General features: G+C 38.4%; 2 protein-coding genes across 4 annotated transcripts; one reads left to right on the top strand and one right to left on the bottom strand.

The window, feature by feature from the left end:
- Positions 1 to 13187: 13187 nt before the first annotated feature.
- On the bottom strand, positions 13188 to 37100 carry CUNH18orf63 (chromosome unknown C18orf63 homolog). Of its 2 annotated transcripts, XM_044426330.1 has the most exons (13): positions 29689 to 29849; positions 28860 to 28938; positions 27066 to 27122; positions 25182 to 25293; positions 24025 to 24066; positions 22497 to 22573; positions 21426 to 21535; positions 20660 to 20756; positions 20489 to 20565; positions 19245 to 19428; positions 15854 to 16774; positions 14842 to 14925; positions 13188 to 14685 (listed from the first exon to the last, which is right to left on the bottom strand). In XM_044426330.1, exons 1-13 carry the CDS (start codon positions 29820 to 29822, stop codon positions 14611 to 14613), a joined length of 2049 nt encoding a protein of 682 aa, XP_044282265.1. In that variant the 5' UTR covers positions 29823 to 29849; the 3' UTR covers positions 13188 to 14610. The 2 variants fall into 2 exon arrangements, with proteins under 2 accessions (XP_044282265.1, XP_044282264.1); XM_044426329.1 differs by lacking the exons at positions 22497 to 22573; positions 24025 to 24066; positions 25182 to 25293; positions 27066 to 27122; positions 29689 to 29849 and adding an exon at positions 36921 to 37100.
- On the top strand, positions 32767 to 59747 carry LOC123021545 (cytochrome b5). 2 transcript variants are annotated; one of them, XM_044426331.1, is made up of 7 exons: positions 32767 to 33216; positions 36543 to 36641; positions 37107 to 37598; positions 50227 to 50355; positions 54056 to 54085; positions 56580 to 56614; positions 58553 to 59747. In XM_044426331.1, the coding sequence occupies exons 3-7, from the start codon at positions 37449 to 37451 to the stop codon at positions 58629 to 58631; spliced, it is 423 nt and encodes a 140-aa protein (XP_044282266.1). In that variant the 5' UTR covers positions 32767 to 33216; positions 36543 to 36641; positions 37107 to 37448; the 3' UTR covers positions 58632 to 59747. The 2 variants fall into 2 exon arrangements, with proteins under 2 accessions (XP_044282266.1, XP_044282267.1); XM_044426332.1 differs by lacking the exon at positions 32767 to 33216 and adding an exon at positions 35790 to 35804.
- The last annotated feature ends 12342 nt before the right edge of the window (positions 59748 to 72089 follow it).

The raw sequence follows: 72089 nt of genomic DNA, 5'->3' as shown, positions 1-72089 counted from the left end.
TCTACTGATGAGGTTATAGTCAGAAAGCAGGATAGGATTGGTAATAAATTCTGCTCTGTTGACAGATTAAGCTGCACAGTAAATTCACACAGACTTTGCACTATCAGACCATCATTAACACAAAGTGAAGAGCTCAGTGGAAAACCTCTTGCATGGCAGGGGAGGACAGTGGCTGAATGTTTTATTTATTTATTTGAGGCATTTCTAACCTGTCCTATACAAAAGTCTAAGGATGGCGATACACTACAGTACAATGGCAGCACACAAAAATAGAATATAAACATCTGTGAAAAACATCAAAAATAACAATTAATCCTTAAAATACAGGGAAAATAAAAAGGGTTTGGGCTGGTGCCAAAATGAATAAAGCATCAGCACCAGGTGCATCTCTCTTTTATCTATAATTGTGTCTTCTGTTTCTGATCATTTTTTTCCATTAAATTTAATGGTGTAATACAAAAATGAAAGCAAAAAACAAAACAAAATAACCCAAACCACACCACTAAACAGGAATAAAACTGAAACATGACAATGTCTGGATAAAATATTAAAAGATCCATAGTACTAATGAAATATCTATTATATGTCTCTATATGTTAGTATATAACATCACATACGTGAAATAATTATGCATAGACCTCAACAAGGGTATTCCAAATTTCCATATATTTATCCATTTCAAATATTTATCCATATTTATCCATGTGGCCTTTCAGCATAACTATTCAAAATTAGAAAGTTTCATTAAATCTTCCACTCAATGTGTTATTGCAGGTGGTCCTTTATTTTTCCAGTGTTGTAATATTAGTCTTTCAGCTGTCAAAAGGGGCTGAAAAATCAATTTATGCTGCCTTGTGTTAAATTCCAAGAGATGGGTAGGTAATTCAAAAGAGCATGCATATAGAAGAACTTTCTATCACACGGTTTATCTGAATTATTACCTCATCCCGAAAGGAAACTGCCACTGCTAAAACATAAGAAAAGGAGAAGCGTTAGCAGCACTGCACCCCCAACAACTGGCCAGTTATTTAAGCCCTTATCAAAAAGATGTTGGGGGCATCCAGTATTCCTGCTGAATTCATAGCATGAAAAGAGGTGCCATAAGTCAACAGCAAGATCAAGGCAAAGACCCTGACAATTGTTTCCAAATCTTTTCTGCCTTTTCCCCGTCCCACATTAGAGAATAGGATTCCAACAAACTCTGCAAACAAATCATGGTACACCAAAAGAGTATATACACTTAGGACTGAAAAATCTGATTGCATGCAATAAAACGTTCGTTATAGACTGCCATCACTTTTTCCCATATCTTCAGCATCATATACAAATAGGAATTTCATGAAGTGGAAAACTGGTGAAGCTAAGTGCAAAGCCAAATTAAGACAGATGACTGGTTAACACTTCAGGATACCCTCAGAACCCTGAAATGTATTCTATTTCAGGACTCCAGATGCTAATAACTAGCAAAAACCTTAATGTTAGCCCTGCAGTCAGGGCTGTGAGAGCAAAGCACTCAATGCAGGCAAAAAGGAGCAAAGGTCTTAATAGAAAAAGAGAGACATATGTTAAAATATGACTCTAGAATGCAGTCCTTCCCTCTGTTCGAACACACAAGTTTTACTGAGCACCACAGAATGCCTCCTCCTATAATATGGAGTGTGCACTGAGTTAAAAACTACACACCAGGATGTGTATGCCTTGCATATGCATTGGGCCACACTTTACAACAATTTCAGTGCATTTCAACTATTCTCATAAGAATCTCGAATAAAATTAGTTTTTGTATGAATACTGAGCATGCAATTCGATCTTTAAAACCTCCTTACCACATTAATGTGTGTATCCAAGAAGGGAACTCTTTATATATGCTTCCTTTAAGGACTTTTCTACACAAGAACTTATTATGTGCTTGCCATTCACTAGAAATGAGGCGCTTGATTTTGTCCCTTTCCTCTCTATTCACTTTATCACTATCAATGAAGCATACCTGGAGTCTAGTTAGCTATTCTGAGCAGAAAGGACTAGGAGAAAATAGCAGGTAGCAGCTCATTTTTTAGCATTCTTGGCCATCTGTTGGGGTGGAGTATTTGGAAAGTTCCTGCTGGCATTGGCACATCCTGGACTCACTCTTAGCATGTGTTAGTGGGAATTTAGAGAACTAACTGAATGCTTGAAGGTCTCAGATCACTTCCAAAGAATCCTATGAATGGAAGACATTCAAAATAGTTTAAAGTTGTTGGAAGGTACACCTTTGTATGCACAGTAGATACATGAGCATATCCTCTGTGTGGGCTTTGTAACCCAGTGCACTCCCCACATTATATAGGAAGACATTTTGTGGCTGAAATTGTGTTCAGTAACATTTCTCACAACGTCCCAGAGCATCAAACTGCTCCTGGGCACTGAAGGAATTTTTAATATCCCATTCTGGAGTACTCTGCAGTATTATGGGGAATTTAAAATGGAGACCTTCCAGCACTGATCCTTGCGGGAGGTGCCTGGATGCAAACAGGGGTTCATGGGCAGCAGGCTGTGCTTGAGAGAAATCACAGCTATGTGGTCTTTCAGTGCAATGGACTAAAGAAGACCTCTTGGTTGCAAACAGGAAATCAAAGCCACTAAAATATTGAGATTTTTAATGCATAGTGCACTTACAAAAACAGAACTCTCTTTCATCTTCAGTAAAGATGTTAGCATTTAAAACAGCATTTAAAACAGTTCAGGCAGCTTTATAGGAACTTCTTGAGCTTTTGAAATTGACTTCCAAGAGATTAAATCAAACTTGCATTGGTTTAAGAAGGTTTATTGGTCCAGGCAAATGCAATGAGATTTCCCATTGAGAAATGTTAATGCTTGCTAATGTTAGTGGTATTCATTACCATCTGACCTTTATGTAATAATTTGGTGTCTTGCCCTTCTTTTCCTCTTCTCCAAGTGCCTTTTTTTCTAAACACTGATATTGCTTTTGGCCATTACAATAGGGATCCCAATAATGGCATGAACTAATTACTACCTCCAAACCCTGATTCATTTTTCATTTCAAGAGTCCTGAAGGCTTTCAAGGCTTCTTTGGCACATACATTACTAGAACAGTCCAGGAAAATGGACACATTTACTGTTCATAAATATTATACCTCAAAACTACAAGCATCTTTTAAACATTCCCCTTTTCTCCAAACATTTGTTAAAAAAATGAACATTTTGAAACATTTAGCTATTCTGTTTGATATATGTTTTGCTTTCTGAAGCCAAGTTCCCATCAAAATTTCACATTATCTGTGAAATGATGGACAAAAAAATTAAGAGAGGATCCTATTAACACATTTCTGGCAAAATCATACAAAAGTAATCTCTGTAAGGCCAGCATACCATATGCTTCTGCAGTCAGAGCAAAGTACACTCTCACCAGACATGGGTAATACTTATGCCTTATTCTGATTATCTGTCCTAGGACTGTCATCAACATTTTTTTCAGGATTTCTTCTAGGACATTGCCAGGGCTGGATGGAAACTCATATGTCAGAGGGGCTCCTTATCCATTGCAGTTGCTATTTTGAGGTTTATAGGAACTATCCATAGTGCTTCATAGTGCTGAACCTGTTTGGGGATAGAGTTTAATATCATGGACAGTTGTGAGTTGTGGGTGGGAGGAAACCCATAGACCTCTACAGAAACTAGAATCCTTGGTGACGGAGGTTCAAGCTTCTATAGATACCCACATGCTTATAGGTCCACTTGTATTGGCTTTCTTCATGCAGTACATGGGCATTGGGATAAACCCAGGCTTTGGATCTGTTTCCCTTCTAATCATATGGCTACACGTCACATGAGTAGTGTGTGAAGAGGGCTAGTGTTAGCTGAGCATTCAAACCTAGGATAGCACAATGTGGCATCCATCAATAAAGTCAACAAGCAATGTGGACATTTCTTCTTCAACAAACAATAGCCTTCTATTTGCATGGCTGCTGATGCACCATCCTCTACTGAAGTTATCCTCTGTTTGAAGGGATGACCTGTCCAGTTCTGGTTTAAAGATAAAGAACCATAAGAACGCTTACCTATTAGGTCCTTGACAGCATGCTGAACAGGTAGGCATATGGACTACCTGAGCAGTCTTCCACACTATGCACTATATTTCTAGTTAAATTATAACTACTGCTAAATTTGAATATATAAATCAGCACGCGCAGATTCCATACAACACCGCCCTCATTTGTGGCAATGAAGTTTACTTATTTTTTGTGGAGGAAGTGATTCATAAGTGATCAGAGAGCCCTAACTTGGGCCACAGAGGCCCGTCCCACAACCTGGGATGTTGAACCAGAACCAATCTGAAGCCTAATGAGGGCTGACTACTAGTGAAGGGAAGCGAGTGTTCTAGGACCATCTCCATGAAGATCTGCTGGAGGGGCAAACCTATATTTCTGAGGCATTTGTTCTCGTGATACTGGCATGTTTGCTTCTACTTGTAGGACTAGTGTGGTGGCAAAGGCAGGGTAGTCAGAACTGAAGGAGTTTATTGGGAAGAGTCATCAAGGGTTTTGCCACGAAAGCCTTCTCAATGGATAGAGAAAGCAAAGATTCTTGAGATTCTTCTTTTTTACTGCAAGGGAGCTTATCTGAGTAGCTACTTCCTGTATCATCCCAAAACAGGCTGTTCCTCATTTTCCACGATGTTCCTGGCTTTCCTTAGATGTACAAGCAACTAAGCTGGGATTCTGGGTAATCACAGGTTGTGGGTGGGAAGTGGTTTGCAGAGGAAAAAAATCACTGTAACTTACTACCTGTCTGTCACTCCACCACCTGCTGTCATTCTGTTGCCAGCCAATATAGGGGCAGGGAATTAAGGCATGGAAAAGAAAGTGGAGTAGTAGTTTCTCTAGCTGTACTTGTGTCACTGAGGACATCTGTTAGAAATACACCTGTCAATCCTAGATATAAAAATAGAGTCAAGGGGAAAATCCATTTGTATAGTTATCAAAGGTCTGCACTTCTTTTTGAGAGTTTAGCTTCTCATTTAGTATAGCCATCTTCAATAATAAAATTATAACTTCGATAGTAAAATGACCTGTTTACATTCTGTGCAAACACATGCTGACCGTGGTTGCACTCCATTTCACAGATATGCTGGCTACATTAATTATTTTTGATAGCAGATTCCTCCTGACTACATCGCCCAAGGGATTCAGAGGGAGGTAAAACAGATGGTGGCTTGTGAAACAAACAGAAAAGAAGCAGTGGTCAGATATATGCTCATGGAAGCATCAATGGGAAAATCACCAAACAGCTTGAATAATAAACCTTCCTGTTGCACAACTAAATTCACAAACCAGTTTGAATGTCAAGTACTTGTTTTTTAAGCACACTAAGTAAGCATTGACAGGATTAAAAGCCACAAGTCTCTAATAATAAGAGATCTAAATAACAGACTAAAATTTTCTTCATATATGAAATGTCATGTCTATTTAAGCTGCTTCAAGAAGAACCTCTTGGTAGGCAGTATAGCCTAGTCTCAGCAAAGGCCCCCAATAGGATTTTAGAGAATCAATTTCCCTATGGAAAATGTGGCTAGAGCTTTCTTGGGTCCTATTACTAGCATTAATTGGATAAGGCATGTAATTGCACTAGCAATGTATAGGCATATGTATCCCCTAATGTCCTATTAAATTATACATTCCTTTGTTAAGAAGGTATATAAGAGTAGTTTCCATAAAATAACTAATTGTGCTCTGACAATTTTGAGAACTACCCGAATCAAGTCAATATGAATTCTGAGAAAACTATGCTCTCTATCCATCCAAGCATCCATACATGCATTATTAACTGGCCTTTCGGGGCACGGACCTCCCGGCGTGGCTCGCAGAATTAAAACTATGTAAACCATCTCTAATCAAAAAATGGTAGCAGTTAAAACCCCCAGTACCACACTTGACAGGATTAAAAGCCACAGAAGGTTGACAGAAATTAAAATATCTTCACAGTCCATGTATTGGCTGGTACAGATGGAACCACATTTGCCTTTCTAGGGGAGATTCTGTAGGTGTGGGACCCATTTGATGGGTCTTCCTGGCCAGCTAGAAAGGAGAATCTCCAAGGCTGGTTTGAAGAACCAGGATACTCATATGGGTGTAGGTGACCTTTAAAAAAACCTAGGCCTTGTTTAGATTCAGAAAGGTTAAAGCCAATACTTTAAACTGAGCCCAGTAATACATAGGCAAAAAATGCAAATGGCATAGTCTTCGTGTAATGCTCTTGAAAGCCATTCTAGGAGTTGCATTCTGTATCTCTTGAAGTTTCCAAGTCATCCCTTGTAGGCCACATTACAGTAGTCTAGTCTGGATGTAGACATTGGATTTCTAACTGAGGCAAGGTCTGCTCTCTCCAAAAGGCATAGCTAGCAAACCACTTCAAACTGTCAAAATCTGCTTGTAACCACACATGCCCTCTGTGCCTCCACAGGCAGCATTGTGTCCAGAAGAATGCCCATACTTTGTAGCTGACTTTTTAGGGAATGCAACTCCATCCAAAGGTGGTAGCAAACCCCCATCAATCAAATATTGTGCCATAGACGTAGCACTTGGTTTTACTGCTGTCACAGAGCTGCCGAGCTAGCTGAACCCTTTAAATTAAGAAAATAAATAATATTAATAATTTAAAAATAGTTATTACATAAATGTTTTATCCTTTCTTTGTGCAGTAAGAAACAAGGATTGATGAGCTTCTCAGCCCACCCTGCAACCACAGAGTGGTGACTGGGAAAGGACTATGCTCATTATTAAAAAGAAAGCTGTGCTGTTGTACAGAGAATTCACCTCTTTAATAGGCAGCATTAAGCATTTGCAACAGCTGAAAATGAGATAGTATTTGTTTTAGCATTCCCATGGGGGACATTCAGGACTGTGCAGTAAGTTATCATTTCTCTCTCTTGAAAAGACACTGAGTTTTCTGAGCCTCAAACATACAGATGTATTGTTACACTTTCACCTTGGAAGTTCTATATGGCCGTACCAAAGATCAGCTGTATTCTTGGAAAGCTACTCATCTTTATGGTTAATGAGAGGTAGTTCTAATGTCAGCTTATTTTTAAGTAAATGATAAAAAGGAGTAAGATGGAACCAAGCAGAGCCTGGGTGTGGACCACTATGTAGTAAAATGTTTAAGCATGGATGATGAGGTCATAGTCAGTTTGGGAAAAGAACAAGGCTGTTCCGTGTGAGAATGAATTTCTTTTTTGCATTCCTCTAAAGCTATACTACTTTACTTACTGACTATACCGTATACCAACTGTGTTTTCTCCCTAATGCTGTGGTTCCAATAGCCACTGAAAATGTCATTGTGCAATGGAATATTAAAACCATATAACTGTCATAACCATTTTCCTGGAGAACATTATTTGGGCAATAAAGGAAGAGGAAAGTACACCTACACCGGCATCTTCTTGACCCCTTTCATTGTTCTAACCTTTTGGACTTTCAGTGCCTTTTCCTTACAATAGCGCATTATCTTACTTGTTCCTAGCTGTTCATGATTTTTTGGCCATAACCATCCAGATTGTCTCTCTGACTCGAGCAGCAGTAGCATTCCATGAATAGGTATGTGGTGTTTGCTGAGTATTTGTGTGTATAAATGTTACAGTTAAATTAGATAGGTATCTAAACAAATGACCTTTCTGGTGTTCTGAATGAAATAGCATTTACTTACTATTACTTACTTACATTGGTAATGTGTAGAATTGCACAGAGTAAAGGTATTTGTACTATATACTTAAGTCAACTGCCAGACTTTAGAAAGATCTAGAAAAGAATTCCATACCTTTAAAAAGATCTAGAAAAGAATTCCCTTGTAATTCATATCTACAATGTAGGGCCCTTAGCTAACCATTGATTAAGCCACAGTTGCTATTTCTATATCTTAAATAAGACATGGGACCATCATAATACTAACCCTGCTAATTAGATGAATGAAATATCTAGCACTGGTATATCGGATTCTAGAAATAGGTTCAGAGACTTTGCATATACTTTGGCTCCCCATGGCACAGAAACATGGGAAAAGATTGGACTGGTTCACTGTTGCCTTGCTCACCTAGTTCAGAGATCCTGTAAGTGGTGGGAAGAAAGAGGGTAGGGCCAGGAGGTGAGGAGGGCAAGATTTGCTTCTTGAACCTGAGATGATTCATCCAATTTATCAGAACTGAGGGACTTGGATTATACTGGAAGTCTTGTTATTTTGTTAACAACAACAGCAACAACAACAATAATAATAAAGATTAGGTAGTAATTTCTAGAAAGATGAGAACAAAGGGCAGAAAAGCACAGTGACTGAAATTACCGCAGCTCACCAATGTTTCTAGGGCTTTTCTGTTTCCACATATAGCTATAGATAATGCTTCTAGGTGTGCAATCTTGGATTAATGGAGACAAATGCATTCCACTTGATACAGCTTAGAGAGGTACCCACATCCTCCCATTTTTGCAGTGCACTGACTTTCTTTAAAACAGCAACAACCTTGTGGACACTGACATTTATTGGTCCTCTTTCTTGTTTTAGAGCACCTTAAAGGAAGTCTGTTTTATTAGTTTTATAAGTCCAAATTTAATCAGATGAAATTGACAGGGCAAAGTAAGATGGAAATTTGTTGGTAAAACCAACACATGCTCTCAAGCAGCTGTGAGGCATAATCAAAATTCAAATATTATTATTAGCCTTCAATAGGTTTGCTGAACCCAAGAAGCTGAATATTTAAGTGCTTGAGTTATAGTTATATTGAATATCTTTTTCAAAGACTAGTGCAGAATTACCAACTGAAATAAATGGTCAAAGTGTATGCAAAAGGCATAACATTTCTGGTGAACTATCAATAGTGGCCCAGATATACTTACAACTGCATTGGAGTTAGAGAATTTTTCTAATTTCATGACATAAATGTGTTTCCCACATGCAGAATATGCAAATAGGTCATGTGGAACATCTGTGATGATGCACAACCACAGCCAGTAAAAATGGAATATTTGGCTAATGGCCCAACCATATGTCAGTGTGTGCCACATTTCATGAGACCAGTCCTTATTCTGGTGCTCAGCCCTTATTAATGCAGGACTGAGTACCAATGATTGCCATCTGTTCCTAATTCAATGAAACACTGATGGACATTGCGCTGGTGCAGATGGGTGCAAAGTACATCCTGTTTGTATTCTGCTGCATGTACTGAATGTTTTGAATCATTAGGAATTTTCACAAAATCAGTAAGTGAAGGAATTCCCTGCAAATAATGAAATTCTCATGCACACAAGTTACTGCAGGATCAGGCTGTGTATTTTTGGTACAATACAATCATGATATGGTCGCCTCTTTTCTCCACTGAAATAATATACAGTGCGACTTTAGGTATGTTTATTTAGTTTATTTAGGAGATCTACTAAGAATCTCTCTATCTCTTTCTCAAAACTTGCTCAGAAATACCATGTGACATAGCTCTATTGTTACTGTATCACTTGAGAGTCCAACTGATAGGGAACACATATATGTTCCCTCGTATAAGAAAATGTCCTGTATATAGAAAAGTATGATATAAGAAGTGCAGTTCTTCACCCTCACATGATAGCTTTCCAGGTGCAGTGCGGGGGTTTTTATACAGAGGACAAGTCAAACATATGGTTCACTTCTTTCTTCAGTTTTTTGTCACTATTCCATGTGTTATTACTAAATGCTTAGTTCAGTTTTCAGAGCTCAAAGAGACTTCCTTTGACTGAGTGGGGTGGGCTGGGATTTGGGAAATACGCACAGACCTCTTGCTCCCCATAATGGTCTAGTGTAGAGCCTGATCAATGCAGAATGTAGGAACAGGATTCTATTACTCCCTATAACACAGGGATAACAAGAGCCTTACAACTGTAGTGGACCAAACTGAGCCTCATATGAAAAAGAAATAAATAAAGAGTTCTTTGAAACTTAATGAATTTTCATTATTCTATACACACATATCTAACATCAGCTTATTAACTGATTTACACATGGAAGTATCTGTCATTACAATTATCCAATGATACATTAGGTAAGAATATGACACCTTCCCAAACCATGTTCCCTAATGCCAATGAAGGCAGGAGGTGGGTATGGACAGTTATTTTTGTTCCTGGTTCTCCAGTAAAGTGGCTTAAAGAAACAATAACAAAACATAGGCTACAGTGGGTATTGTAGGAAGGAGGCTGGAGAAGGCTCAGGATAACTAATTTACGGGCCTCTCTGCTTTCCTTTTCCCCCGGCCCACCAGAACTTCCCTCTTCCTGAGACTTTGAGATTGTTTTTCTGGCTTTGGTGATATGGTTGGCACAGTGTCTTCATGCCAGCTGTGGGGCAGGCTGAGGTCAACTCTTTAACTCCCTCTTCCTAGGTTGGATCGCTGTCTCTGACCTTGGAGGAGTTTTCCAAGCCATCCTGTAGTCCCTGAGATGCTTTCCCAGGGTAATAGAATTGTGTTCTTAGTATGTTTTTGGCTTGTTGGTTTTGGTCCATTACAAATCATGGTATCATCTTCTGATTTAATACAGTGGAAGTTTAAAAGACAGGATTGCATTGTTTTTTTTACAGACAGTGATTGTTTAATTAGTGGAACATTTAGCCCTTAATTACAACAGCATAGTTTGGCAGCCTTTTCTAAAGAAAATAAGTGTATGTGTCTGAGAGAGGGGGAGCGGGAGGGAGGAAGATTACGACATGGGAACCCAAGATAAAAAAAATGGAAATTATACTTCATATGTCAGCATGTTGTAATTTGGCATTGAAGAGTGACCCAGAATTTGCTAACCAGGGTGAACTCTCTGTACTAAAATAATGCTTGATTCATTTTACATACTCTGCACATTTTTAAAATACTCTGTAATAGAATATGGAATATTTGCACATATATAGATATAGTTGGAATGAAAGTTGGCTCAAAAAAAAACCCCTTTCAACAAGTTAACTGCTTCAATAGAGAGTAAATATTCTTATTGAATTAATAAGTGAAGGTTCTCTATACATGTTCTGAATATAGTTCTGTTGTAATCCAAATAATACAATATGCCAATTGTTAGTATTTTTTTTCCTTAAAAAACAAAGCAAGACACCAAGATATAAGATCTCTATGAAGTCAGTTGAAACTGACTAATGTTTCTCTGAAAGGTTGCTGAAGGGATGGCACTGTGCCAATGTTTAGCTGCATTGTTGTGTTCAGGCTGCGCATGCTGAGAAATACATGGGAGTGATTTCACATGATAAAGAAAATTGTGTCCAAGGACCTATCACCAGCTTAACACATTTTTAGCTAAGGTTTGGTTACTGGAATTGGAAGCTTTAAATTTATCAATTTACCTAGTCACTGTGGTCAAATGGCATTCTCCTGGTGGTTGAAAGGGCTGGATTGGAGCCTACTAAGAGAGAAACCTTCAGCATTATAGCTCTATTTCTATGGAATTCCCTGGTCTGGCAGGCTCCAAGATTATTGCTTTTGGTACAAGTCGAAGCTGACTTGGCTCTGAGGAGTGTTCCTTGCAGGTCAGACATAATTTAATTTTTTTTTCTTGTTTTTATTATTTTACTTGTTTTTGATCGTTTTATTGGTCACTTCTACAGAATTTGTTTAGGTATGGAGCAGTATATAAATGTTCTATAAATAAAAAATAAACATAAATGAAACTAAAATATGTGGGCATTTCTGGCCCCACCTCCTTTTGCCTTTGACTATATCCATCACTAGAGCACAGCCCCTAAGGTCTTTTCAGTAGTAGAATTCAGAATCTACACACCTGTTGTAGCTGAAACAGTGACATTGCACAGTCCTATGTATGTTAGCTCTGAAATCCCACTGTGTTCAATTAAGATTAGTTCCAGGAAAGTGTGTAAAGAATTGTAGCCTTAGTCATGTAAGCCCACTGAAAGATAGGTTAGAATAAACCTGGACTAGCAGTTTGTTGCTGATACGCCTCTATTTGTAAGGATCTTTGATCCTTCTTTGCATGTAGCTTTATACACTGATCATTTTTTTTCTGTTTCAGTTCAGATTCAAGCAAAAGACATGAAGATTTATGAACAGTGAGAGGAAAACATAAATATAATGTGAAAAAGTCCAGGTCTGTACATAGCTGTTTAATTATATGGGTAGAATGGAACAAAAGGTCATGGATATGTTTATATTCTATATTCTAATAAAAATCTGGTATAACTTCAGGATGCAGGGGTGATGGTGCCATGTGTCTGGATAGTTCCACATGCTACATAGTACTTGCAGGGAAGAGCTGGATGTTAGGAGAAGAGCTCCATCTAGAACTTGTTGCTCTACAGAGCTGGTCTATATGCATTTACCTAGAAACAAATTGCACTGAACTTAATGTGCACAAAACTTTGTAGTGTGTGAAATATGCTTTAAATATGGTATTCCAACAAACAATCATCTTATTGGGTTATTGTTGCTTTTTAGATTAGATTAATATGTGTGATTGAATTAATTCAAATGTGTTCAAAAGTGTGGTTCATATACCAAAGTGTTATGAAGCCTAACTGTTGGTCCATTTAGCAAAAGTTAAATTTTATATCAGTAGGATGAATATTTCACAGAGTTTATATTTCACACATCAGTCTGTGTCTGCTGGCAATCTAGTGCAGCAGCAGAACAACAACCAAACTAAACATATAACATGGAGAAACAACCTAGTTCTGAAACCTGCCTGATTTCAGCACTGTTAATCCATCTTCCAGTGCATCATTTTGGACTAGAAATGTTTGAGAGTTAGCTACCCACTGGAGAGCACCCACTGTTATTTCTCTGGCTCATGCACACACAGATGTCTATGTATAGATACCAGACACTCCTTTGGACACCACTTATCATAGATATGATGACTGGTCCCTTGGGACATAAAATATACCTCAGTCATTGTGAATGAATTGGTTAGAGGAGGCAATACTATTTTAATATCTCTACCATCTCAGCACATGGGGAAAGAGAGGAGATACCAGTATATATAAACTTTGTTTGGAAGCACATGGGATGGTGTAGGCATGAAAGTCTGTCTCTGGAAGTAATTATTCATCCCTTTCCCATGTACATACAAATGCATAGTGCTATTTGTATCTAGATTATTTCTAACATCCCTTTATTTAATGAGACCATTAGACCATTCCTTTATTTAATGAGAATTAGCCATAATAATGCAATGTTACAATTGCTTTGTTTAATGAAATGTAACTCATAACACATGGATGAGGATATCCATTTTTATAATGCAAACATCATCTCAAAACACCTCTTCATAATGCTGGGAACCTATATTTGCCACATTTAAAACTGCATATACAAATCAGAATTAGTGACATTTAAGAGTTAATATGAGTTGTTTAAACAGAAAGCACCATTGTTTTAGAAGGTCAAAATATAAATTTTGAGCCCCCACACACACACCATCATGCAGGCAAGTTTTTCTAACCATTTTTTCAGAGGAAATGAACTTTATTAATAGAACAGTTACAATAAATAAAAATAAATTAAAGTTTTGAAGAAAAGCTTTTGTATTTTGATTCACAGGCTCATAAATGTATTTCAACTTTTAACTGTGGAAAAGCAGGGTTATGACTATGGAGTCTTTCTCTTTTGAAATTTAACATTATCATAAATGTATGTTGACAAAATTGGATCCTTAAGAGAAGAAAGTATCTTTAAAAGCTGATTAAAACTATCAAAATAACTGTTCTGAGACAAGTGCCAGGAAAATCTTCTAAAATTTGCACTCTCCCTGTAACAACAAAACACTGTTTCAAAATAAATTCTCACATAGCCAGAAAATCCTTTGCAGTGTATAATGCAAATACAAAAGTGGCTTACAAAGGGATGTTGTGGGACAAAACACAGAGAACTTGATGATAATATGCTAATGAAGGCTGGTGGTTCAGAGACAAGAACCCTACTCCTGGGCATATCTGGCCTAAGACAGACTATTGTTTTTAAGAGAGATGAAGCTATTTGACAGAAGTTTTGTTACTCATACTACATTCATTTTGTTACATGGGCATACACACATTAATTTGGCCTATTGTTCCCGTATATCCAACCGCTTTACAAGTTTGTGAAACAATGCATACAGTACATAAACCTGCAAACTCTACTTATTAGAGCTGAAAGTGTTTCCCCATGAACACTAGGCCCCTTTGAAAAAAGGGAACATTTATCTCCAGTTTCAGCATTAAGTCTCAACAGTTTCAGCGGAGCTTACTAGTGTTAGGTGGAAGGTTCGGTAGGTACTTGATCCAGGGAGCAAATGAGATCAAGTGGGCATTGCTCCAGTCAACAAATAACAGTGTGCAGTACCCTATTAATTATGTAGCCAATTCCAAACCATGGATTATTAGATTGTCCTGCTTTAGCAAACTATAGTTTAAACTACAATGCCTGGTTTTAACATAACAAGCCAGGATTTGGCTAGCGCATAATAATATTCTGGTTTATGACACTGACTGTTCAAGAAGAATAGAAAGGGGAATGTTTGAACCCAGTAGGTAGGCTCCTTTCTATTTATCCATGTAGTACTTAAACTATGGTTTAGTGTTGTAGGTCATAGTAATTGAGTCCTACATTCATCAGTACATACAGGTTTCTTCATGTCTTTTGAGAAAATTGGAGATCTGTTTGTGCATTTGAGTGTAGATGAGTCTCTGAACCAGAATGAAAGAAAACTTTTAGGAATTTGATTAGTTCTGTAAAAGTGAATGTAACTCTTCATTTATGAAAAGAAGTAAGAAACAAGAAGCACTATATGAATGTATTTGTTCTAGTGCTATTTAAAAAACCCTTATAGGGTATTCCTTTACCTGATTTTTTTCCCTCCAATGTATCCTTATTCTAGCTTGGAAGCTTTTTGGTTCTTGGTTTCTTGGGCTTTGAATAACTCCCTTCTTCCTGCCAGCATATTAAAACATTAAAGCAAATTACATTTACATTTAAGAAAACTGCAGCACTTTTTACTGAGTAACAATGAGCCAACAACAAATGTAATTCCTGTCTGCTACCTACTTTTATGTTTAGTCGCTGAATAATATGCATACAGCATATGAATAATTATTAATTGATTACCAAAATGTCTAAGTTGTCAATCTAAATGTTGTGATTTAAAATAAACCCCAGCCAGGATGTTTTAGACTACAGACTTGAAGGATATTACTTTAAATATAAACGAAGTATTTCAGTCAAAATTATAACTATACAGAGAATCAAAATATGAGACAGAAAGTAGCATCCTGTCTAAAAAATTACTATAAAACTAGTATTTTTCAGGATGATGGGTTTTATTTCATTTTATGTTATGTAGAATATGGCAATATTTGCAATTTCCTTCTCCTTGTCATCTCATTAAAGCATTTGTTAGTTACTAAATCCCTTTGCTACTTCTGTTTGGTGCAGATATCCAGTGCATTTATGTCTTGGAGTAAATATGATTTGAATTCATATCTTTACAATGAAACAACTTATTTGTCTTTAATATATTAGGCTACAACAGAAAACATCCAACCACTTCCAACCACCCCAACCAGATATATTAGTTGAGGCATGCTGGAAGTTGTAGGACAGTTTTCTGTTTAAACATGAACAGGATCGTGCCTTTAAAATACAAAACTAGTTATCCTGCCATTGGTTTACAGTTCCATAGTATCATAAATGTCCCTGTAATGGAACTTCTAGAACATTTTTGGTCCAAAACATCTAATACTTATAGTACATTCTGGTCAGAAAGTATTAATTAGTCGATTGGGCTTTGACTATAAGGAAAATAAATTTGTTTTCAATAGCTGCAAGAGATAAGAAAAGTTCCACTACCAATTTTACCTCTTTTAGAGCTTCTCTTTTGCCTCCATTGCACACTGTTCTGCTTAACTTGCAAGCATTTCTCTTTGCTTCTTCATTTGAACTTTGGTTTTTATTCATAAATATCCTGGGATTTTCTGAGTGAGATAGGAAGAGGCAGGGTTTCTTTGATTCAGTGCTCGCTGTACTCTGGATTGTGCTGAAATTTGCAGGTGTATCCAAATGCTGACAAACAGTTGATGCATGACCCATTGATCCATCACAGGCAGGTTTCAGAGAGGAATTTAGCCTTCTGGATTTGATTTTACTTGAATTCCTATCTAAAACTACTGTACTAGTTGAAGCAATATTTGGCAAATGCCCCAAAGATTCCTTTTGTCTTTTCAGTGAAAACGTAATAGAATTTGCACGTGGTTTTTCAACCTGCATATTAAGAACATTTCTATTTGTAACATTTTTAAATGATCCATTATGTAATGGCTTTTTAATGTGATGTGCACTAGATGTGAATAGAGGCAGTTCAGCAGCTGTGTTAACTGTCATCACTTTTGGTGAATATTGTGGAACATTCTGCTTTTTGTTTCCATGGATGGTTTGTACAGTTTGTTTATCCATCTGCAAGAACTTTCCTTTGAAAATGGGTATGATCCTGGTAGAATCTTTTTTAAAATAATTCTTTGACTTTTGAAATGATTCTTCTGAGTTCAGCAGCAAAGCAGGTTCTTTGGGAGTTTTCCATTGTTTCCTACTACAGACTCCTCCCTGCTCTGCCTTGGTGTTCTCATCTTCTGCTAGTAAACTGAGATTAGAGAAAATGTCTGGTTTTGGCCAGTTGACTTTAAGCTCCATCTTGTGGTTGTTTTCTAAATCACATGTTGAAGGCCTGAATATAACCTTGCAATTCCTGTTTCCAGTGAGATTGACTGGTTTAGAGTTTATTTTCTAAAATACAAGAAACCAATAATAATAATTTCAGTGTATTAGTTTTGCACTAGTTTGTACACAGTACATTTTATGACACAAAAAGTGACATGTTAATCAATTATTGTTTTCAGGACTAATAAAACACTGAATAAAAATGGCAAATGTAAGTTATAAGGTCTTTATATTGCAGAAAACTTTCTGACCAAAGTTAGATAATGGCACAACCTGATGATTTAGATTCAGTGATAAATCTAGAAGTATGTGGGGATTGCATACGGATAATGGGAACCCCAGTTCTAACAAATGTGGATATCCTATTCCTTCTGGATACAAGATTTGACAAAGTACTCACTTTCAAAGTACTCACACAAATTTGCTCAAGTGGTTTCCATAGTCAAATTATTATTGCATGTAATGACCTCATACCAAATGCTGGACAAAAACATTCTGGCCTACATGTCCACATACTCATGACTAACTTACAAGTAGACCTCAGATAGATAATCACTCCAATATTACTGTATTTGGTCATGTTGCGGGATAAATAGTAAAGATGGTATGATCACACACTACTTGATGCCCTTATGAGTTCTCCCAGTATTAACTTATCACATAAACAACAATAGTACTGTTGGAAGATAGCTTGGCAGGGACAGAACTAAGAAATAGATGCCATCTACATGGTGGTAGTACCATGTTGTAGTATAGTAGTGCCTCAAATGTTAACTTCCTAGTTCATCACTCCATTTGGGAACTCTCTTCCAGAACTACCCAGAACTCTCTGAAATCTAAGGGCCATTGTGAGGCGAAATTCTCTTTGTCCCAGGAAGAACAGCATGGAGACCAACTTGATCCATCCATCGACCAGAGAAGTACTTAATTCCCATTCTTTGTTCTCTTCTAGGAAAAGCATCCATTTCAACTTTCCTAAAACTGTGTTAACTGCAGGTGTCCTAAAATGACAGAAGTGAAGGAAGCCACGGTTTTTCCACTGCCACCAGCCAATTAAGAGGCAGCTGCTTATTTTTCCTTTTTTGCCTATTTATTTTTCCTTTTGCATTTTGTATATCAGTTTGTATGTATTAGGCTTCTGTCCAGGTTTTTAAAATCTTATTTATTTATTTATTTGTTCAGGAGACTTCTATGCCGCCCCATTCGCCGAAGCCTCGGGGTGGCTCACAACCATAAATAAACTTCAATAGAATAATGTAAATTAACAATATAAATTAAGTCACCCTGGCCAAAGAATAAAATGAATAAATAATATTAACAATTAAAATAACATTTGAATAAAAAGGTCTTCGCCTGGCGCTGAAAAACAAATAATGATGGGGAGCGCATTCCATAGATTGGGCGCCACTGCAGAGAAAGCCCTTCTCCGAGTAAATCTTTGTGACTAACTTCACCTGCTATGGCAACTATTTTGTGGTGGTGCTCAAAAAAGTTTTTAAAATTACCTTCTTGGCTGCAGCACCCTGCCTGTGGAATCATCTCCCCAAGGAAATATGCTTCACACTGATGCTATATACGTTCTGGTACCAGGTTACAACTTTATCTTCCCACCATTTTAATTGTTGATATTTGGTTTTATATTGGCTTTTAAATTGTTTTTGTACATGTGGAATAGTTGTTATTATGTATTGCTTGTCATTGTTTGTTGTATACATCTGTTGCATTTTATTGTTAAAGGGATGTTTTAGAACAGATGAGTCTGTTTTAAACTGTTTCAACTATTGTATTTGGTACATTTTAATTACATTTTGTACACCATTCTGAGAGCATTATGTTAATCAAACAGTATAAAAATGCTTTAAATAAATAAATAAATAAATAAATATCCAATAGGTCCAAAAAGGTTGCCCAACCCTGCTACTAAACAAGCAACTAATAAGGAACAAACATTAAGCACTGATTTTGGGGACAGATACGATACAGCTATTGTTTAAGACTGCTAAGCTTCCTGCCCTCTTGTGGGAGGTCTTGAAATATCAGATAGCTGGAGTTCCATCTGAGATCAAACCTGTAGTTAGTTGCTGTCATTTCTGCAGGAATGCTGTTGGCATCAGTGTACAATATTGACTGAAGCGCATATAAATGGAACAACGATCAGTCTCTGAGTCTGTGGCCAAAGACATTATTTTGCCCTGCTTGCAAACACAAGCACTGTTTTCCATAGAGAAGCAGCAAATTAGTCATAGTGCTCAGAGCTCCTTATTATTTGAGTCTTTTGGAATAATTTATGACAGACAAGCATTTGCAGGTATCATGACAGAAATAAGAGCAAAAATGGTGTTGACTACATGTGTGCTTGGCCTGTTCTAGTTATTTAATCTTATACTTCATTTGCCTCATACACTCCAGCTATGTTTTTAAAATAGTTTGTGGGGGGAGGTGTCTTGGTACCATAATGGCAAAAGTCATTATAATCAGTTGTTCCAAAGTCCTATCAGTTAAATGCCCGTAAACAGGAACTTTTAATTGACTTTACCTGTAGAGATGATTGCGTAAGACCTTTTGTGGCATATAATGCTTTGTTTGTCATCTTAAGAGGAAATCCACATATATGAGGAAAGACAGTCTTCAGATCAGTAATAAAAGCATTTAAAACACCTTCTAAATCTACTCTAGGAAAGTACTGCACTTGCTGACTTCTGATGCAACTGAAAGGATATCTGAATTGGCATTAAGGGCTGAAATAATTTTTTGCAAAGACTGGATAAAGAAACAAGAGAATGTTCAGATAGTGGACACAGTCTACCAGAGAGATCTGCCGAGGCCCAAGGCACGTTTTACGTGAATAGAAAATATACAAAAGCGTTCATATTAATTGGTAGGACTTTCTTAAGGGAGACTTTCTTAAGGAATTGTGCCCAAGGTAATTTGATTGAGGCCATATCTGCATCTTGCACTGACTTGTGGTCTCATTTAGCATGCGATAACTCAGCATTAATTAATCTTGAAAGTGCCAGTCTGCAATAATGCAACTGCCCCAATGCAATCACACCACTAACTGCTCATGGTAACTATTTAGTGTTTTGAGGCCATTTGCACATATGTTCAGACTCAACATATAAGTGGTTTCTATTTGCATATTAGTTAACATCTAAGAAAAGTGGTTGCAGTATATGCAGGACTCAGGGCTTTGTACCTTTGGCAATTTTGGATATGCACAGAAAAGGGTATAATAATGTGGTATTGGGGCACCACATTCTTTTTCTAAGAAATACAGCTTTTAATTTATTTTAAAAGTAAATTTCTGGCCTTTATAATTGTAAAGACATGCCTGAAAAAGGTGCATGGGCAATACCTGCTGAAATCACATTAATTAGGAAGGCTAATAAACTGAATTTTCTAGTGGTTAGGAGTGAGACTTTGATGCCATTCACACCTCCATATATCTCCTAGTGAGTAACAAAATCAGGATAAATTATACAAAACAAAGTCAAAATTACATGTAATTGATATGTCAGTTTGTATAATTTCTGAATTCAACTTCTTTGGCACATAAATTTGATTGCAGGAGTATTCAGTAAACTTTTTAGCATAGCGTATTCACAAATCTGATTGTGTAACCATTCAAACATATATCTTTACAACTGAAAGAAGATGAAATCATATACTGTTTCACTGAACAACAAATGTTCAATAAAAAACTGTATTTTAGGAGCATATTTGCAAGTTCAGCTGTAAGCAATACAAAAAATAAACATGATTAAAGTATATAAAGGATATGTAAATAATTGTTCCCCTATCATCTTGAAGTAAATGCTGCAATAAATCTGGGGATCCTCTGGGAGAATATAGCCATACTAAAGACAAAATATATACATAAAATATCATAATGTGAAGAATTTGTCACACAACAGAATGGCAAATAATTTATATATGTGGATATTCTCTTACCAGCTTTTCCCAATGTAGCTGCAAATCACTGTATGACTGAAAGGGAGAATCAGATGGAATTCTATGACTGATGCTTATGATCTGACCCATTTTCATGCTATGCAGAGGTAAGAGAAACATACTAGAAAAAATAGTAATTGCATGCTATATAACACAGTAGGAAACATACTTTTCTAGTAGTAATTTCTGTGACAGAAATGAGTGAGATGGACCAGGCAATACTATGGTCTCATCACCCCAAGAGACAGCTACACTAGAAAAACATTGGCAACATTTTATTTCAGTAATAAAACACTTTGCATATTTTGGGGCGAGGGAATCAGAAATGGAACTGTCACACTCTGTTTATAATAATTACACAGTGAGAAATCTCTGCTATAAAATCTTGATGTTTTAAAGTCATACTCTGATAAAGAAAGGAGAAGCTGAAAACACAATCGTCACTGCAAATATAATCTGTAGTTTGATAGTTTTTAAGTAAGGAAACCCTGAAAGAATCAGTTTTATCTGGAAAGTTGAAAAGATTAAAATAATACGTAAGGAGAATATGGGTTTTGAAAAGCACCTTTTCAAAAGTAAAAAGAATTGTGAATGACATTATATATGCTGCTTGTCCTTTCTGAATTTATATTAATGTGGGTGCAAGTAAACATTAATTTCACTATGATTATGAAGTATTTTTATCTTGGGTTCCTATCACTGGTAATATTACAGAAGAACTTTTGCTCATCATAATACCATTTCTTGTCAAAACATAAAAACATACCTTGGCAAGACATAGCACCAATTATTTAAAAGGGAACAACCTTGGATGACTACATTGTTATTACTGTTGAATTTCTTTAAGATGTTTGCTGAAATATTAAAATCTTCTAGCTGAAATTAGAAAAAGTATAGTGATATCAATATGGTAATTTTTCAGATGTATATATAAACATACAAATCAAGGAAGCATTATGTATTAAAATAATTAACATGCCATAAAAGGATCTACCCAATATCTATGTAGAATTCACTACAACTAATGCAATCTATTAAAATTTATTCAAAAATCACATTAAGTGTTTTAGGATTTACATTCTGTTTTTACAGAACCTACATAAAGTTTTACAAAATGATGAGAAGAAATTCATTGCAAGTACCTTATTGTGAGACCAATTGTTTAAATTAAACTATTATTGAACCTTACAGATTAAGATTGGAATCCTTAATCCAATATGCAACATAGGATCTGTTTTTCCTTCAATAACATAACTTAATGAATGCTTTAATGCTGCAATCCTATCGTCCCTGCGGGAATGTTCTAGGGGCCACAACTTTTTTTTTTTAATTTTCCCTTCTGAAGTTTAAGAGAGGTATGTCCCTGCAGGGGGAGATCTTATCTCAGATCACTTCCACAGCCCTTACCTCCTTGAATTCAGAGTTCTGATGTTGAATTCAGAGTTCCCTGAATTCAGGAAAGACAAACAAAGTGAAACTGGGAGTGTGACAATGGTCAACTGGGAGAGGCCTTGGGTTTTCCCCAGTTCCAGTAGCTGGATATTGTGGGGGGATGGGGTGGAAATTTATGCCAGCCTGGAAGCTGGCTGAATAATTCCTCCCCATTACATGCAGTGAGGGGCAAATACTTGGCGGGGTGAGGGGGAGAAATCTCATTTAAGCAGTGGGGTAGAAACGTTTCTTCAGTTCTGTAATGCTAGACTCCCATGTCTTAATGATTCTGATCTGAAGTGCTCTGTCTGCAGTTAGGAGGCTCACATCGAACTCTGTGAATCAAACCTTAGAATCAACAAGGGGCAGTAAAATACAAGCGGGGAAGCCTGAATTACTACTTTACCTCTGCTAGTGGTAGCTGTACTTTACAAACTTCTACACTAATGCAAAGCTGAGTTTCTGTTGAATTGATCTCCATAACTGAAATACAACATTCAGCACATTTATATTTGTCTCTTTCCCCATAACATCTTCAGATGTAAAAAAGCATCATTTTATTGTTAAAGGATGTCCCAGGACAACAATATTCACTTAGTAACTTGAGAAATCCAAGAGGTTAAACACTTCCTTATTACAAATTATTGCTCAATTTCTCTGTGGCAAGGGAACTTTCCCTAGCAAAAGGGTAGTGATAGGGTTGCTAGAGACTCTTTTTGTCATTGCTGCTACACTGTTTTTTTTTTGTATATTTGTGTATTTTTGACATGCCAGGAGAGTATAGGATCCCAAACATATACATTGGTGTAAACACCAGTGTACGTGTGGCCATATTATCTGGATTATTGAATTGTTCTTTTGATCATAGAATGTCTTGCTAGTTACTTATTAAATGTTCTGCTGCTATAAATGCTACATGATTAAACTACCAGCTACCTAACTCACATTCTTTAGCATATAATATGATAATAGGTCCTAACTTTCTTCTGGAAAGCTTAATTTTCAAGATAATACATATACATTAAAGGTAGTTTTATAACCTTGTCTTCTGTACTTGTATTGTGGTCTTCTGTAGCATGGTACTTGTATTGCAATAACAATCACATATTTCCCAGGTTGTGATCTGAAAGCACATGAGGCTGCCACCATACAGAAACTGTGCAATGCTTGGATGTGAGACCACTTAGGAATTACATGTTCTACTCAGGGAAAAAGAGGGATATAAATGCAGTAAATAAATATTGGAAAGCCGGTGCAATGCAGTGGTTAGTGTGTTGGAATAGAGTTTAGGAGATCCAGGTTCTAGTCCTCCACTCAGCCAAGAAGTTAACCAGGTGACTTTGTGACAGTCATTGACTATCAGTAGTCTCTTTCACTAGGGCTATTGTGAAGATAAAATAAGGAGGAGACTATTGGGGATTTTGCAATAAAATGATGGCATATAAACAAAACTACACAAAATATTGTGCAAGGCAAACAAAGCACAGCTTTAATAACTAAATGATGAACAGAGATACTGAACAACAACTGAAAGCAAGAAAGACTGGCTGATAAGAAGACAAAGCTTGAATCACACAGAGAAAGGAATGTCATATCTTCCTGCCATTAGGTATCTCTGCCCAAGCGTGGGACTCAAATGGGAAACAAGCCTTGGTTTGTTTTCTACATCCCTTCTTTGCCCTCTAGCAATCCATGCACTATGTCCATGCACTATCCGCTTCCATGGTGACTAAGAAGTCATGTTTTTAAAGATGCAGAGTAATTTACTGGGTTTCAACATGGAAAACCTGGCATGGGTTTTGAGTATCATCTCTGTAAGGCTGAATTTAGTGCACCAATATTTGTGAGCCAGTGACATGTACACACAAATCACCAGGATAATTCTTGGTCCTGAAAGGGTGATAAATATATTTTTCAATCAATATTGTACTCACTAACTGCATTTTGTTTTCCGAGTTGTGATAGAAAACCTCTCCCTTAAAGAAAAAATGAAACTGGTACAAGTTATACAGTTCACAATTATATTTATAAATCAGCATCTTAGAAAAGTAGGTGGTTTAATTTGTGTAGGTTTTATATCAAAATTATGCTCTTATGCATTGAAAAATGAAAGTATGTGTAATCTATAGCTGAAATGTTCTTAATAAAAATCAAGAGATATACACCTACTATTTTTTTCAGAAAAATCTATCACTAAGCTTTATGTATATGAAATTCAATGAAAGCACAATATATAAGTCAGCCAAAATGTACAGTATTTGCATTTCTGAATGAGAATGATTGAATTTGGGATTACTTCCATCTGGCAATAATCTTTGGTTAGAGTATGTTTTGAGCTTGGGCAATTCTGGTAACAGTCTAGCAATTATCTTACTAACCAACCTGTACTAGGCAGCATGTTGTTGAGAAATCATACAGCCTAATCTATCTGCCTAAATCCTCAACATTATGCATACTACTAATTTAGCACAACAACAAGACATAGGTCTAGCTATGTATTCATTCTTTAAAATACTAGGAATTTAATACTCATGTTAAATGTTTTTCTATCACCAAAGGACTTCACTTTCTCTGAACTGTATGCCCTGTGTTTACTTTTTAGAAATATAACATTCTCACATCAAATACAATTTAGTAAGATTTACACTATTTAGTGGTGAGTAAGCAATGTGGCTGATAAAATAGAAAAAAAGGTTTCCTGTTTTAAACTATGCTGTATTTCTCTTCCTTTGTGAAAGCAGGAAGATAGATACATAGCCTAGCTCAGCAATGTCCAGTTATTGGATCATACGATCTTTTCAACTTATTATTTTCCCCTTTCCTTTCTCAACCTAATTAGGACAGTGGAGTGGGAAGAGAAGACTGACTGCAATCCCAAATATATCCATTAGGTATTGTGTTATAAGATTATAAGAATAATTCTTATACAATTATACATTCTTATTGAATTATAAGACATTACTCAGATTAATGTGACACTTAAAAGCATTATCAGAACAAAAGAAAAAATGATATGATCAATGTATGGCAAATAGGGCAAATATGTAACCCTGTAACATGACAGTGACTGTCAATGACTCCAGATAGATACCTTGTATCAACAGATGACCAACCTGGTTCCAGTTAGGACTAAGTTTGGCTATAAGTGTATAAGAAAGGCAAATTTGAAAGACAACTGGGATAACTCTCTCTGGCATTGCAATCTAATAAAATAAACAAACCGAAAAGAATTAAAAATTAGGCTTTCTTTCAAAGTAACACAATCATTTCATTTGGAAAACTGATAGTATATGAAGCTGCCCTATACCAATTCAGAACATCCTTCTCCCCTACAAAAATAAGAACAGCAGAAGAGCAATGCTGGATTAGACAAAAGTCCTATATAGTCCAGCATTCCTTTCACAGAACCTGGGGTAGATAATGGGCCGGGGCAGTACCTGCTCACAAAATTCAGGTACAGGCACCCACCCTGCCCACTCCCCCCTGAGCATACAGATAAGTAATTCTCCCCCTTACAAGCTGCAAAGCCTATAGTGATTCTTCTTTGGGAAACGAGATTTGTTCTGCCCTTTTGTAACTGGATCCTGATTATTTTGGGAAGGGATCATTCCTTCAACTGAACTCTCAGTTGTGCAAGTATCCCCAGTATGCTAGCGTCTCAGAAGCATGCAAAACATGCAGGACTCCCATTGATAAAATGTCCCTTGGGAGAGCACACTGCACGACCAGCCACAGTGCACTGCAGCTTATCATGTTGTGTGAACTCATCCAGTAGTATCTGAGCATGACATACATGATACATAATGTATACAAACCAGTCCAACCTGTTAAACCGCCAAAGATAAGGATATTTAAAAGCAAAAGAGCAACAGGATAGATACAAGTCTGATGTATGGCCTTTTCATATTCTGCTGCTCCACATTCATTTGTGAAAAAGTATATATAATATAAAGGGCAAGAATCAATTGTAGAAAACAATGAACATTAAATCATGAACTAATGATAACAGTTGCAGCAGCGACTATACCACCAATATTCCAAAACTAAAAAGTCACATATTGTTCTAATTTATGTTAATAATTTACTGTTTTATGTCTGAAGGGTTTAATCAGACCTACTTAGCTTACCTTCATGTCCATGTAGTTAGGAAGAATAATTACAAGTATTCTCCTTTTCCAACAGAAAAATATGGCTGAGAAATGTTTATTTGCTCATCAGGGCCCAGACAGAATTCTGAACCGAGTTTTTCTAGAGTCTACAAGCAGACATATGTATATTGACTATATTCATACATTCGTAATGATGTATGCACATATGTACATTAATAATGATGTATGCTGTACTTAATGATTATGTAACATTACAGCCCTATTTTTTACTTAAGCTTGCTGGGTAAGGAGAACCTGTAATAAATGGCTCATAAGATCACAAGGTTACATCGTTCTGCTAATATCTGTAGAGAACTTATATACATTTTTCACAAAGTAGGTTCTTTGCACAAGCAGTTAAGTCTAACAATGAGGTAGTTAGTCTAACAAGGATGCATTACTAAATCTTGTCTTCTCAGAACCTTTCCAGATACTCTGTTGAAGGATTGCAGACTTGGCTCCAGTACTCAGATGTGCAAGAATCCTACCTAAGTATGCACTTATGTAAAGGTCCACCTGGAAGAGAACCTCATATCTCAAAATATGAGTCCTAAATGCTTTCCATTCACATCCCAAAGCATGTGCCGAATGCTACTAAAGTATGAGGAAACAGAGAACAGATCTTTCCACACTAAAGTGGTGGTGGGGAAGGGCAGCTCTCCACAGTAGGAACAAAGAGTAAGTAGAAACTGGGTTGCCATAAATTACCAAACTTATACACTGAACTGGTAATTAAAAGCAACCAAACTGGGTTACTGAACACAATATTTTAGCTGCTGCTAAATAAATAACTTAACAAGGTTGAAGGTAATTTTTTTATAACTTACTGTAGCTCCATGTTTCTCTACGTAAGTTTGAAATTTTCCTGATTTGTAAAAATTTATCTAAAACAAGCAAGAAAAACAAAACAAAAACCTATCACATTGGTTTTTCCAGTTAGACTGCATTTAATGAAGGCAATATATCTACGGAGCAAAGAGTAATTAGATGCATGTTGCATTGCTGACAAGAATCCTCACAAAGAAATTCAGTTTAATCCATGGCCTATGTACATTCCAATATAACCAACTGTTAATTATCTCTATCATGAAAATGATCCTAACGGTATTTGTTTCAGGGAAAGGGAAGATGGAAAGGCACTATGTTTATTCAAAATGGAGTTTAATCCCTATGTGAGTTCAGGAGAAGTCTCCCTATAAGTGGCTGGTAGGTGCAAAGCAGCCAAGTGCTTCATAGCCATTGGGCAGGAAAAGCTCCCTGTGATTGGACAGTAACAGTGGTCAGTGAACTGAAGGAATGGTTTCCCTCCTAGCAATGAGACATAATCTCATCTGAGGCATGGGTAGGAGATCCTCCATCAACTTTAGAAAGAAAATGTCATGGTAAATCTATTTCATTTGCCTCAAGAGGAGAATGGTATCCTAGTCTGGATGGTAATTTCTTAAAGAAGATTTCTGACTTTATTCAGGATAAGTAGAGATCACCCACTTCTGCAGAAGCCTAATAGACAGGTCATAATGGTGGACAAATAAGGACATGAATGAAAGACCTAGTTGCCACTTGACAAACATTGATCAAGGGAGTGCATGTCACCTATTCTGGTTGATCCTGGATACTCTCATTCACCCTGAACAGAGTCAAAACAGTGCCTGGAAAAGGTGCAACTAAAGAAACAAATAATAGCCATTAGTGAAGTTCTGGAACTTCAGTGTGTCTGAAAACTGAGCTCCTGCACCTTTATCCTTAATTCCCAGAAACTTTTGTGATTTTCTTAGAAGCACTGGGAAATCCTATGAACAGTCCAATTGGGGGTAGTTTAATAAGTACCTTAACTTCTGCTGATAGTTCTCTTATGTCCTTATCAGAGAGAAGATAGAATGAAACAAAATATGTAAAGGGTTAGGGTTGTTGATGGGGTAAGATTGTTTAGTCTGGGTAGAGGAATGCTCTCAGAAACAGATATTTTCTATAACAAGGTGACAGTTACATGGTCATTTATAAAGCTTTCCAGAAAAAGAGATAGAGTGGGGTGATGGAGTTGTATGACTGTATGCTTTTGGCATCTGAATAAGTAAAAGGAAAGGAGAACATTACAATAGGCTTCCTTTTGAAGTACAGGAAAATGATGAGGGAAAGTAGCCATTACCTATCCTTGCTCTTTCTGTGATCTGGAAAGGCATGGCAATTTAAGATGAACACCAACTGAAAGCTCCAAAACTTACAAGAGAAAAGAGTTTTAACTTTAACTTCTAACTTTTCCTTGGATTTTATAGTGAATATAACAATTTGTGACTAATAATGTCTTTAGGGTTCTGGCAGTCCATTGGAGGCTTAATTAAATTGGAACTAAGTGGATATAGATGTTTACACTCTCCAGTGGTCCTGTGCTAACTGAATAGCAAGTGGGAGTCAGTCCCATGTCCATATTAATTTAAAAAATTGGCAAAAAAACTTACAATTAGATGTGAATGTTGCCCTATGTAGTCTCTGTATAGCTTTCCTGTACCAGACCAAACGATATCTAAAACAGGTGCTCTGTGAGGCGACCACATGTAAAATGGTGGCAGAACTTGCTTTTCTGGCAATGCCATAAAATAATTATCAGAAATACTATTACTGACCGTCATAACCACTGAAATTTGATTCAATGTTCCAGGAACAGGTGAGGAAAGGACATCTTGGTGCAGAAGCAAGAGTTGCCTAAGTAAAATATTAAAAAAGTTATGAGTTCCATTGAACTTAGTACTTCTGAGGTCTTGTTATACAACTGCGTATTTTTCACCATATTTAGGAAAATTGAAACATCCCATGGCACTGTTGTGACAAGATCAATCAATGTTAAGAAATCTGAAATGGTTTTAAAAGAGTGCCTCAAAACTTAAGCTTTCAGAAATGAGATAATTAAAATGTTAAATGATGAAACTTAAAGAGATTTATCCTAGATTGCTGCTGTTTTGGAGGAGAAAAAATCAATACTGAAGTCCACAAACTAGTGCTGAAATCCTAAGTACTCTTGCTCAGGACAACAAGCTTCTGTCTATAATGATAAATGACCTGGGGAAATTGAAGGTATACAGTGTCATTGTAACATCATATGTTGTAGTGCTGTAACAGAACATCATGTTTCTGTATTAGTGCATTCAATTGCCTGACTTCTGAAAGCTCACTTTAATCACATAGATAGCACTATTTGTGTGGGGTTTTTTTAAAATTTCCCTTTAAATCTAGGCTGTCTTGGCTGGGGGCCAAGGGATATTAGCACCGGAGTGACTGCAATTCCCTCCTAGTTGTAACAAGCTTTAAGTTAGCAAAACAGGTAAAACTGGTTTCCCTATCTCAGCCTGCACCATTAATCATGTGCTGATCACATTGATGCCTATAATCCAGTCATATTACTTTGAATCTAAATACTTTGTTCAGTCAAAAATGTAATAAGCATATATCCTTTACCTGCACATCTTCATTTGTGCTGTTCTAATCCCAGTCTCTGCTATTTGAGAACTCACTGTAACCTTTACAGCACATAGTTTTCGTAGCTCAGGCAGACTGATGAAAAACAGAGACTTGCAATTAACATTATTCATGATACTTTGTTAACTGCAACTGAGCAATTTGACCTATAAAAGAAGGAAAAAGTGACTAAGACAAAGTTATAAGTATGAGACAAATTCAACTGAAAAAGATTGGCATCTGTAATATTATTTCTTCTAATAGTGAGCTTGGGTAATTGAGTGCTTATTAGTCTGTCCAACAAAGCTATTCCAAATTAAATGTGTTTGAGCTACATACTTAGGGGGCTCCTTAGGTATGCAGAAGTTTCTTCCACCTTAAAAACAAAAAACAAAAACCTGACAGTTTGGCAGAGGACTGGTGTGTACTTGAAAGACTGGGGTGTCCAATGCCCCAAAACTCACACAAACTCCCAAACAGGAAGCTGCTTATAGAAATGGTTCTGGAAAGTGAAGGATACATGCTGTGAGGTTCAAGAGCTCCCTTGTCCAGCATCTCTGTGTCTGTATGTTTCAGGAGGAAGGAAAGGAAAGGAAAGAAGATACTTTCTTTTTCTGACTTTTCAGAACCTCTTCCTTGCTATTTAATTATATTATGCTGTTGTGAACTACCCAGGGAGCATTGGCTTTGGGACAGCATAGAAATCAATCAATCAAAAAAATAAAATGCATCTACTCTCAAATCTGAATTTTTATATTTATGCAGCGCAGTAAGGTGAGAAAGAAAAATGGTGTTATTTTTCCTTGAGTGTATAATGAAGCTCCTTCCCCTTTGAGACTTGGTAAAATCTGTAAGACTGTTTTCCAAATTGGCTGAACCCTGATAAAAGGATCACTACTATTGGGTGGGATACACTACAATATTTTGTTGAAAGTTCCACTTATATAGCACCTACTTGTGACAAATACTGTTATGAAACATGGAGAGAAATTGATCCGAAGTCAGCAGGACTCCTTGTGTGGGTGGGCTGCAGAAGTTGCTGGATGATCAGGGTTGCCCAAGGTAGAATGGGTAAGATGCATTCACCCTTTTCAAGAGGAGCTGCCCCATCAGCAAAAAGAGATTGTATTTCATTCATGGTGATGGGAGCAGAGCAACTTCTGAAAGGCAGCTACCAGGCATCAACAATAGTTGAAGGTAACACTGGTTGAGGATTTTTACTGCGCAGAAGGATAATCCACTTCTGAAATTTATTTTCTCAAAAAGTCTATGATCAAACGATCCAAAATGAAACAAGAGATAGTACTAGATGGGACCCCCAACTTGGGAGGCAGTTTACACATAGGATAGATACTAGTAGTGCTATCACTAATGATGCTACTAGTTCAAAACTGAAAGGAAGTGTAGTGGCCGACATGCACTGTGCTGAATCATCTGTGCTGAAGAGCCAGTCCTCTTAATAAGATTCATTAGTGAAAGTAACTTATTCTGCAAGTCCCTTTGAACTGCTTGAACAGGAATCCCAATCCTGTTTGTGATTATTCAGAACAAATCCTATTTTGTTTAATTAAGTGATCTCCCAAGCATGCATGCGTAAGTTTTCAATCTTTAGATTTATATATTTACATATTATGTACATAACTAGCTTTTCTGGGCACGAGGGTGTCTGCCACTACCAGAGCTCAACAGACAGTGCCAGGCATATTCTGTGTGTAAATAATTCAGGATCTCCCAGTGCAGTTGTTGCTTTCTTTTACTGATGTGTGGGAGAAGAAGAGGACCTCTAAGCCTGGACTTGCTCCTGGACTTTCACTACATGTAGAGATGAGTTGTATGTGTGGGGCAGAGGTAGGGAGAAGTCAGGCCTTAACTGTTTTTTACTATAAAGTTCATATCTACGTGCAGATACTTTTCAGTAGGATGTTGCTGGAGGGAGGATAATTACTGCTAATGACACTTGGAGAATTTCCTGAATATGTGGTAGCGCAGAAAGCTGCCTTTAACTGTTCCTGCATGTGTGTTTAATGAACAGCAGTGCCTCCTGTATGCAGTCAAATCAAACACAGACAGAAGTAACACATGAACTTTTCACTGAGAACATAACTTCTATTCAACCACAACACTGAATATTATTAAATGAACATCCCTGTTGTTTTGTGCTATATACTCTGATTGTAGTTATGATAATCAATAGTAGTAATAGCAATAACAGATTAATAGCAATAACAGAAAGTTATGGAAGGGACTTAATTGTGCAGATGAAAAAGGCCCTGCATGCTTTAAGCATTGTTTATTTTTCTTAAGATTTCTTTTCTTAAGAACTAAAGAACCCTAATATGAGGGATATGTCTGGAAGCCCAGAAGAAGCTTTTCCCAAAGACTTTACCGTTACTAATTAACTTAATACAAAAAGAATGACAGTAACAAACAGCAACAAAAACTCAGTGATGTTAATACTTCTACTTCTGGTGCTGTTGTTTTCTTATTTATTTGCACTCGTGTTCCCTCCTGGAGGGTGACTCCGGGGCAATGCATTTGTTCACTTGTTGACTACAACATCCAGCAATTATTTTTCTGTGAGAGGACCACCATAGACGCAAGAACTTTTGTACTGCCTCACATCGCCTCAGACACCGCTTTTCAGTGGAGGCCATTCACATGCTCCAGCAACCAAGTACAGTGTCTGCATGCGCATGTGTGAACCAGGTCCTTGGAGCAGAGATTCGTGTGTACTCTGTTCACCACATTCCCATTGACGGATACCATTTGGCTCTAACGCCTAGTTTGGCTCCGATGGGCGTATTGTGAAGGGTCTGCAGGGCAGATGATGAACCCTTTCAAAATACAGGCTGTATAGAACGGTCCGTGGCAGGATAGGGCTGCCCGATACCACCACTCGGTCATGAAGCGAACTGGCCCTCTGAACTATCGAAGCACACGATTTTCTACCAAAATGTCTCCACTTTTAAAGTAATCACGTGATGATGGGAACCAATCGAGAGCCAGCCACCTCGCTGGAGAAATGACGCGCTTATCCGGGAAAAGAGGTGTTCTCTCGCGGCGGGAAGGCGGGAAGGCGCGGACGACGCAAGGATCGGGGAGAAAGCGGTGGCACGAGGAAGGAAAGAGCGCGGCTGGAGAGGGAGCAAAGCAGGCTCGGAAGAGGATCGCCCCGCTTCCCTGGCTTTTCTCCGGGGAAACAAGGCAGCCCCCTTCCTTGGACGTGTCCCGCAGTCTCAGCTGTCGGAGCGCTTTGCCTGTGCGCCCGCGGCTTTCCCCGTCGTGCGGGGCTGCGGGCTTATTCCCGCCCGCCTCTTCCTCCTCCCTCGGCCACCACACGGGGGTGGGGCGCGGGCGGGACGGGGAAACTAGCTGGGATCGCGGGAGGAACGAGCAAAACGTGCGGGCCGTGCTGGTCGGCCCTTCCCACTTGAGGAATGCAGCGCTGTTTCGCGTTTGGACATACTGCAACACACACTCACACAGAGTGAGTACATCAGAGGACCGTAGGACAAGAAACGGAAAAAGGTATACATATTTAGATCCCCATATCATTTGCCTACACAACCCTAAGCATGGCTTGTTCATGCTGATCATAATAGCAGGATTCCAGAAAACCTCGCTGCTTCTGTACAGAATCATGCGAAATAATACAATATTCTTTTCATACTGTGGCTTATTTAACATTTTTGATACGGTAGAGCCTCAGTATATCCAATAAACACACACAATTGCCTTGTAATCTGGATACTGTGCAGTATGGTTAGATGAGCACTTTGTATATTGCAAGTATTTCTCCACAAACTGAAAATGTTGATGCTTCCATGTGAACATTAATTGTCCAAATACATTGTCTCATTCACAGAATTTTACAAGTATTGCAGATGTGGCTGTCCAGTTGTATGCATCCTGTGATTTCCCATTGAATCTTCTGGGTTTTTCCTTTCCACAGCAAATTTGTTGAAAAGTAAAAGACATAATAGCAAGAATGGCTTGTTCATGGTTGGCAAACTATGCTGTTAGAATCAGACAACACAACAAGCCAACATGGCCTACTGTTCTGTGAACTTTGTTATGCATAATTATGCAACATGGCTTGCATAATTATGGGGTGGGGGGAGAAAACACAGTAGCTTCTTTTTCCTGCCCCCCACATGACTTGCCTAATTACCCTAACTGCATGTGGTAAAGCTTGGGAATCCTGTAAATGTGTGTACATTTGGCATTTTGATACCATGTAAATAATGGATGGGGTACTTTTCTATTTTTGTAATGTTGCAATTTTTGTGCCTTTTTGTAACTTTTGTAGTATGTTTTTATTTAAATAAAAAATTTCAACCTAACAAAAATTTCAACCTAACTGCATGTGGGTGATTCTGGGGTGGTTTCAAAGGCTCCCCTCACCACAAAAGTTTTGTATGGCATAGGAAGGTGTGCACTGCAAAAGTAATTAGGCAAACCACATAGTGTGTGACAGGCATGTGGGGGCAGGGAAAAGAAGCCACTTTTCCTGCTGCGATTATGCAAACTTGGCCAGGTTCTTTTATTAGCAGCTATCCATCTGGAAGCATTCTTTCTGCATTGTTTTGACAATAGTTTTGATACAGTGGCAAAGACAAGTATGTTCTCAAAATTCTTCATTAGTACAAAGATGAACACTTTTTCCACAAGGTATCCACACATTTTGATTGTAGTTTTGTTTACAGTGCAATTCAGTTCTGCTTCTATATGTTTTTTTAATCCTGTGCCAGAGTCCATACTCCTGCATCAAGAATATCTTGTATTCCAGGTATGACCTGGAATACCCTTCAATGCAATATACGAGTTCTAGTTCTAGATGATCTGTCAGATACTTTATTATGGTCAATTGACCAGCATATAGTCACATAGAATGGAATCTAAACATTTTAAAGTGAAAACGTATGGGATGAATAATCTTTAGTGCAGCCTCATGTTAGAGCCTGGCATATCTGAATCACTTCCATGCAAAATTTAGCAACTATGCGAGTGACATGTACATTTATTTCAGAGAAAAATAAATTAAAGGCATCTAGACGTCTTGACAAACAGAGTTGGTTCAATAAAACTTCCTCAAATGTTACAATAAAAATAACATAAAAGAATGAGTAAGTTAAAGTGGAATATGGTCCCATTTGTTTCCATATAAAAGTTAGGCTATAACTTTGGTTTTAAAAAGCCTTGTTCCTGTTGGCATGTAATGGTTGACTTTGGTGTAAAATAAATTTAATATGGCACAACCATTCCAATCAGCTGACTGGCTAATAAAATTTATATCTGCCTTCTGACCTTCCTAAGCTTAGAAGACAGCAACTAAATATTTAAAGAACTTTTTCTAGTAAGTGGTCATTAACTTGCTACTTTTATGACAGCCAATATGGTACAGTGCTTAGAGTGCTGGACTGGGGGATCTGGTTCTAATCCCTACTTGGTCAAAGTTACCAACTACTTTAAAAAATCAGTGCTGTTGTTTATTATGGCAACATTGTTCCAGGGCTCATAATGCTCTTCTCAAACCAACAGGTAACTGTGAAAAAAGCATCTGCCTATACTTTATATACATCTTCAGAAATGCCTATTGCTTAGCATGGGTGGATGGAAATCAGAGTGAGTAAGGGTTCTCAATAAAGAAATTTCTCTGGGGAGCTATGTAAGATGCAGCCTTGCTTAATGTCATTGGAGGTGGAAACTAAGCAAGACAGTGAACCCGAAGGAGTGAATCTGAGTTTTAAGACAGTGTTCTTATGAAGCTTATATATAAGAAGCAATTGATGACAGTCCACTGTGGAAACATGAACAGTTTGGAGCCTGTTCCTGGATATGGAATCAAATCTGTTTTAAAATCAACAAGTGCTGCAAACCGAAAAGAACTTGCCTTACTTGTATGTTTTTCTACCAAGTGTTGCAAAATTAGAACTTAATCTGGAGTGGAGAATCCAGGTCTAAATCTAGATAGTGATCTCTATTATGGCACAATGTATTTTTTTAATGCTGCAATGTTAGAATTACTTCATGTACCTCACTTTATCCGTCTTTGCTTTTTGCACAACACTGGATGACCTTGTGAACTTACTCCTTTGAAGAGTTTTGTGTTTGAGGTAATGTCCAGTTAGTTTTCTCTGCGTTTGTTCACAGTGCTGTATTAAATAGAAGTGCTGCATTTAATGCTGCATTAAACAGATACATAAGAAATGTGTGAAGAAGCCCATAGGAGTCAGTTCAGAGAAATTGCAGCTTATCTGTGGGCAGGATGTCTGATCATAACAAGCTGTTATTTACACAAATTTGTTACTGAAAAGCATGATACAGTGGTGAATGTTCCTTAGGAACTGAACCACAGGTCATGGCTAAGGCCCTCTTACTGTGGTGGATATTCAGCTTAAGCACAGAGGTGACACAGTAGAAGAGAAAGAAAAAGAATAGTGTTTGCCTTTGCTAAAGAAATCTTTAGAGCAAAAGCCACAACCTTCGGTTGGTTTGTCATTCTATGGGAATTAACTCACCCCCATACATAATGAACAAGAATGTAATAGTGTGGATGGCTTTGGTAATCAATGAAATTTCTTATACTTGATCTTCCAATACTTTAATTGCTGCCCTTCCTAGTCTGTCTTATGATTTCTTGGCTGCAGTCTTCATTTGAATTGATTAAGACATGGTATGAAACATCTACAATTTCAGTTTCTTCATTGTACATCTTGAGTTAGGGAGTTTAGGAGTGTCAGAGAAGGCAAGAGCAATGCTGCCAAGACTAGTTTGAATTCCACTAAGGTCACCCAAGGTGAAATGGTCAAAGCTGAGACACAAAACTAAAAGTTATCCACCCTTTTCCAAAGGAACAGTAAGATCAGCAGAAGTAATGGATATTTTTAATGATGATGGGGCAGAGAGACTCCTGAAGGGTGGCTGCTACGGACCATGATGCTCAGACTCAGGTTGGTAAACCACTTCTGAATATTTCTTACCTTGTAAAGCCTATGATAAAACAAGTTGAACAGTTAAATTAAACTCACCGAATAGAAAAAGCTGCAAAACATCTTGTGACACATTAAACTTATATGGGCTCGGGCCATCTGATTCAGTTGCATTTGTTGAAGCAGGCTCTACCAGTGTTTAATAATATTCACTCTCCACCTTCGTATAAAATGCTCAAGGCAGCTAACATGAATTAACAACTATGCAACAATAATTCTTTAAAGTGCTATGGGACTTACTGTTTATGTTGCAATGGCAGACTACAAAACTGTTCTATAGAGAGGATAAAAAGACGTGGGTAGTAGAAGACCCTGCAGTTTGCCCTGCATGATCGTATGTCCATGCGATTATACGTAGTTATGCGCGTCAGCACTGGTATTCTGTGTAGTTTTTCCGCCCTATCTTACGGTCCTTTCCTATCAAAGGAAGCAGTCCGCAAGCTTCGTGGAACTTGAGAACAAGCAAGCAAGCAAGCAAGCAAACAAACAAACAAGAACTCTCTTCAACCCGCCTTGTCAATTCTCTACGAAAGCGTTCCAGCTAGCCAATGAAAAGCCGGCAAAGAACACTTTCCCCGCCCTTCTGGCATGGAGAAGGTGGTGTGTTCTTACTAGGCGGCTGGCCGGCTAAAGGTCATTGTGCGCCTGCGCGGCAAGGTAAGAGGCTGTGCGCTTAAGATTCGCTATCGCTTCTCACGAGCCCAGGAGGCGAGGTGTCCGTCTTGCGACCCGAGAAGGCTAGAGGCGGCGGCGGCGGCGACGACGACGATGGTGAAGTCTGAGAACGACAAGTGTGAGAAGGAGCCGTGGCGGGGTCAATACTACAGGCTTGAGGAGATCCAGAAGCACAATCACAGTCAGAGTACCTGGATTATCCTGCACAACCGTGTGTATGATCTCACCAAGTTTCTGGAGGAGGTGAGTATATGCTGGAAAGAGGGAGGAAGCTGGCTTGGCGCCTCTGTTGCTAGAATTGCTAGGGCTAAACTCACAGAAGCGGTAAAAGAAGCTTTAAATCAGCCTTCTCCAATCTGGTGCTCTGCAGGTATACTGGACTACTACTCCAACACACACGAAGGCCACCATGGTGGCGAGGGCTGCTCTCAGTAGTTCTTAATGTTCTGCAAAGTCTTCCAGGCTGGCAACATGCTTGCTGTGAACTGGGCTTGCTGATCAAGAGCTCTGGTGTCTTCTCAGGGGCTAATGGGAGCGGGACTGGTTGAAAAATGGAGATACTTATATTCTTTACTCTTTGGAAATGGCTTTAAAACATCTCTTCGGTTGTTGTGGTGTACACTTTTAACTTTTCAGTGAAGTATTCTTGTATTGCTCTTTGAGTTTCTGGAACTGAAAAAATGCAATGCGGCATGGATTTGAAATATATTTTAATGTGTACGCATGCAATGGACAAAGCAATCCTGTGCCTTCCTAGGCAGTGTCCAAGGAGCTATTGGACTCTTAGGATTCTCAGATTTGAGGTCAGAGGCAGGGATCTGTGCTTGGATTTGCATTTCCCCCAGTTCATGGAAAGAACTGGCCCAGCTGCTTCTCTGAGATCATAACTGTGACACTGAAGAAGGAGGTAAGAGGTATTCCAGAAGGTTAGGAAGGGAAGAGACTGAGCCCTTGTATTCTGACACTGCTACATCCTCCTTCCCTTTTATTCCTGTTCAGATTAATGAACTGGCAACTTCACTTTTCTTTTAGTTCTTAATGGAGACTGTATTGTATGGTATAAAATGCTGTGTTGGAAATGTATGTATTTAGTAAGTAAATGTAGCTGATTTAGTGTGCTTGTAAGTATTGGGTAGCTTTCTAAAGTAAATATGCATGATTCATTTTATAAAAATGCCTGCAAATGTAGGCCCTAAATATTTTGGTCTTACATTTGTTAGCATTTTAGAAATATTTCTAATACATTTAGTTTTACTGGATATAGAAAGGAAAGTTATATCCTTCTGGTAGTTTAGTTAAAGTAAAACTATATACTGAGCATTTTAGGGAGGAAATAATGCAGAACTGACTTTTTAAAAAACCTCTTTTTATTTTAGCTGCAGTTGTCCACTCATGTCAGAGGTCAAGGACTGTGTAACTTTTATCCTGAATTTTAAAAGCTGCCTCCCCCAAAAGAAGTCACAGTAAACCCTACACATGAAACAGCACATGTTCCTGCTGAGTAACATTCTGACAACACACTGATTCTTGCTGTCATGTGCTTAGAATGTTGGACCAGGACACAGGCAATCTGGATTCTAGTTCCACTCAGCCATGAAGCTCACAGGGTGACTTTGGGCTAGTCATGGACTATTGGCCTAGCCTAACTCACATGGTTGTTGTTGTGAGAATAAAATGGAGTGAAGATAGACACTTATGCAAGCCACTTTGAGTTCTTTAAAGCAAAAATGGCAGCATACAAATATAAGGTAAATTAGTTTTTATATAAATATATATTACAGGGGGACCCCCGTATCCACATGGATTGGTTTCAAGCCCCTGAGCAGATGCCTGAAACCATGGATTATAACAAACACTATTATACTATATATCCATTTCTTTTTTCATAATTTCATTTGTTCTTATCTCAACGTATGATTAATTTCTTATTAAATTAAGAATGTTCACTTGATTTAATAGGAAGCACTTTATGACTTCTCTCTGGCACTTTGTGATCTCTTTTGGGCCAAGGTCAACTGAAAATGTGGTAACTGAGCCAGTGGCTATGGGGGTCCTGAATAAATGAATCAGCTACTTTAGGTTTCTTGTAAGAGGAAGAAAGGCAAGTAACCAGAACTGTACTGATAATATTAATGCAGACATGTCCATTTGTGTCTTCAGATATTTGGATTACAACTCCCATTGTCCCCAGTAAGCATGGCCAACGGTTTGGTATGGGAGTTTAATCAGAGATGTCTGGAGGGTTGCTTAATGGGTTGCATTCTTCTTCAGTCCTTGACAGTAAGGGCTAAAGTCAACAAAAGTAAAATAATGTAATAGGAAAGAATACAGAAATAGTAATTTTTAAAAAGTGTATAAGACCCCCATGCTAGATGTGCTAGTAGATGGATAACACTTAGTCCCTACTAGTCTTTCCCTGCTAGTCTTTCATTAACGCTTAGTTCCCTACTAGTCTTTCATTAAGACAGAAGTTAGCTCAAGAGTAAGGCCTGTGCAAGTGGACTGGCAAAAGCAGAATTCCCTGTCCCCTCCAGTCCTATGAACATACTATCCAGAGGTTAGGAGGACTGCTGAGCTGTGCTGTTGACAGAGGGTCCCTGAAAACTGAGTAGGTCCTTCTCCCCATGGAAGGCAGGTCCCCAACTGAACCCATATACTAGGTTCAGATGACAAAAAGGCAATGCCAGTTGGTGGCCTTGTTAGTTTCTGTGTGGTTCTTTGTGCTCTTCAACTTGGTGGAGTTAATGGATGTTGCAGTCTGACACATCTGGTGGGCACCAGATTGGGAAAGTCCACTTTAGAACATACTTTTTCCCTACCCTCCCTGTCTCATCTAGCGAGCTACTCATTGCATTGGGTGGGTGGTTCTCAGAGGCAGAAGATTATACTTGGAATAATCTTGGAAGCTTGGAAGCTGGAATGTGCCCCACTGTTGGTACAATTTCCTTCTTAATCCTTTCATGGCGGCTCTTGTGAATAAAGACCAAATTTATTAGAGCATCTACAACACTGAAATCCTGTACCCCTTGGCAATTAAGAGGATGGGTGGGTTTTAACTCACCAGCTGCTGCTGCAACTGTCTTCTTTTCATTCTCCATTGCATTTATATAAACCAGCAGTAACAAAAGAGGACGAACCTGTTTGTTCAGCCTTGTATCTACCTGACTGCTCCAGTGATACCTAAGTTCAGTAAGCCCCTGGCACTATACAGATTGTTTATGTTCAAGCTTAGTAATTTGAATCACACTACCTCATTTTACCAATTTAGATTTCATTGTGATAGAAGGTAGTTCTGAAGCAGATCTTATTTTGTATTCTTATTCCCATGCTGCAAAATGGCTAGAAATGTGAGATTTGCAGGTTTTGTACACAGAAATCTCCACTTTATAATGCTCAGTTTTTATATAGTTGTATGAATGGATTTATTTATTTATTTATTTATTTATTTATTTATTTAGAAAGCTTCTATGCTGCCCCATTCGCTGAAGCCTCGGGGCAGCTTACAACAATAAATAATAACAATATAAAACAATATAATATAATTGGAGACGTCCTGGCCATAAAAATAAAATAAATAATATTAACATTTAAAATGGCGTTTAAATAAAAAGGTCTTCGCCTGGTGTCGAAAAACAACTAACGACGGCTCCAGGCAGACCTCTCTGGGGAGCACATTCCATAGATTGGGCGCCACCGCAGAGAAAGCCCTCCTCCAAGTACATACCCTCCTAATATCCTTCACGGAGGGTTCCCGGAGAAGGGTTTCTCCCGCTGATCTCAAGGGGCAGGCGGGCACATATGGATGTAAGCGCTCCTTTAGGTAGTTTGTGGTTCAAGGATCATGCAGCTTTTATTTACCATCGAGTGTGTAAAACTACGGAGTTGCGTAACCCTTTGAGTCAAGCGTGGTATTAAACTACAAAATCAGGTTTGCAAAATCACATAGTGGTATTGAGATGTTCATGCTAACATGCCAATACATTTCTTGTTTATGGGAAGTTACCTCACTTTTGTGTTACCTCCCACATCTTTTAGACACATCTTCCGTAACCTTACAAGTCTATTTCCCTGCCTTTGCCTCTTGAGCCACTTTGCTGGCACAGGTGCATAATGTGTTCTTAAAGCTGCAAGGGAGAAGGTAATAGATTTGTGTTCAGGGAATCTGGGAAGGTTCACTAGGAGAAAGCCCTCAAGCACCCATTCTTCCTAGGAACATTTCATTTACTTGCTTTATAAGGATATGCTTACTTCTGTAATCAGATATGAGATTAATCATATATGGATTCATATGTTTATTATATTTAGAAGTCACTTTTCCATTAAAAAATCCTGATTTTCAGTAGAATTCTAAAAGCAAGTAAAAATTTAAAAAGTCAAGTCCTAGTGTATATTTTTATGGTTGGGTACTATTACAATTCAAGCCGATCATAAATCTTATCTTAGTACTGACAACAGTTTAAATCTATTGCCAGGTTAGTGTTGCAATTCATTAAACACTCTCCTAGTGTCCATAGGAGACAACTGATTATGTACTGGTCAGTGAACTGGTTTGTGCAGCAGGACTGGAGCTCCTGGAAGTTCTTCTACCAGCCCCCAAGAAGCGTGTATAATTTTTGCAGTCTGGTAGCTTGTGCGAGTTTATTTTCAAGGTTGTAAAGTTTTCTAACCTTGTGAATAAGTCCACACACTTTATTAGGCTGTTGCGTAACTGCAGTGGCACCTTCAGCCAAGGATGGGTGCAAGTATCTGCAGCTCTTACATAGTTAATTGATAATTTAAATTGTGATATTTCAGCTGATCTTGGGGAGCAGGAAAGTTCTTAGGGGAGATGTAGCTTTGACACTAGGTCCAGGGTGACAGTATATGGTCTGCTAGATATGATATTCTGTACTCAGCCCATATTTTGCATTGTCAACAGATGCAAAACAGGCCTAGAAACAACATTTCCTGACCCCAATTCAATCAACTTTCTGTTGCCTGGAGGAGCTTATATTATGTTACGTGCTGGCCTTAAGAACTCTAGACCTGTGACTGATCTATGGGACATATTTTGGTATGCACTTTCCTGACAAAATCTCTTGTGTCTGCTGAGGCTTACCGCTCAGAGTTAAATCAGTTGAATCTAGCAGGGTACCTAGAACACAATCTGGTCCAGCTTTCTTGGATGAGTTTCAGTAGGTACAACTTGAAGCTGTTGACAAAGGGCTTGGACAGGTTCATGCAACCATGTCTATATTGGATCCTTGCTTTTTGTGTCTTATACAAACTAAGGGGGAGGTAACAGGTGGCTGGTCAAGGAAGGCAATTAATGCCTCTTTGCAAGAGGGAGTGGTCCTATGTCATCTGAAAAATGTGGTGAGACAATTCCTGAAGAAATTCTCTTCAGAAGCTTTAATAACTTTTAATAACCAGAAACTTTTAATAACTTTAAGTAGCAAATGTTCTTTTCTCATTCAGGTACACTTGGATTATCAACTAGGGTTCAGGCTGAGTTTTGGCACAGAAACCACTTTAGTCATCCTATATGATGAGAAACAGTGGGAATGTGGCCTTGTTGATATTCCTGAATCCTTTGGTAGCTTTTGATACCATCAGCCATGGGATCCTTCTGGACAATTGTCTGAGCTGGGTGTGGAGTATATATTTGAAACTGGATTAATACCACTTTCTATTCCCATACCTTTAATGGTATTTAATCCTATAAATTGGGGTATTGTTAATCTGTCTGGTACTTCTTTTGAAATGATTTTTAGCTATTTAAATGGTTTTCAAGTTTCATATATTGAACCACTATGTGGTATCTTATCTGTTCTTGTGCTTTTGTAATTTTAATAATTATGAACTGATCAGATAGCCTCAGCCATTCCATATTTATAGAAATTAAATATAAGAATAAATACATCTCTGTTATTTTTTTCAATCCTACATGGGATTTTGGAACACACAGTTTTCCTTCCTGAAGAGAAGCTGCAACATGTGACTGTGTTAAGTCTGTTCGTATAATTGAAAAATTTCTTTGCAAGCTCATGGTCTGGGTTGAATACATGCATTTTGATGTGGTTTACTGGATGGGTGGCTTTCAGTAGAGTGGTTGTTCAATGCAGGTGGCTTTGTAAGCCCCTTCCAGCGCCACAGTCTTGTAGCTTTCAATATAAGATATATATATATATATATGTGCATCTCTGCACTTGCTTAAAAAGGAAAATCTTTCTTGCTTTTGTGTTTTTTGCTGCTACATAGAACAGAATGGGAAAGCGACTTTCTGAAATGAGGTCAATCTGGTGGTGTTAAATTGCTTTGAAACTTTTGGCAAGGTTGATGCTGTGCATATGTGCAGTTGGTGGTGCCCATGGGACTCACCACCAGTGCAATGCTGAGTTAGCACTTTCTAAAATGGTAGGTGTGATGTGCCTGTGGGGATCTGCACTGGTGCCCCGAAAGCTCCCTGCTCCTCAAAATATTTATTTTAAAGAAAAATGGTAAGCATCTCTCTTCTCCTTTTCTTGCTCTTTGTCGCTATTGCTTTGCTCTGCTCTTTCCTTCCCCCTCTTAGCCTCACTATTTCTTTCTGGCTTTAGCTCATATTAGATTAGCCAGCTATTAGCCACCAAAGCTATTATGTGATGAGCCACATCTTCCATGGGAGATATTATGTGGTGTTGCCCTGCCTGGCTTCTCAAGTTCTTAGGCAGTCTGAGATTTGACAGGAGGGCATCAGAGGTGGCTTTTATTGCAAATCAGTCATGATCACTGGTATTCTGCTACAGGAATTGAATAAGGAGGTCATTTGAGGGTGCATCAGTTTGTTTGGAACAACAGCTGGCGCAGTAGGCTTGGTCAGGAAGAACTTTAAACCTGTGCTTTGAGCACACAGATATTCTATAATTAATATGCAGTGGTTCCTACATGCAAATCAATACAAGATAGAAAAGATCCCTTGCAGTGTTGTGTTTTTTAAATATCGGTTTACATGCAACATTCATTGGCATATTTAAAGCAGTTATGGTAATGTTACAGTGCATTGGATTTATATGCCAGGAACACAACTGTCAAGATGTCACCACTCAGATTTTACATGTGTGTACCCACACAACACAGGTATTAAGTAAACAGGTAAGTTGGAAGGCTCAGCTTTAATAGGCCCAGGTGCCACATAGCTAGTTGGTCTGTTGCATTTTGTAGGATAATTCACAAATCTTTCCAAAAATACTTCTGAAAATGTGTGCAGAATGGAGGCAACTCATGAACTGGGCATTTTCTTTCTTATCCTACCTAGTTATTTTTTAGGCTGCTTGGTTTGTTTGTTTGTTTGTTTTTTGTATTTTAAAAACTTGCTGTTTGACATGAATGTGGCTCCTAGAAGTACACCCAAATCTTTAAGATGTAATGAGAATTCTGCTGGGCAAGGCAGCCAAAGTTCAGTTTATAATCCTGCATAAACCAAATATTTTTTACCCAAACATAATCTTAAAATGTGGTTATTTTTAAGTTCCTTGGAAAAGTAGCAGATGCAAGAGTAGCAGAAGGAAGGGTTATTTGGAGAACAAAAATGAATACTTTCTTAGTTGATGAAAAGCCATGTCAGGTATTTATAAACATATAAATAGCTGATCACTTTAATGCATGGTGCCTCTGTCAATAGTTTTGTTATGTTCTCTTGCATGGCAAGATATATGTAGCTTTGATCTCTGTGTTTTGACCTGTAGAATGTAGGTTGAAAATAAATCATAAGATTTAACTAATAAAGTAAGGAGTGCTACTTTGTTTAACTCTGTAATAAATTAAGCAGTCCGTCCTTGCATACACCTTACCTTTATGGCTTGCATACACATTCATAAGCCTCCAGAAAATTGATCTGTGTATATGTGTGTGTATTGTTTTTATGCAGCAGCCCTCCTTTCTCCATCCATGTTTAATGGGTTAAAAAAGCAACTTGTAGGATTTTGGAAGAGAAGACCTAATATGCTTTTTTTTAAAAAAAAAAAGGAAAAAATGCTTCCCCCCCCCCCAATTCACTTTGTGTACTAGCTGATAGAAAGTCAGGGTGCACATTTATGTAATCTCTGCATGAATTTGCAGACAGGTTGAATTCTAGCATGGCAGAAGTGACTGAGAGGACAGTTCTTATAGTGTCTTAGATTGGGCTTTTTCACATATTATGGGAGAACTGCCATAATTATATCAACATACTCTATAATAAGATGAAGTCCATCCTGCTTTCCCTAGGAATGTACTTGTATGATGCATACACTTCTAAACAATTCAGCTTTTCCAGTTACACCTTTCTGCTTTTTGATATATGCTTAAAACAGTTGTTGGTGTTGTTGTTCAATTTATATGCCACTCCACTAGCCATAGGCTCTCTGAGTGGCTTACAACATATTAAAATTCAACTATCTAAGCAATACAAGCACAATATAACATTCAGTACAAAACCCAATAATAATAATAATAATAATAATAATAATAATAATAATAGTAGTAGTAGTAGTAGTAGTAGTAGTAGTAGTATCAGTAAATAAAACCAAAGCAGGATGAAAACCAAAATAGGAAAAATAGAATTAATAAATACTAAATACTGTAGTGACAGATTTTATTTTCCTGGGCTCCAAGATCACCGCAGACGGGGACTGCAGCCAAGAAATTAAGAGACGCTTGCTCCTGGGGAGGAAAGCCATGGCAAATCTAGACAACATACTAAAAAGCAGAGACATCACCCTGCCAACAAAAGTGCATATAGTCAAGGCTATGGTTTTCCCAGTTGCAATGTATGGCTGTGAAAGCTGGACCGTAAGGAAGGCTGAGCGCCAAAGGATTGAGGCCTTTGAATTGTGGTGCCGGAGGAGACTCCTGCTAGTCCCTTGGACCAGAAGGCGATCAAACCGGTCAGTCCTAGAGGAGATCAACCCTGACTGCTATTTAGAAGGCCAGATCCTGAAGATGAAACTCAAATACTTTGGCCACCTAATGAGAAGGAAGGACTCCCTGGAGAAGAGCCTAATGCTGGGAACAATAGATGGCAAAAGAAGGGGACGGCAGAGGATGAGGTGGCTAGATGGAGTCACTGAAGCAGTTGGTATGAGCTTAAGTGGACTCCGGGAGATGGTGGAGGACAGGAAGGCCTGGAGGAATGTGGTCCATGGGGTTGCGATGGGTCAGACACGACTTCGTGACTAACAACAACAAATACTGTAGACATATATAAAACCCCCAAAATAAAACACAAACCATTAAAATTAGAAATAAATATCCCTCCTTTAAAACCACCAGCATAAAATAACATTAATACCTAAAACTTCACCTGTCAAAATAACTGCTATACAGATAAGTCTTTAATTGGTACCTAAAAACCCAAATAGTTCGTGCTAACCAGACCTCAAGCAGGTTTGAATTCCAAAGTTGGGGTGCCCTCCTCCTCGTATCTTAATTTGTTTTCTGTATGGATTGGTAATCAGTTTTACAGAACTGTAGCAGTTTCAAGTGATTCTTGTTTCTGCTTAGGGGTTGTGCTAGCTTGAATCTAGTGTCTGCTGCAGGAGAGAAATCACTGGCACTCCTGCTTTCTTGCCATTACTTCTGATGGTGCTACTATCTGGAATAGTACAGAGGAAACAAATAGCTTTTGCTTGTGTATATTGCTGGAACAGCAATTTATCATACACAATATTTTTGCTATCTCTCCAAACATATCTATTGAATGCCTTGAATGCCAAAGTGGAGCATGTACATGAGTGTTCTGAAAGGAACAAGGTAGTAACAGAAAGCCACATATTTTTATATATTTTAGCATTGGGGTGGCAATGAATCATCATGCTTAGGTCTTGAGGGCCTTCTCTGGTCCAATTGTTTTTCCCATGGGAAAGGATTAGTTAGACTGTGGATCATACTGTATACATTTGGGAAATCACTAGTGATCTAGGTGCCAGGACTGTACCACCATATCTTATATGATTCTGAGTTCAATTCTTTCTTCTAACTAAGGCAGATGGAGTTCCCAGACTGGTTTTGAGATCTTTTGCTACTCATATTTGACAGCACAATACAGTTTTGTGCCTCTACTTGCGGACTGACCTTAAAACATTTTAGCTTTGTCAGCACAGGGGAGTTAGCCTTCAATCCAATGCACAGTTTTCCCCCATTCAAAGAAATCTGTTAGCAAGATTGTGCCTATTATGTAAAGCAATATGCTTTCCCTTCTGGTTAATTTTAAATCTGGGGTTCCTACAGTTCTCAGAATTGTAGTTGTTCATTTCTGTTCTGCATTGGAATGGTACAAAGAGTTTGGCATCAGCAAGCTGTACTCATCTTGAAGCACTCAACTTTGGTACATGCCCAAGACCTTTGCTCTATTTCTTTGCGTAGATAGATATCAGAACTGATTCAAGGGCAGGATTTGTCAGTTGTATTTATCTGCCTTGCATAATCACTCTTCTGCATGCACTCTCTTAACCCTTTTTGGTTTGATTATGAGTAATCTTTAGTCTACAAGTTTCTGCTTAGTCACTGTGCATAAGCATACAGTGCTTTCTTAACCCAAGTATTTTATTTATGCCAAGTTCATAATTTCCTTCATTGTTATTCAGAAAAAAACCTATGTTCAGGGCTTTTCAAAATTTTGCCACGTCACCCCTAGACAGTAATTTAATTATCTGATTATTGTAGTTTGGGATTTCACATTCATGCAGTCTGCTAGCAGATGCTGAAAACTGGAATGCTGAAATTTGTGGACCTTGATCAGATCTATCATGGTGTTGCTTGAACTTTACTGAGGAAAGTGATGCCATGCATAGTGGGTTTGTAAAAGTGCCATGTTTGTTCACTGACTTGCATTTCTATTGAATTGAAGCTGTTTTGCTTTGCTTAACTATGGAAGTTCTGAAATGAGCTTCTTGATTAGAATGGGAAAAAAACTCTGAGGTTTTTCTGAATTCCTTCAGAAGCTTGATTGCTTTTGTTACAGAACAGTTAATTCTGGAACAAGACTTCAAAACAAGTTCTACATAAGCTTGAGCACTATGAAGTTCCTTCAGGCTAAAAAGAAGCTTATGTAATGAGTACTGTTGTAGTGGGTGAAGAGGCATTTTTATCACATGGGTTACTAATACCTTTTGTTGATTAAATGTGGTTACAACATTGATGGATTGATCTTGGGATTGGCTTTGCTGGAGGCTGGCACACACTTTGTACAGCGTATACAGACAATGCTAGAGAGTCTTGGAGGGCAGTGACTTTCCCAGAGTGCTTTCAGTCTTCTCCAGGCTCTTTTTAGTTTCCCAATCCCAATTAAATGGGAGAGAGTTAAATTCTACAGCGTCTTGGTGCTTTTCTCATCTGAAAGTGGGAGATTGCTTTAGAGCAGTGGTTTTCAACCACCATTCTGTGGAAGATTTCCTCCCAGTTGTGGGGGGACACATCCCACTTGTTGCAGACCTGTGCGGGGACAGGCTGTGCTCCACCACCTCTTTCTTGGTTGGCATTGTGTTCACAGGGGGTGAGGTGCTGCTGCTGGAGGGGGGGCAGGAATGGGAGAGATAGCTTGGTGGGAACCACACTGCACCGATTTCGGTATGTTGTTCTTTTCTTGATATTTTTGTTGCTCAGTTTCTGGTGGTTTTGTTGAAATTTTTTTTTGGTATTGTCTTGAAAACTAATACACAGGATACTGTATCATGTGTATGGTGCCTCACCCATTCCTGAGGTGGTTTTCTTGTTTCCGCTGGTCCCCAGCTGTCGAAAGGTTGAATACCACTGCTCTAGACGACTCTGCTGTGGCTTGGTCAGAAGGCTCTTTGAGCATTTCCCCATTTAAAATAGCAGAGCATGGCTCTCATTAACTTTGGCTATGCTAGCATTGACCCTGTTGGTACAGATGGAACCCAGGGAATGAGGGAGGGGACCAATAAGAGCAGCAGCTACTAGTAATGGGGGAAAAAACTCCTTTGAAGTTGATATTGACATTTGGAGGAAAACTCCTGTTTCCACATATTAAACAGGTTTAGAAAAGTGTACATAATTTGATTGATTTAACTTCAGATAATGGCTTGAACCTGTGTGGGCCATCAGAGATTCAGCATTACCAACAGAACTTACACACACTAGGGTCTTGAGTGAAATTTATTTGTAATTTTACCTGCTAGTTATCAAAGATCAGGTATCTATGAAGTAACCCAAAAATTGCTGCAATGGTAGACAATATTAATTGAGTTTTGGATCACGGTTAATTTACTACCAGACCTATATATATTAGTTCAATATTTTCAACACTTGTAACTTGGCTGCATAGTAAAAGTGATTAACAAAAAGTATGTTTGTAAAAAATTGATATGTCATGCAGTCTACCATAGTTGTGGAATTTAAGGCTTCAAGATGCAAATATACAAGCTTGCCACTAGGATGTATGAACATGAAAAAGGATTGGAGACATTCATGAAAGATTGATGTATCAGATAGTCATGATCTTAAATAGAACCTTTCAGGTAGTATGTATCTGACTGTTAAATGCTAGAACATAGGATTGAAAAATAATAATTGACTGTGTGCTTTTTAGGGCCTCTAGTTGACTGCTTCTGGTGACTATAAAGGCTTGACTAGATTAATCTTCAGTCAAGCAAGGAAGTTTGGACAATATGGTATTATTGTACCACAAGGGAATGCCAAATGACTCCAAATTGATGTAGAGAACACGAGAAGGGAGGTTGTATCAAAGGTGCTACAGCACTGAATTACTCAATAATCATGATAATGATGGTAACAATTTATATTAAAAACTAAATTGCAAAGGAACCCTCTTACAGTTTGCTATGAATTCTCACAGTGTCATGTTACATTAAAGTATGCAGGTGATAACTATTCATATTTTGGTTTCTTACAGCACCCTGGTGGTGAAGAGGTACTACGGGAACAAGCAGGTGGAGATGCTACAGAAAGTTTTGAAGATGTTGGCCATTCCACAGATGCTAGAAATTTGTCAGACACTTTCATTGTGGGAGAACTTCATCCAGTGAGTATACTGTTCATGGACAGAACTCTCACCTGATACCTGTTTTGCATTGATTATAGCTGCAAAACAGTATGACCAGCCTTCATCAATGTGGGTCCCTCCAGATATATCAGAATGCTAATCCTGTTAGCCCCAGCAAGCATGTCCTGTGGTCAGAAATGCTAAGAGGTATAGTCTAAAGCATTGGCTGAAATATATGAATCATGTTTTGCTATCAAGGTTGAATAGTCTTAGTTCATGGAGAATTGGAGCAAGTTATTGGTATGTTTTCCTTTCAGTTGAGCTTTGTGTTTTAAGGTCAGGTTTACCAGTACTGATCTTCAGTATTGGCCTATATTTTATGTTTTACATGTAAGCTTGTTTCCATTTTCATTAGAGTGTACAGAACTTGGAACAAAAGTATAGTTTAAAAGCCAAGGTTGTGTATTAAAAAGTGTACATGCATGCACACACATGCTCTACTCTGTGGCATTTATTCTCAGGATGGTAAATATGTTTACTTGAATTGTGTGTGTGTATGTAAAGGTTATATTTCTTTGTGTTTGGCAGCAGAACAGACTTATCCAGGTTTGTTTACTTACTTGATTCTGGGGAGGAACAGGGTAATTGACACACATTATACAGGTAACATCATTTGGCTATTTCTGTCAAGCAAATCTGGATGGTACTTCTGTACTCTTCACTCTTAATCACATTCAGTTTTTGAACTCATAGCTAATATTTTTAAGTGTGAAGCCTTTCAAGCTTTTACTTTTTTCTTTCTTTGTAAGCTGTTATTTTTTACAAATAGCAATTCCCCCATGTTTGCCATGGGTAAATGGAAGGGTTAAATCTAATGCTGTGCTAGCAGATGTCTGCTAGTGTATTCAAAGTTCTCCTTCTTTCCTTCCACCTGTTCCCTTCCATACCACCCAAAAATCTGCTCTGGAGGGTTTCCCATCTCTTCTCAGAGGAATGCAAGGGGAAGGAGAATCATCCCCCTCCCATTTCTGCTCCTGGCAGCAGAACACCCCAGCTGGTGGATACGACCCTGTTTTTCCCATTAGGTGCTATGTGACTTTCTGGGTTGCGGCATGCATCTGAATTGTATACAGAATCAGAAAGCTTCTAAGTGACAGATCCAATCCTCCAGTGATTTTGCTGGCACATGCAGATAATTTAAAGAAAGAGGGTAAGAAGTCAGCTCTTTCTTTGTGCTAAGCTTTTCTTGATTCATAGTCTTTAATGATAGCTAAGTTCAAGGTAATGGCATTGAATTCTACCAGTTCTTTTCTCAGAAAACTCAATAAAACTCTTCTAAAAGCTGTGTGGTGTACTGATGCTGCCACTCTGTAATGACTTCATGTTCAGGATTGTGTCATTATGAGCTGGATCCCTTTGTGCACTTGTTTGTCTAAAACATAAGCTAGTATGTTTGATATTTCTCAAAGTGGTAAATCTGGAAATGTGGCCAAATTTAGCTTATGGCAAAAAAGCAGTTGCTTACTCTGCATTTGCTGTAAATAGTCCCTCTTAACTACTTAGCCTATTTTTTCTGAAAGACAACCATGGAATGTGCTTTGTTGTTGTCTAGTTTATTGTTGTGTTCTTCATGGTCTTGGTAACAGCATTAGGATAAAATTGCAAAGTACAATTTATGCTTTCCAAAGGAACCAAACAGGTCCTCCTGCTTTATAATGTTCCCATATATAAAAGGAATTAAAGCTTTGCCAATACAGTGTTGGCAGAAAACAAGATGTGATAACAACTTATTAGCCAACATACTCTTTCTCCATGATTTTGTACTTGTTGGTTCTTTTAAAAGACTTCCCTTCAAACTGTTTTGCTGTTGCTATGAAAAGTGCTTTGCTGGAGGATTAGCTAATTGTTTACATATTTTCAGGAAGTGTTTAATCATGCTAGTATTTATCTTTTGTTGAATTAACATGTACAGTAGACTCTCGACTATCTGGCTTACGACTATCTGGCCTCCGTACTATCTGGCCTAGTTAAAAAATAACTATCAATGAACAGTAAAATAAGTTTAAATAATTTTTGTAAGAATTAAGCCTATGCTTTACGTTAATGTTTTGTTTATTTTAAAAGTGTATGTATTCATACTGTACAGTGTACATGATTTTATGTTTCCTGCAATTAAGTTAGACATTATAAAATTTATCTTAAAATGTGTACAATATTTTTATCCTTGGACTTCCTTTTTCTGTAATAAATTTTTAAAATGTACAGTACAGTACATAACAAACATTTATAAAGTACTGGCCTGTACTAAGAGGTCAGAAAATATGAATAAGAGTGGGTTTTGGTATAAAAAGGGTGTTTTTAATGGTATGGGTAGGGTAGGAAGTGGGCATTTATAGAACTCTGGCCTATCCGGCTTTTTTGTTATCTGGCCTGCCCTTCTGCCACATTAGGCCGGATAGTTGGGAGTAGAATCTATTAGGATAAAGAAATATTTTGAAAATTATCAGGGAACATTACACAAAAATTAACCAGGTGGGATGCCATGTAAAATGTACGTGGCTTGTAATGTCCTTTACTGGCCATCATTACCACATACAATAGAGGTAAATTGTAGGTTAATCAACCTAAGATTTGCCACGGCATGTCAGGAAAATTCCACAGTCATTTTGAATACTCAACCACCAGTTCATGCCTTGCTATGTGATACCTGATTGTGGATGCTATAGGTTAATTGTGGGTTGAATAGCCAGTGGTTAATAGTGGATTATTTTACCCAAAATTAACTTTAGCTTCTGAGTTCAGTCTTAAAAAGGTAAAGGTAAAGGTTTCCCCTTGACCATGGGTCCTCAAACTACGGCCTGAGGGATGGATCCGGCCTGCTGTGGCCTTGCATCCAGCCTACGCTGCCATTTCCCACGCACGCGTTTGGTCTCTAAGCAAGCCACCACTGCCACCTGCCTCCCGTTCATGCGTGCTCGCCCTGCCTGGCAGGGAGGTGGTGGCTCGCTTGCTCAGAGATGGTTTTGGACTCGCTGGGAGATTTCCGAGTGAGCGAGCCACCACCGCGCCTGCCTGATGCCGCCTCGAGCACGCCCGACAGCACCTCACTGGCCTGCGCCCCCAGGCACCCCCCACCTCACCTGCCCACAATGGTCACTGCAGCCTTTCAACTGGCCCCCTATTCAAAAAATTTGAGGACCCCGCCCTTGACGTTAAGTCCAGTCATGTCTGACTCTTGGGAGCAGTGCTTATCTCCGTTTCCTAGCCGAGGGAGCCAGCGTTTGTCCGCAGACAGTCTCCGTGGTCATGTGGCCGGCATGACTAAACACCGAAGTGCAGAGAACACTATTACCTTCCCATGAAAGTGGTACCTTTTTATCTACTTGCATTTGCATACTTTCGAACTGCCAGGTTGGCAGGAACTGGGATGGAGCAACTTGTGCAGTTTTGAACAGGCGACCTTTTGATCAACTAGCACAACAGTTTAAACCTCTGCACCACCTGCATCCCGAGTTAAGTCATAGCAGCCCTCAATTGGCCTATTTGTGTGTTGAATACTCAAGAAGGCTATGAAATGCGCCCAACATGCACCATAGGAAATCTCGGGTTAATGCCTCACTGCATTTTCCTTGTATTAACCTATAGGTATGGTGAACAATATCCTAGTGACATGAAATGGTAACTTTGTTAACTTCAGTCATTCTGCATAGTTTGATTATTGCTTTTTTGTATCTTTCAGGATGATATTGAAAAAATTCAGAAACCGACGGTAAGCATTTCATTTTAATATGTTAAATTTGTTCTATCACAGTGACATTGTCTCTAATAGGTTCTTGCATTGGAGCATGCTTGAAAAACAGTTCAGAGATAACTGGGAACTGCATGGTGAACAGTTGTACAAGATAGTAGACATCATCTATTACCTAGAACCTATGAGTGCAGCTCTGCACTGTTGAAAGGACTCCACTTTATTTGACATATAACAGGACTGCAGTTTTGATTAACCTTTCTGTTACTGGAAGTCACTGCAACTGCAGTGTTGACTACTCCTGGACTGGCTTGGATTGTTAATGTAACAACATTAGGAAAACAATAAAAATCACAACACAGACTTTTCAGGTGCATCTGGATATATCAATTATCTTAGAGATGGCTTTGGCTGAAGTAGTGGAAGGAGAAAATGGACCTGAAGAACAGATGCTAGTGCTGTGTCAAAACTTGTTCAACAGTTTATTCAGGGCTGTGCCAACTACATTTTGCAGCAGTTCTTATGCTTCTCATTGTGCAAATGTTTGTTTGTACTGCCTTACACAAATAGAGGAACATAGTTTTATCCTTCTTAAGCAATGCTGTAGTGTGAAGTGTATACAAGCCTGTTAGTGAGCAGAAGGCATCTTCTTATGCTGAAAGGGACCTCTGATCCAGCTATAGAATGAAAAATGAAGTGTAAACTGACATGTTAAATTTATGAAAGCATGGTGTTTTATTTGAAAACATTGATACTGTAATACTTGCCAAACTGAGTAATAGCTAGAAGTATTACAAAAAAAAAGTATTACAAAAAGTCTCTGTTAAATAATTCCAGTTCTCTATTGGCTAAACTTTCCTCTGCATTTGCAGTACTTTTGTCAAATGTTAACTATTAACTGGAGAAAGAACTTGGTGTCATGAACCATGTTACCTACTGAAACTACCAACTGAAGTCAGTTTGTATTCGCACATTTTTGGATAAATGTGTAGGCTTCGAAGCTGTAAATTAGTTGAACTTAGCCTGAAATAGTGTCAGGTTGAATCTCTCCAGATATGCTTAAGTTGCAATAGACTTTCTTTTCAAAAGCATAGTTTTTAGAATATGTTTCCCTGTAAAAGAAACAAGCAGAGTTTAAGATGTTCCAAATCATTCAGCTACCTTTTTTGTGTGTTAAGGACAGTTCTCCCGCTTGCCCTAATAAGCCAGCTCTCACTTCATAGCTGTTGCATGTGACAGGCTGACATGACCTTGCGCATCCTCCCTTGCTATGTTTAATTTCACTGCAGCCCAGATTTTGGTACATTTTCTTATGTAGCTTGTGGATTTTATTGTTTGGTGCACGTATTCTGTAAAAGCAACTTCTTCCTATCTTTGGCTGTTCAGTATAATGGAAAAATGCAGTTACATATGCCTCCTAAGAGATTATTTGCAAGAAGTGGACAATGGCGTACTGGCACATAGTCGTTCCCAAGTATAGTCTCCAGATTGCTGTGAAGAGCATGCCTTTAATGTAGACCGAGGAAGTTGCCTTGCAAAATCAGATCCCAGTCTGTTCAACTCTGGGCTATCCACACTGAGTGCCAGGATACCTCCAAGCTGCTAGCCACTAAAGCCTCAGGCACATCCTTTTAATTGGAGATGCCGAGAATGTAATTGCAGTTGCCAGGTCCTTCTTCATGCAGAGCATGTTTTCTTTGCCTGAGCTGTGGAAATGAAGAGACAACTAAAAGCCAACTTTATAGGCAAGTCTGCACCAGAATAGAGGTGTCCCTCGATATGGTTGAGTGGCACAAATGCTGTGTGTCCCAGAATATGGAGGTTCTCATGTTGTACTAAGGCCTGTTTAAAATAACCTAGTTTTTCAGTGTTACCACTGAAAAGCACTTGAATCCAGTTTCAAGTGCCGCAGGGCAATTATTAGAAGAGAGCATTGTATTGTCTTCTCATTGTAAGCACACTTGTCTGTTGATATGTTTAACATTATCATTTAGCAGTATTTTTTATTTGAATTTTGAATTTTCAAAACCAAGAGATGATTTCATGCTTGTTATGAACCAAGCAGAGTACAGTGTGATTGTCTTCCAATTTTATACATGAAAATCCTATGAAGGCAATTCCCATAAATACAGTTTGGTGTAATTAATAGTGCAGAGGCTGGGATCCCTTTGACATCCTTAAAGTTTACCCATGGGAGTAGTTTGCATTCTGTCCCTGACAGCTTGTTTTCTACTTTAACCCCTTCATATTTCACTAAGCTACAGTTTCCTGCTAAGAAAACCTTGCTGGAAGTCAGCGAATGCATAATAAAGTGCTGTACTAGCAGTTAAGCAGTGATAGTTAATTATAAGCTAAAATGAATGAGAGGTAAGAGGCTGCAGTATATCTGAGTTAACTTGAAAAACCACAAGTGAAAACAGCATATTACCTATTGCATAAGTTAGTTTTGCTGCAGGATGGACAGGTAGCCAATGTCACTTAAAGGCTGTAACTAATTTATAGCTTTGTTTTTCAGCCCCCTTACATTACCACTGCTGAATCTCAATCCAGGTATAGTATGGATTTCATTTTACTTGAAAATATTTATTATTTATTATTTATTTATTAAAACATTATTATGCTGCCCCATTCACCAAAGCCTTGGGGCGGCTTACAACAATAAATTAAAATAATTATAATCTTAAATTAAAAATATAAACATTAGATTAAAAATACAAAAATACAATATAAAATAAGCCGCCCTGGCCAGATAAAATCCAATAATATTAACAGTTAAAATGCCGCTTAAATAAAAAGGTCTTCACCTGGTGCCGAAAAACAAATAACGACGGTGCCAGGCGGACCTCTCTGGGTAGTAAATATTGTGCTAGTTTATTTTAAAAAGTTCAAATATTACTTAATTTTTCTGTTGCCTTTCCCAACATGAATTCTGTAGGTACTACAGATTAGTGGTAGTGGAAATAGGGTGACTTTAATACATGTGTAGAATTTATTAAAATCACTTTCTATCAAAATAGCCTTTTTAGTTGGATATAAAGGTGGTTCTCTTGTTCGTGCTATGTATGCAAGCTAATGGTTCCTATACGATCTGACATACGATCTGATCTCAATTAAATTCATTGAGATCAGGATAGTCTATTACCCTGATACCATTCTCTGTATCATCTTCAAGTAAGTGATGGTATCATCATTGTACTCCCAAGAAGCTTTCTTGTACTTCTGCTTCAGGAATTGAAAGATTGGGGTGAGGAAGTGATTCTGGATGATTCCTGCATTTTTCTCTGCAGTCCCCAACACTATGTTGATCTAGGGGATCTCCTGTCTCTCTGGAGTAGATTTCCAGGACACGAGGTTGTAGGCTAGTGAAGAAGAAGAAACACCGTTGCCTTCCACCCTTCTTCAAGAGGGAGCATCTGTTGGAACAGAGTTCATGAACAAAATATCATGTCCGGATCCAACCCCAGTCCACTGTGCCTTACCAAAACATTCCAATGTCCAGAATTCCAGTCCATTTCCACTCTGGGAAAGATCTTGGGCACATTCCATCTGTGAGCACAGTCAAAATGTGATCTTTGCTGATATTAAGCCAACTGAGAAATGAGCAGTGCAGGAGCAAGCATGAGTGAATTGCTCAGTAGCTTCCTACTCAGGCCCCATCCCCTCTCTCCTGCAATGAGGTTATTGCCAACAAGCAGCTGACCGGAGATTAGTATACTTCCTTGCTGAGCAATGAGAAGGCAAGCTTTTTTCAGTGCTCAGCAAGGAAAACAATTAGGAAAGTGTGCTGCCAGTCTCCTTGCCCATGAAAACACTGAGGGGAATGAAGAAAGGGGGAACACAAGAACCGAAAGGGGGGGGGGAGTTTTTTTAATGAGTAGCTTTTGATTGGCAAAGACTTTAGGCTGGATTAAAGAGTTCTCCTGGCCAAAGTTTTCCTGTCCTTGTACAAAAGCATTCCACTCACACTTTTATGTAAGAATACTCTTCTCTGATTGCATTTGCTTGTGGGAAAGAAGATTACTTTATGTTTGCACTTGCAGTGGTGTAGTAGTTCAGCAAATGATCTCTTCTTGCAAGTGAAAAGAGTAGACTCAGTAGAACTATGCCTCCTCCTCTTCACGCACCAAATCTTATTTGTCAGTAACCATATAGAGCAGGGGTGGGTAGCTTGTAAAGCAGAACATCTGGAGAACTGCAGGTCCCATCCTCCTTCACCACTGGATTTGTTGGCTATGGCTGATGAGAGTTATAGGCAAACAGTTTTAGAGGGCCAGAACTTGCCAGCGCCTATAGGACATTTACTATGTCTTCCCCTGTTTCATTATAAGAAGCTTTGCATGGCCTAATTGTGTTTGACTAGCAGTGCGGCAGTGACTTAGGTTATAATCTCCTGAAAAACAAGAAGCCTCACTAAAGTTCAGTTTTCAGAGGTCTGCTATTTAAAAACTAGTGGATGCTATATGTAAATAACTTTTTTATATTTTCTAGTTCATGGACCAACTGGGTGATTCCGGCGATAGCAGCACTTATTGTGGCCCTCATGTACCGTTTCTACATGTCTGAGTAAACGCCATATTAAGAAGTAGTAATGGAACATATTGTTTTGGGGAAGAGAACCAAAAATTCATCTCTAACTATCTTTACAAAAGGACAGTACCTGAAGCTTTTAAAATCCATCCTCTTTTTTCTGGAAAGCCAAACTAAATTTGCTTCAGGAACAGATTCTAATGCTGCCTTTTACTTAACTGTTTCTAACTGCTATAAAAGTGAAAAATTCATTAGCTAACCATGTGATACTGTCATGCTATTCTTGAAATGAAGAACACTGATGTTTATGTTTTGATATAACATAACTAACACTTGTCTAGTCATTTTTAAATCAATTCTTTGAAATTCCTTTGCCTGGACAACCATAGTTGTATCTATGCAAATTCCTCTCTCCTTTGGCTTGAGTTAGAATGGTCTCATACAGTTTTTTCCATCCATTTCTTAAGTATAATTGGTTCTTTTCTTCTTACAGATAAGTAGCAAGTTTTCAGTATGAGAATAAGAAACTTCAGGTGTAAAGTTTGTTCTGTAGAATAATGCCTGGGAATTGCCCATTGCTCTCATCAGTAGGACCTTCAAACTGACTCGAAGTGCTGGAGAAACAATTCAGTGCAGCTCCTAACAAAAAGAAATCCAGATTTTTACTTTCATTATCTATTTAAATGTCATAAGTCCAAAGAAGCATAGTGAGACTTCAGGACCTATATGTTTGTGCAACTATTGTCCTTCTGTTCCATCATGGATACCAGTGAGATACACTTTTCCTACAGAATACAGCAAGCAAAAATGTTTTCCAGTGTCTGTTTGTTGGATGTTAACTCTTGATTAAATAAGGGAAAAAATACAAAAAGATTGCTAAATAGCATCTACCTTACCTGTATGTATATTACTTGCTAATAACACTTGTATTAGTCATAGAAGAACTTATGGAATAAATTCAAATGTTTACTATATCTTTTTTCACCCTATGTGAGTGTTGTGGAGTCTATCCAGCATCAAATTCAGTTGATAACAAAGTAGTTCTGCTTTTTTAACATGGGAGAAGGGTTCTGGGAGCACATACCATGTGAGAAGACTACAAGCCAAAATGTGAAATAAATTCAACATGTAATTATAATAAAACTTCTAAACCACTGATTGGCTTGATCATATTCTATTGCAGAAGCAAAATTGGCAGCTCTTGGAGTGCTTTGAATGTATGATAATGCAATTATTGCTCTAGTTGAAAATGATCATACTGCTCAGTTGGTTAAAAGGATTGACTGGAAAAAGTACTGTATTACCATTTTAGGGCCAGGGAGGGTTATGCTTTGCATGTTATTTCTTATGGGATATATGGGTACATGTTTTCTTCTCTTTACCTAAGCCTAGTGCCTAAGCAATGCCTTGACATTGTTCAGAGTGCTAAGAAGACAAATGCTTGGTTTTCCTTCAATATGCAATAGACTAGTCCATGCTCAGTAAAACTGGTTATTTATTTTTTTGAAGTGTAAAGTTTTATCTCAGCAATTAAAGATGATAGTGTCATCATCTTAAAGTCATACATTTTCAGAATTTTCTTTTATTATTTATTCATTTGCAATTGTGGCTGTGAAATACCATAGCAGGATCTCAGTGTTTTCTTTTCCTGAGTTAATTTTTCCTGCCTAGATATGTCACAAAGTCAGTTTTAAACTATGTAGATTGGTAAGATTACCAAAGTAATATATAGTATGAAAATAGAGAAATCACCTGGTTCAGGTAGATTTCCATTTGAGTGGTTTATAAACGTTATCATTTATATAACTATTTTTGTATCAGGTTCTGTTTTATCAGCATGCTATGATGCATATATTATACTAATTTCTAAAGTAGATAAAGGTCATACCCTCTGTATTAAGGCACTGGCTTGCTCACAAGGAGATCCTTTTCTCTGAGCAAGTCCAAAACGGTCCCCCCCTTGCTCAGAGAAAAGGATCTCCCGGCGAGTCCAAAACAAACTCCTTGCGAGCAAGCTGGCACCTCCGTGGCGAGCTATGGCAGGCCGAATAAATGGGCATGGTGGGCCGGATCCAGTCCGCGGACTGTAGTTTGAGGACCCATGATCTACATAGAATAAGCCAACTGATATATTGCCACAGCATTTCTCAGAAGCTGCCTTAGTCCCATCTGAGCCAAGAACAGCAGCACCATAAATATCATCAACATCACACAATATTCACAGGCCACACTGGAAAACATAAGCTGTCCTTGAGCCAAATCTTTTGCATACAAATTGAATTAAAAAGAACCTAAAGACAATCTTGCTTCACTCTTTTGTGATAGGAAATTCTAGAAAAACTAGGATAATTGTTAATATTACAGTGGCATCATATGATCCTAGTACCTTTGGGTTTTGTTCTGAGGAAGAACACAAACTTCATTTTCTGCTGCTAACCTCCCCTCCCCCCACCACTGCCGCCCCAAAAGCCAAATTGTTCATTTGCTTTAATTGCATGTTAAGTGTGTACATAACAGGAGTGTGTCCTCTCTTACTTTAGGCTGCAAGCTAATTTAACTGTAAGCTATAAGCTAATTATTACATTGGCAATAATGGTGGTTCTATTTTAGAAATGTAAGAATAATGTTTATGATGGCAATAGGCTTTCTTTCTTTTTTGGTGGAGGGGAAGCTTTTTCCCCCTAGGGAATTCTCTAGGCAATTCAGAATATCATATTTTAGTCTGTTATTGAATATTATTCCGTGATATTTAGCAAAGTAGCAAGCATCATATGCTGTAGAATGACTTGATTTGCTGCCAATCTCTGATTAAGAGAGCCTAGAGAGATCAGTCAGGTTTCCTCTCCAGTCTTTGTGTTCATGCAGCAAGGGTATAATGATGTATAAAAGTGGACCCTGACAAATGCATATTGACTAAAATGAAAGGATCTTTTTCTTGGTGTGCTATATGGTTCAATCCTTATGCTTAGTAGAAGGAGATGATGATGGTAAATGACCTAATGTTACTGGTCAGGTGATGAAACATGTGTGAAATGATACTTTTAACAAGATTAAGGACTAATCTTGATTTTAGTATCCCAGAGTTGGTGTTAGCTGTTTACTTTTATAAACCATTTCATCAGGCAGCAGGCTGGCATTCTGAATTTTCTAAATCCTTCCCAATTAAGTTCAGACTTTATCTAAATATTTATATTATGCTGTGTTGGAACTGCTGCACATAAAACACAAAAGGAAAAACAGTCATAGATATAAAAGTTTGTCTACATGAAATGTTTATGAAAATATATATAATGTTTACAACAAAGACAAAGATAAAAGTGCTAAGAATCCTCGTGCAGTTTTAATTTGATAGTAATGAGAATTATTTGAATGTTCCTTCTTTCATTATTTAAAAACCATGTTCTTGTTGAAATGTCAACTGTAATTTGTTTTACTTTCATATGAGGATATAAGGATGGTATCTTCATAACAACTAGTTCTGCTCTGTAAATATATGATCACATTCCTAGATCTGCATGAGCAGCAGTCATTTCATCTAACATGCTGCATGAGAAACTTCTTTTGACTGCCAGGGATATTTAAGAGGCAAGATGCAATCTGTGACAAATAGATTTAAGGAATTAGATCTGATAGACAGAGTGCTTGAAGAACTATGGATGGAGGTTTGCAACATTGTACAAGAGGTAGCAACTAAAACAATCCCAAAGAAAAAGAAATGCAAGAAAGCAAAATGGCTGTCTGAGGAAGCTTTCCAAATAGCTGAGGAAAGAAGGGAAGGGAAAAGCAAGGGAGAAAGAGAAAAATGCACCCAATTGAATGCAGAATTCCAGAGACTAGCTGGAAGACATAAGAATGCCTTCTTAAATGAACAGTGCAAAGAAATAGAAGAAAACAATAGAATAGGGAGGACCAGAGATCTCTTCAAGAAAATTGGAGATATGAAGGGAACATTTCATGCAAAGATGGGCATGATAAAGGACCAAAATGGCAGGGACCTAACAGAGGCAGAAGAGATTAAGAAGAGGTGACAAGATTACACAGAGAACTATACAAGAAAGAGCTTATCATCCCTGATAACCACGATGGGTGGTCACTGACCTCGAGCCAGACATCCTGGAATGTGAAGTCAAATGGGTCTTAGGAAGTCTGAGCAACAAAAAATCTAGTGGAGGTGACAGTATTTCAGCTGAGCTATTCAAAATCTTAAAAGACGATGCAGTAAAAGTGCTACACTCAATACGCCAGCAAGCTTGGAAAACTCAACAATGACCACAGATTGGAAAAGGTCAGTTTACATTCCGATCCCAAAGAAGGGCAATGCCAAAGAATGTTCAAATTACTGCACCATTGCACTCATTTCACATGCTAGCAAAGTTATGCTCAGAATCCTTCAAGCTAGGCTCCAGCAGTATGTGGACTGAGAACTACCAGAAGTACAGGCAGGATTTCGAAGAGGGACAGGAACTAGAGATCAAATTGCCAACATATGCTGGATCATGGAGAAAGCTAGGGAGTTCCAGAAAAACAGCTACTTCTGCTTCACTGACTATGCTAAAGCCTTTGATTATGTGGATCACAACAAACTCTGGCAAGTTCTTAAAGAGATGGGAGTACCAGACCATCTTAATTAGTCTCTTGAGAAACCTATATGTGGGTGAAGAAGCAACAGTGAGAACTGGATGCGGAATCACTGATTGGTTCAAAATAGATAAAGGAGTTAGGCAAGGCTGTATACTGTCGCCCTGCCTATTTAACTTACATGCAGAGCACATCATGAGAAAGGCGGAGCTGGATGAATCACCAGTCGGAATTAAGATTGCTGGGAGAAATCAACAACCTCATATGCAGATGATACCACTATAATGGCGAAAGTGAAGAGGAACTAAAGAGCCTCTTGATGCAGGTGAAGGAGGAGAGCACAAAAGTTGGTTTAAAACTCAACATTAAGAAAACTAAGATCATGGCATCCGGTCCTCTCACTTTCTGGCAAATAGATGGGGAAGAAATGGAGGTACTGACAGATTTTATTTTCCTGGGCTCCAAGATCACCACAGACGGGGACTGCAGCCAAGAAATTAAGAGACGCTCCTGGGGAGGAAAGCTATGGCAAATCTAGACAACATACTGAAAAGCAGAGACATCACCCTGCCAACAAAAGTGCGTATAGTCAAGGCTATGGTTCTTCCAGTTGCAATGTATGGCTGTGAAAGTTGGACCTTAAGGAAAGCTGAGCGCCAAAGAATTGAGGCCTTTGAATTGTGGTGCTGGCGGAGACTCCTGCGAGTCCCTTGGACCGCAAGGCGATCAAACCGGTCAGTCCTAGAGGAGATCAACACTGACTGCTCTTTAGAAGGCCAGATCCTGAAGATGAAATTCAAATACTTTGGCCATCTAATGAGAAGGAAGGACTCCCTGGAGAAGAGTCTAATGCTGGGAACAATAGATGGCAAAAGAAGAAGGGGATGGCAGAGCTTGAGGTGGCTAGATGGAGTCACTGAAGCAGTTGGTGTGAGCTTAAGTGGACTCCGGGGGATGGTGGAGGACAGGAAGGCCTGGAGGACTGTTGTCCATGGGGTCGCGATGGGTCGGACATGACTGCGACTAACAACAACATGCAATCTGTACTCTGTGTATAGGAGAAACTCTGTGTATGATAATATATATATACATATACATATATATATATATATATAATGTGCATACATGAATGGACACACACATACAGTACATGTTTCAGAGGCTTTTTGGGTGTCCTGTATCTATCTATCAAGGATGTTTGTAGGAATACATTGCATCCTACCTCTGAAACATCCCTCTGTTTCAAATGTAGTTTGTAATATATATCACTTCAGATGATAGAGACAAGTCCTAGCACCCTTCATGCTGGTTATGAGATTCTACTGAAAGAGTGGTAGGACTATTTCTGTCTAAATATGCATAGAATTGTATCCTTTGTGACTTAAATCTTTGTATACGTAGGATAGGAAATGTGGAGAAAAGCAACCCTACTATTTGCATGTATTTTTGCATCCAAAGAGGTATAGTAGATAATTCAATTATTAAATTGTTAAGATATGTCTGTCTCTGTGTGCTGTCTGTCTATATGGCTGCATATAAACCTTTGACTATAACATATAATGTACTTTTAATGTTCTGAGAACTTTGGCTATTGGTTGGTATAGAAATATAATGAATGATTGAATGAACTGAATGAAATGAATGAATCTGCACTGCTTTGTGAATCAGAGTAAGGCTGCAATCCTAAGCCCAGTCACCTGAAGGTAAACCACTTTGAAATCAAATGGTATTTATTTCTGAGTAGGTATGTATAGGGTTGCACTGTACATAATTACATTTGATGTCTATTGCTGAAGGGGTTGTTAACTAGTTAAGCTCCATGTACATTTGCTTTCATGTATTTTTAACTGTGTTTTAGTGGATCAGTTTAATTACTTTAATCTGCCTTTTATCACTGTTAGTTTCCTTGAATTACATTTTGGGGGAAAGGCAGGATATAAATTGGGAAGAAATAAATGGGACTAAGAAGCTCTGTAGCATTCAAGAAGAGCTTTGCTTACAAGGATGGGTTGAACAATAGTTGGCTGAGTATAGAGCTACAGGGACATGAAGAATTTCCTAAGGAAACCACTTCAGAGATTGATGATGCTGTCAGAATAAGTTTCCTCACAACACATTGGTCTGAATGGAAAATAAAATTAACTAGGGCAAACCACAAGAATTTAGTATGATTAATCCTCTTGTGAAAGACACTCCAGAAGAAAATGTTGAGATTCATCCCAGATGAGATATCCGAGAAACATGATGGACTTTCACTAGCGGGAGAGCTGGCAGTCCATCAGCATTGTCCTGATAAAGGTGCCACAAAGTCTGTAGCAGAAGCAAAAAAATAGGTTTCCTTGTCTAAATGTCTCCTATCAATCAAATAGAAACATAGAAACAGAGCGAATCAGAAAGGGTCTCCTGGGTTATCTAGTCTGACCCTTGACTCTAGCTGACTCCACTCATAATATGCCTACCATGTGCATGTCCAGCCTATCCTTGAGCATCCTCCTTGAAATGGGGTGGTGGGATGGTAGAGGTGGCTAGCATCTTTTTTTTTTACTGCTGTAACAAAGATAGGGAGATGCATTTTCTTCTTTTTCCCAGCCTGCTGGCAGTTATCGTCCTGATAGAGCTGAGGAAGATTTGTCCAAAATGACAAGGAGAAAGGATGCTGCTGTGGCAGCAGACACGGGTTGGAGAAGGAAACTGCAGTTTTGGATGCAGATCAAGTGCAGCTGTAATCCACATTTTCAACTGGTAACAAAAGCACACAGAAACAAAACATTGCTCCTTATTCTTACTGAACCTCTCTGTTAGAAATTGCTTAACTGCCTTTCACTTTTTGTTGGAAGGAGAGGCAGGATAGGTATTCTAAAATCATATGAAAGTCATATTTCCATCTATCCATTTAGAGGCATCCCATGTCTGCCCACCTGCTTCTCAGGTTTCTCACTTAGGGCTTTTCTGCGTTAGGTTTTTAACTTACTACTGTACCAAAGTTTCTACATGTGGGTTCATTAACTACATGTGGGTTCATTAAAGGATTAAGGTTGGGTCCTTTACACCTTTTTCCCTGAGGATTTTCTTTCTCTGCTTTTCTATATGTTTCTATTTAAAAAAAACAAACCACTATGTGGCACTGCAGTATAGTGGAATGGCAGGTATCTACAAGGATTTCATTCAACGATTCAGACATTCAGAAAAAGAAATGCTAAAGTGGTTGGAATGCACAGGAAAGGTCCTGGAGGGTAATGACAACATGTGAAGCACCTGCAAACTACCACGAAGGGAGAATCATAAACATTGCCCTGTATAGAAAGGCTTTTAGTAAAGTTCCTGCATTTGTCAAACTGATGCTGGTTTTTCAAGTTATGATAGCTTAAGGGTCCTGGGGCAAATGAATGGGTGGCATTTTGCAAGTGGAACAAAGCTGAGAAAGAAGAATGCTTCTCCCTGCGCCATTTTAGAAGCTGTCTAGGTACTGGGGCAGTCTATTGATCATTTGTAGGTGGGAGAGTGAAGAGTGCAAGTTATACAATTGCTGTGGCTTTAGCTGAATTTTAATGATTAACTGAGTTCTACATTTTTAAGAGAGAGAAGGTGGCACATGTTGTTTCCATTAGTAAATTGGCCTGTATCCTCAGTTTTGCTTTGTGAACTTCCCTCCTAAAAAGAGAAGCTTGAGCCACTTACACAACAAAAAACAAGGATCCAAACCACTAGCTGCAAATAAAATTTATTCACTGCTGTACATATTCAGCTACATATTCTCTACTGCATGCTTTTGATTAGATAAGCAGTAACTGTTATATTAAACCAGTCATTTTCAGATAATCCCAGTTAGAAAAGGGGATTGGAGGGCCTCTATATTTGCATGTTAGCAAGTTATGTAAATTGTAGTTGTGTTATCATCATCTGAGCCTTTTAAAATATGCTGCTCAATGGGCAGTAAATGTAGTGGTCTTGCTCTCACAACTGGTGCCATCTGTTACAAACCAACTGCAATTTTGTGGATTGCATCTACTGTGTTAGAACAAAATACTGTCGTTGCTTTAAATACTCACAATAAAATATATCTGTGAAACAGATGCCAACAAAATGGAACTAGTTAAGTTTTATGCTAGAGAGGCATATGATGATGAGTTTACTGGCAGCTGGTTTGGCAATGAAATCCTATATATCAGAATGCATATTGGTAAGGGTTAGTAATATATGGTGGGACTGGGAAGATAGCAAGATTTATGGTTTATGAATGGATGAATCAACATTGGAACTGGTGCCTTTGAAGTGAGTTAAATTGTTGCAGCTTGACATTAGAGTACAGGGTCAGTCCAAAATGGCATCTATCTGGCTTCACAGATATACACAAAGAAAGGCAATTTTCAGCCTTCAAATCTCAACACTGCCAATTGTATAGAATCTAGTGTGGACTGAAAATAAGGTTAGAGAATGAAACTCTTACTTGAGATAAGATTCAAACAATCCCTGACATGCTTCACATGTAATTTTGGCATTATGGGAACTGCCACCAGATGCGAAATTCTCCACAGTGTGTGTGCGTGCGTGCGCAAGCGTGCGTCTATGAGCAAGAAAGAGAGAGAGAGCAAGAGAACTATGTGATGGGACCAATTGTTCAGGGTCTTGCTCCATGAGCTGTCCAGAGGTGCTGTGGCCCAATTGGGCGGCATACAAATGTTTTAAAATAATACCAACAAAATCAACTAACTCACATTATTATGCCATTCATGTATAGCCTCTAATTTACTGGTATTTCAAAAAGGCTATATGGCTATGACACCACTTGGACTGCATCTGAAGAGGCCAGCATCAGTGGAAAATACAGCATACATTATAGCTGGCCATATGGTTAGCTGGCTGTTCTCATTTCATGGCTGGATGATGTTTCACTTTGTAAAGTTGCAGTGTGTGAAAAGAAACCTTATCACACACTGAGAATGGATTTGCATGCGCGATAGAGTGTTTGAACAGCTGCAGTGCACAGCAGATGTGTGTCCTGCCTGGTGGGACTGCAGAGGTCACTCTCCTCCCTTTAAAATCCATGGGGTGGCCAATTTGATTGTGTGTGGCCACTTTATTATCCACTCAGTGATCCTGAGGCCAAAAAAAATCCACTGTTGTACTATAAGACTAGTAATGGGATTCTTTCTACAATTATAAGCAGTGCTTTTTTTTGTACACAACACTTTTTATTTATTTATCAATTTATATCCTGCCTTTTTCCTACAAAGGGCTCAAGGCAGGTTGCATCATTCTCCTCCTCCATCTTATCCCCACAACAACAACCCTGTGAGGTAGGTTGGGCTGAGAGTCTGTGACTGGCCAAAGTCACCCAGTTGGCTCCATGGCCGAGCGGGGACTAGAACCCAGATTGTCTGAGTCCCAGTCCCATGCTCTTAACCACTACATCACACTGGCTCTCCACACCACACTAGCTCTCCACTTTGTGGCAGGTGCCAACTTGTATTTATAACATCTAGCGAAAACTTCTTAAAAACAAACTCACACAACCAAAAAACATAAAATGTAAACTTTGCAAAATTGCAGTCTCATGTAAGCTTCCTAATCAGAGGGTGAAATTATGGGGGACTTCAGGTGTCATTACTGATCTTAGCACACACACATGCACCCCAAGTACGTACTCCTAAACACATGCAAAACAGCCAATGCTTTTAGTCCCTCAGAATCTGTTTGTCAGTTCTGCCCGTTAAAGGATTTGCATTTCCACAATCCACCTTAAAAGTATTTTGCAATCAACTTGAGGACTTCAGACCATCATTCTGGGTTCTCGTTTAACTGACACTTGTTGCCCATTGCAGCAAAAGCTGAGAATCTTCGATTCCATGCTGGCCTGACATTTTGCACTTGAAAAAGACTTTTTTAAAAGTGCCCTTTCATTCCATTTATATTGCCATAGATTGCCTACAATTAGCAAGTCATTGTGAGTCCCAAATTGTGCATATGAGGGATTCCAAACATGTGGGATCACATAATTTATTGTTGGACATCAAGTCAATAGGTAATGAAGGGGGAAGCTTAATCCAGCCTAAAAATCAATTCCTGGCTCCTCTGCGGAAGCGAGCTTGCCTGTGTTTTATTCAGATAAATTGTCTCTAAGGTGAGCAAAGGAAAAAAGCTCATAATTCTGAATGTGCTAGCAAAGGCATATTGGGATGAGATGGCAAACAGATCAGAAAAGATTACAGCTGCAGCAATCTCTAGCTCATGGTGTCATTTAAAGGGATGTGAGAGTTATCAGACAGTATATATTAAATATACAACCTCATGGTCTGAGACAACAAACTCTTCTAGCTCGTATCCCAAATTAATCTCAGAGGTGTCTAACAATACTTTCTGTATCCCAGCCTCTCAGCAGGTTTTTAAAAAGTTTTATATCAGTTGCAAAACTCTGCATTAATCACTATAATGAACAGTTCAAGGTGCGTCCAGACGGAAAGTTATTGGCACTATGTTTCAAGACTACTGGGCAGCAAACCCACCTTTTTCCTTATCTGATTTTCTGCAGTAATAATTAAAGATAAAAGTGCTGGGAAAACATGGGAGGGTTATATGATATCCACTGGATTCTCCACAAAAACCTGGAAATGAAGCAGGGCAAAGCCCTACAGAACCACCCAGGGACCTTGCTTGTTGAGTTGGTCCCTGTCAAATGGAAACTACAGCACACAGGTTATGACTTTTATTGGATTAAGTAATGTCTAAAATACTTGAAGTCAATTTTAAAAATAGTAGAAACGATTAAACATATCTAAGCTTTGGAAGACCCCTCCCCTCTTGTTCCTAATTACAAAGGGCCAGGAAAAGCAAAGGTGGCGTTAGCTGCACATGTTTTGAAGGACCCAGAAGACTTTCCTCCTTAAAAGTTTTATTTTTCCTTTGTGTCCTGCATCAGAAAATTCCTGGAACTTGGCATGTTGCATAAAATTTTATGGTTCACACCTATTTATTCCCCTACAGCAACTGGACTGATTCATGTGAAGTAATGCGTAAAATGGATAAAAGTAGTGAAATATTGTTAAAGCCAAGTTGTCTAAATTCAATAGTGTCTTGATTGGAGACTGAAAGCTTTGATATTTTATACTATAGTTATGGAGGATTCATGTGACCTGAGTTGTCTAAGATAGATCACATTTTGATGACTTGTTTCTGCAACTGTGCATGTGCAAAAGATTGATGCTGGAGACTATTTCGTGCAGCTAAAGGTAAACACACATACTCTCCTTCCATTTGCAGAGGTTCCTGCAGAGGTTCACTGATTCCTCTACATCCCCTAATGCCCTCTAAAATGCCACTCCGAAGAGTCGGAAAATCCTTTGGTTCTGGGAGCTTCTTCCAATAGAGAATTCCGTGTGCAGTCCTGGCTTTGAACGTTATGGAAAGTAACAAAAACGGAATGGATGAGGAATCTCTGGTCCAACCTGGAAGTTCAAAGGGGCAAAGCAGGACACAGTATTAGAGGCAAGGTGGGGTCTCAGCTTGCAGGGAGCTGAACAGGGTCATGCTATCGAGCACTTAGCCTAATATTTAAGCCTAACAACTCCAGAAGTTGTGCAAAGCAGTTCCTTGATCTCCAGGTTGGGAGAGGTCAACCATTCCTCATGTTCAACATGAAGTTGGACAAAGACAGTCGTTTCCTCTGCATCCTCTGATCCATTGACATTTAATTATCATTTTAGAAGAGTCAAATAATTAGCAAGATTTATAAGCAATGCAAGGAAATGTCATTCATGGCTCAGTCCTTACTGAGTCTCATGATCCCAAGAACACCCGTGCTTTTATTTATTTATTTAGTAAACTTCTATGCCACCCCATTTGCTGAAGCCTCGGAGCGGCTCACAGACATAAACTTTGTTAAAATAATATAAAGGCTTCGGTGAATGGGGCGGCATAAAAATGTCTTAATAAACAAACAAACAAACAAACAAACAGTATAAATTAAGTCGCCCTGGCCAGTCAAGAATTCCTTGACTGGAATGCCATTAATGGACTGTAATATGTAATTTAAATGCATGGTCGTGTAATGAATATTTGTTAATAAAAGTTATATTTCATTTTCTTTACATTCAAAATCAAGATGCAAGCACTACTGTAATGCCAGAGAAGTTGTTCTATTAATTAAACAATGGAGTAGGATGAGCCAGGATTTAAGTGCTGCAGTTTGCCATATAACTCACTAGATGGCAGTATTATGTACCTTTCCTCAAATCAAACAGTATACCAAGTATTTCCAGGATATTGCAGTCTGCCTCACCTTTCAAATGAAGATAGAAGAGATGCTACCAGAGCTGTGGTAATGGCTAGAATACATTCTGCTAACATTTTCAGTGATGCAGAAATCACTGCCATCTAGGAATTGGTGGCTATACTGAGAGGAGGTGAAAGTATGTTTTTGGGTGAGGGGAGTGCCTAGTAAATTTGTTTTCTCTCCGTTTCATTAGCATGTTGTCTAGTTTGACTGGCTACATGATGCTGTGATTGCATCCTGTGCATTATGTGTTCTTAGAGTTCACCGCCATGGATGATCCCAAAGAGTCACCTTCACCTCTAGTTGGTTTTGTCTGCCTTTAGTGAATCTACAGAATCAAATACTGTAAGCTAGCTTGCTACTACATGATATTCCTTTACATGGGATCACTAATATAACTAATGGAAGAAGAAACAACAGTGAAAAAGTGGCACCAAGGTAGCAAACAATTGCAGTGAATGTGCTTGAAAAAACACGAACATGTTCACAATTGTGAGATTTTCCAGGAAATGTTCCAGATTTCTGAAAACACTACTTTCAACTGCAAAAAAAAATCAAAGTGGGAGAACACTGAGAATACAGCAGACTCTACTATAAACCAACTGTAACCTTTATGATAAATACAGAAAAATAAACAGTGTATTCTAATAT

The sequence above is a fragment of the Varanus komodoensis genome, unplaced genomic scaffold (assembly GCF_004798865.1).
Source record: "Varanus komodoensis strain SLA01 unplaced genomic scaffold, ASM479886v1 scaffold17, whole genome shotgun sequence".
In the NCBI taxonomy this organism is placed as follows: domain Eukaryota; kingdom Metazoa; phylum Chordata; class Lepidosauria; order Squamata; family Varanidae; genus Varanus; species Varanus komodoensis.
The sequence above is the reverse complement of the archived record's forward strand: the minus strand, read 5'-3'. Positions and strand labels throughout refer to the sequence as shown.

What these genes read in the sequence shown, in the direction of transcription:
- CUNH18orf63 (XM_044426330.1), bottom strand. Translation starts at nt 29,822, where the DNA reads ATGAATAATGTTAATTGCAAGTCTCTGTTTTTCATCAGTCTGCCTGAG. An exon ending in TACAGCTACCACTAGCAGAG is followed by an intron (nt 21,536 to 22,496) that starts GTAAAGTAGTAA and finishes TTCTAATTTCAG; the next exon opens with CTAGAAGATTTTAATATTTC. An exon ending in ATAGGGGAACAATTATTTAC is followed by an intron (nt 19,429 to 20,488) that starts ATATCCTTTATA and finishes ATGCCAATTCAG; the next exon opens with ATATCCTTTCAGTTGCATCA.
- LOC123021545 (XM_044426331.1), top strand. Translation starts at nt 37,449, where the DNA reads ATGGTGAAGTCTGAGAACGACAAGTGTGAGAAGGAGCCGTGGCGGGGT. An exon ending in TCACCAAGTTTCTGGAGGAG is followed by an intron (nt 37,599 to 50,226) that starts GTGAGTATATGC and finishes GGTTTCTTACAG; the next exon opens with CACCCTGGTGGTGAAGAGGT. An exon ending in TTGTGGGAGAACTTCATCCA is followed by an intron (nt 50,356 to 54,055) that starts GTGAGTATACTG and finishes TGTATCTTTCAG; the next exon opens with GATGATATTGAAAAAATTCA.